Below are 69,403 nucleotides of genomic sequence, written 5' to 3'. Positions count from 1 at the left end.
GTGCTGCCTGCAGACAAGTCAGCCCGCTGCTCTCTGCCTCGGTTTCCTCCACTGCACGGTGAGAACTGAAATCCTGTCTACATCCCAGTCTCCCCAAACGGCATCACGGCGATGACAGACATGCAGGACAGTGACAGAGGCCTGCCCCGCCCCCACTGCCTCGCGCCCCTGCGCCCAGAGCCCACCGCCTGGAAGGGCAGCCAGGCCAAGATGCCACCATAGCCCAGCCCAGAATTCCTCTGGGCCCCCATGGGCAGCTGGGGCGGCACTTTGCTCCCACACAAGGTCTGGCCTACACACACGGCCACCCCAGAGGGAAGGGGCGCCTGGGTGGGAGAGGCAGGGCGGACAGCCTCCAGGGCCTCCGTGTAGGGCCAGCACGGTACTGAGCTGACCGTGAGGAGGAAAACCTGCAGGGACAGGGACCCCACGCTGGTCAGAGGGCAAGAGGGCATCCATCCAGAACTGCACCAGTGGAAGGAGGCCGCTCTTCCCCAACTCCGACGGAAAACACCGCCAGGCAACGTCCTTACGCACGTGCAGGCCTCCCGCTCCCCGCCCGCAGACCTTGAGCAGCAAGCCCAGGGTGACCCGTCGGGTGGTAGACGCCGCGCAGGACCCTCGCCGTCCCTGAGCCCGGAAGCCCCGCGACCCTCTAGGACAGCACCACGCCCTCTACAGCGGGCAGCTCCCAGATAGGGACACTGAGTCTCAGGAGTCCATGTCCCCTCTGAAGTTCACACAGGAGGACATGGCAGAGTTGGAACTGGAACCCCAGATTCCTGCTCCAGAGCTCCGTCTCCCCCTCCAACCTCAACCCCACTCGGATATCGGGGTCCACTCGCTCAGGAAGCCTCCCACGGGGCCCCGCACAGCCCCCAGACCAGGTGCTGAGTTCCTGGAAGTGGAGCAAGTCTTATCGCCTTGAATTAAGACCGTCATGGGCCTTTGGAACCTTTGCTTGCAAGGGTTCCTTCTTCCATAAAATACTACTGCTAATAATAATAATAATTTATATTTACAACTGCATTGCAATGAAAACAAATTAATATTATATATTGCTTTACTTCCTGGGGCTGTCGTAACAAATTACCACAGAGCAGAATTCTCTCCCAGTTCTGGAGACCAGAAGTCTGCAGTCAAGATGTGGGGAGGGTCACACTCTCTCCGGAGGCCTTGGGGGGGCGGGGGGACCCCTCCTGCTCTTCCAACTTCTGGGGCTCCCGACACCCTTGGGCTGAAGCTGCTCCCCTCAGTCTCGGCCTCTGTGGTCATGTGGCCCCTTGACCTTGTCTTCACATGGCCCGTCACTGGTTCGGGGCCCACCCTAGTTCACTGTGACCTCATCTTAACCAGTTACCTCTGCAAACGGCCCTATTTCCAAATAACATCACTTCTGAGGTTCCCAATGGATGAGAATTTTAGGGGGACACGACTCAACCCAGTACATATATGAAAACATCCCCTTCAACCCGAAAGTTCTTTTTTTTTTAAATTCTGACTTTAAAAGAAATTACAGTGTTTCCCTCCGCAGCTGGGGAGGGGTCAGGCGCAGCCCACGCTCCCTGTCCTCCTCTCCCTCCTCCCGAGCCTGGGTGGGTAGCGTTCCCTGCTGTCATCTGCTCCGTCCGAGGACACCCTCCCACTGGCCACGCTGCCGAAACAGCCGCACGCGGGCCGCCACCGCCTGGCTCCAGGCTCCCGGTACGAATGCGAAGGTTGGATTTTCTGGACACCGCTTTGATATTTCAAATAGCAATCCAGTTACCAAGCACATTGGCACCTGGGCCCGGTTCCACCACGACTTGGCAGGACCCGCGGGAGCTGCTGGCAGTGATGGATGCGGGGGCCCCCATCACCCCCCCGGCCGCCCCGACCGCCCGGCCACCCGAGCCAGCCCAGTGACCGCGCATGGCCAGCCCCCAGCAGCTGCGAGGCCTGAGTGCCAAGACGCAGAGCGGGCTTCTCCCAGCGTCAGGATCCGGCTGGGCAGGCTGCCTGGCCTGGCCTCCAGGAGCCGTGTGCTGGGCCTCTCCTCCCGCAGGGGTTGGGCCGCATCATGGGCTTCCGGCCCCCCCTCATGTCCCCCAATCCCACACTCCCTCGGCCCCATCACCAAAATAAGATCACTTAGAAAATAAGACGCAAGAACGGACGCAGAGCCCCAGAGCTGGGAGGAATTCAGCCATCAGAGGGTCCAGCCCACTCAGGGAACGGTTAGGGAAACCGAGGCCACAGCCAGGAGGCCGCAGAGCCGGGACTGGAACCGAGATCTGGGCTGTCAGAGCAGACAAGTACTCAGCGGTCGTCAGGAGGGTGGGAGCCCACCTAGCTGGGGTCAAAGCCCACCTCGGCCGCCTGCAAACTCTGCAGCTCTGGGCAGCTCCGGACCTCGTTTTTCCCACGCACAAAATGGGGTCACAGAGCAGCGGCTTCCCGGGGCATCATCAGGAGGACGGGCTTCAGTCTGTGTGTGGGGAGCAGCGAGCCCCGGTGACAGACCAGGGTCGCCCACACGTGGGATGCACAACCCCAGAATGTAGAGGTCCCGAGGAAGGTCAGCCAGACCCTCGCAGCAGGAAAAAGAAAAGGCAGCGCCAGGCAGCTCCACCTGGGGAGACCACCACCCGCACCGTTCATGCACCAAGCCACTATTAAGTGCCATCTGTATGTAAACCACTGTCAGGGACATGTCTGGCCCTGACTTGTAAACACTGATGCTCATACAAGATAGAGACTAAATGGGAGAGGTGTCAAGCCCCCCTGGACTGACGCCATCACTATCCAGCCGGTGGGTAAGGACTCCCATAAGCTTGGAGACCCCCATCTTATCATCCGTCCTATGTCTCCAAAACCCCATCCTCCAACAGACGAGCGTCTCAGGTGAGCCTGGGCCCACCCGAGCCAGAGGGAAGGGGACTGGACAGGGAAGAGGAGGAGGAGGACACAGAAGCTTCCAGAACAGCTCCGTCCGACACAGCAGCCCCTGGCCACGCACGGCTGTGGAACACATGACCTGTGGAGGGTCAGACCCCGAAAATGTGTTTTTTCAATATATTTCATTTTGACTAATTTAAATTGAAAAACCGAGGCAACGTAAAGAGGCTTTCTGTTTAATATAACTTTATTGCCGTAGCAGGACGTGGGACATCTAGGGTCTGATTTGAGATGTGCTTGTCAGTATAAAAATAATACCTCGGATTTCGGAGAATTAAGTCCATGCAAAGGAATGTAAAATATCTTGTTAATAATTTTGATCTGATTACAATGCTGAAATAATATTTTGGATAGCTCGTGTGAAATAAAATGTGATTAAAATCCGTTTCACCTCTTTCTTTTTACTTTTCAGATGTGGCTACGAAAAAAAAATGTATATCCCCCTCAAGTTCATATTGTATTTCCAGGACCTCCAATCCAACAGAATTTGCATAAAAAGGCCGGGAGCTGAGGGTCCTGGCTCGAGCCACTCAGCCACCTTCTGCCCTGGCATTTAGGCCACCATCTGTACCAATCTCTGTTCCCCCAACCCATAGCACATCCCAACCCAGGAGAGTCTCCTCAGGCCACTCTCCACAGAGCACGGGAGCCCAGCAGTGGGACAAAGGGGCCCCTGGAGTCCTTTGGGATGGGGAGAAAGTGACAGGAAGTGTGGGTGACTGTGAGCTGACCAGGGAAGTAGCGGGGGGAGGGCCAGTGTCTCCAGAGGGAGCCAGGAGCTCAACACTTCCACAGGAAAGACAAGAGAGAGGGCAGGAGAATGACTGAGGACCCCACATGTCCTCCCTCACTCAGCAAAGGATTCTCGAATGCCTGACAAGCACCAGGCTCTGCCCTCCCGTCCCCAACGCCACCAAGCTGGCTTCCAGCAGAGGTCACAGGTGCCAACCAACCTCAGGGCGTAGTTGGAATGCCTGTAGAATCTAGGGTCCTGATGCCCAGGTTCAAATCCCCACCGAGGCCCAACCTTGACTTTGGGCTGGAGTGGGGTGCAGAAGATTTGCATAGGGAGTGACCTTGAAGATTACGGGGACTCTGGGTATGACTTCCCACTGGTGGGGATCCAAGGGCCCCAGTGGTATGGGAGTTCAAAAGACACCTCTGCTCTCCAGCCTCCCTGAATTCAACCAGAGCCTCCCTCCTCAGCCCATCTAGGTTGGGGCCACACAGAAGAGGTCAGCAGGAGCAGGGCTCCGTGGCCACTGTTTCTGTAAACCACTGGTTTCTCTCCCAGGGAGGTGGCTTGATTTGCCCCAGGACCCGGGCCGGCAGGAGCGGGTCAGGGACAGGACCCAGGGGTTCTGGTTCCCACCACCCTACCCCACCGTGGGTCAGGATAAGAATGAAGGAGAACTTCCACAGGAGACCCAGAGGCACACCCCGCAGTAAGGTCCCAGATATGGGAGCACGCCGTCACCAGGGAGAGGCACACAGAGGATGGTGGGTGTTTCTTGGGGGACCCAAACGCATCCTCCTTGGAGCCCAGAGTGTGGCCTGCATCGGCCAGCATTGAGCGCCCTGCTGCGGGGCGAGGGTTCAGAGTGTTTGCAGGACACAGCAGAGCTGTGAGTCAGCTAAGCAGAGAGGAGGCGGGCTCAGCTGGGCCGGAGGGTGGGGGGCGGGCGTGAGGTCAAACCCTCCATGCAGAACCCGAGTAAACAGCACCCTGGAACCAGCCCCCGGGCACCATTGTCCACAGCCCAGCCAGGTCCCATCGGAGCCGCCGGAGCAGCGCCCAGAGGAAGACGTGCACACGCTGGGAGGGGAAGCCACTCACTGGCCCAAGGTCACTTGGGGACTCAGGGAGGGATTCCGGGCTCCTCGAACAGTGCTCTCCCTCAGCCACCTGCCCAGGCATGGCCATCTTTGTATGTAAACTGAACTTTGTACATTCAACTGCATTTTAACTGCCCAGGAGGGCTGGGCTGGCTGCTCAGAGGCAGTGTCATGCTGCAGAACGATGCGTGCCAGATGTGGGGGCAGATAAACCTGGTTCCAGTCCTGGCTCTACCTCAAACCGGCTGCATGACCCGGGGCCGACAGGTGCCCAGGGCCAACCAGGTCGGAGACCCTTCTGCCACTGCTGGGCTCCAAAAGGGCCCCCCAGTTGGGTGTCTATCTGTTCCCTAAACCCACCTCTAGTCTCCCTGGTGAACGCCTATGTAATTCTCAAAGCCTCAAAGTCACCTCCTCCTGGGAGCCTTCCCTGATCTCCCACTACCATCTCAAGCCCTGACAGAATTGGGGGCTGTGTCCTCTGGTGTCCTGGGCATGTTGCCCTTGACTGCAAATTCTCCCGCCACTTGGAATCATCCTCCTCCCTAACAATCCAAGGTTGGCCCAGCTGCCCTCTGAGCCCTGCCGTCTGTCCTCGCTCTCCCCAGGGTCTCCAGGGATGCAACGGAGACAGATGGGCGGGGCCTCACTTCCCACCAGCGGTCTCTTGGCTCCTGCCTTGGCCACGCCTCTCAGCCCACCTTGCCCCATGCTGGACAAAGGTCAAGGCCAGCAGAGGGCAAAGGGCAAGGGCAGAGGGCAGAAGGCAGACCACACCCAGGACCAAGAGCCAAGGACACAGAGACAAGCTGTGGGGAACAGGGGGTTTGGAAAAACCAGGGCATAGGGACCTGAGACAAGGATGTCCCTAAATGTCCCCGAGAGGGCAGAGATGTGACTGTGAGGTTTGGGCCAGTGGAGATGGGCCAAGGGCAGAAGGCCCCACCAGTGTGGGGAACAGGGCGGAAGACCTGGGAGGCCCTGCCGGTGAGAGAGGGGTTGGACAAGGGGTGTTTAGGGCAGGGAGGGCGCTGGGGACCCAGGCCACACCAGAGGGCCGTCTGCAGAGACAGGCAGGGTCCACACGACTCGCCCAAAGGCCCTTTCTGCTTCTTCCCTTCGAGGACAAGGAGGCCGCTGTCAGGGAAGGTGGCCACCACGCCTCTGGGGAGAAGCCCAGGAGGGGCCGCTCCTCAGGAGACACGCTGGGCCCAACAAACGTGGGCAGGAACAGGAGACGGAGTGGGGCTGCCACCGACTGAAGGGTGGGGTGGAGGGCACCGTGGCCCGGCCGCTTCACCTGTCCAGACCTTGGTCTCCCCCACCCCCCGCCAAGCCACCAGAAGAGCGGGGCCCTCCTGCCATCTGGAGTGTCCTTTTGAGGGTCAAGATAATAAACATAGCATAACACTTTGTGGGGTCAAAGCCCACACAGTCACGTGAGGTCTGGTGACCCCCAGGCACATCCTTGTCACTTGCCGCTGCCAGCGACCTGAGGATAAACCCCGTTCTCGGGCCCGTGTAGATCACCCCAGCCACCCCGGGAGGCTCCACGGTGACTCACCCTGCAGACAAGGAAACTGAGGCGAAGGGAGGTATGGAGCTTGTCATTCAGAGCCAGGAAGCGGCCAGTCAGGACTGGAGCCCGGAGTCCTGAGTCCCGAGGCCCCGCCAGACCACGGCGCAGCCCCAGCCTGCGGGCAGGCCCCCCTCCACCCAGCGCTCTGACCCCCGGGGGTCTCCGGCCTTGTCCAGCACACAGTGGGGACTCCCAGGGTGCCTGGTGAGGCAGTGAGCCGAGCGGAGAAGAGACAGATGGCAGAATTCGAGAGTCCCCGTCTACTAGCTTCAGCCTGTCTCTTCCCCGGGGAACACCCACTGTGCCCAGCGCTCACGGTCCTGGCCCAAGCAGGTAGGGACCTCCCAGACCATGTTCGGAGGGCAGGTGTCTCCCCGTCCCCAGCCTGGCACCTTCCGCCCCAGGGACGTGTTATGGGCTGGACTGAGTTTCCCCAAAAGTTCATATGTTGAAGCCCTAAGCCCTAGAGCCTCTGATGAGACTTAAGTTACAGTGGGGCCATGGGGTGGGGGTGCCCTAACCCTTATGACAAGAGATCAGGACACAGACGCTCACGGGGGGACGACCCCAGGGGGACCCAGGGAGAGGACGGCTGTCCGCACACGAGGAGAGAAGCCGCGGGGCACCCCGCCCTGTCCACACCTGCATCCCGGGCTTCGGCCCCCAGGACCAGGGGACCGTGCTTCCTAGGAGTTGTGCTAGCCCGCGGGTTTGGGGAGCTCGCTACAGCTGCCTGAGTTGGCTGCGGGGCCCGTGAGCCGCCACGGCAGCCAGAGGAGGACTCCGGGCTGCAGCCCCGGCGGTGCCCACAGGGCACTGGCTGAAGCACGAGTCGCGCAGGGGAGGGGCCCCAGCAGGACGTTCTGAACGTGGGACAGCCACATCCTCTCACCAGCCCCCCAGTCGGGCCACCAGGGTCCCTGCTCTACAGATGAGACCCCGCGTCCAGAGCCGGCCTAGGCAGAGAACAAGTCACAGCTGCTCGTGCCCACGCCGCCCCCGGGAGACCCCCGGGCCTTCCCCAAGAGGCTGCCCACCCTCGCCCAGCACTGCCTCTGGGCAGGGGTCACATCCCCAGGAGACAGCGCCGGCTCGTGAGGGCCAGTGACTGACTGACATGTCTCCGAGCCCACAAACCCGGAGCAGCAAGCGGAGGAGGTCGGCTCCACAGGCTCATGCTGTCCGCGGCGCTGGGGGCAGGACCTGGCCCAGGGGACGGGTTCACAAAGGGTCAAAGGAACAAGGGAGTGAGCCCAGGGGTGGGTGAATGAATGAAGGACGGAATGCCCAAGAGGTATAAATGACAGGCTGGTCCACTGGCCCCAGACTGCAACCCACGCCAGGTCCGTGCTTTTGAACTTGGCTCCACGGCCGGAAGGCCTGACTGATACAGGCCTCAGATCCTCCAGCCGTAGAGCAAGGACGCAACAGAGCCACTGCGTCATGTTAGATGGGCAGGACCCAAGACCCAGGGCTCCGCCTGCACCACTGGCTCTCAGGCCCTCAAAGCCCATCTTCCCTCAGTCCTGCCGCTAGCACCCAAGCCCAGAGGCACCCAGACTGTCGGCCCCAAGAAGCCCAGACCCCTCAGAGGCATGAAATGTGATCACAGGTGACTCTGCTGCCATGTGAGACAAGTCCAAGTCTAGGCAGTCCAAGACTCCGAGGAGTTAGCCAGATCCCAGCCTCCTTTCAACTTGCTGATTCACCAGCCCTAGGGCGTGGTGATCATCCTTGGTCCAATATGGCTGCCGGAGCTCCAGCCTTCACATGCACATTCCAAGCAGCAGGACGGAAGAAGGGAAGAAAGGGGTTTCCTTTTAAGGACACATTCTGGAAGACCCGTGCTGCTTAGACCTCCTTGGCCAAAACTGAAGCACATACTCAGGGGCTGTTCGTGGCGGTAGTGACTCCCAATTTGCCCACGCTTCCCTCTACACACGCCCTTGTATGCATAACAGTTTGACCTTGTCACGCCTCCTGGCAAGGGGTGAAGTCTATTTCTCCACCCCAGAATCTTGGCTCAGTCCTGTGACCTGCCTTGTGCTTTATCCCTGGACAGGAGGGACACAAGCAGGGGTTGGAAAAGAGCTTCCCCTTCAGATTTGTTCTCTTGGTGCTGGGACCCCCAGCTGGCATGGGAACAAGCCCAGGCTAGTGTTCTGAGAGGTGAGAGCGCAGGGAGAGAAGCATCAGCCACCTCCGGCAGCCCAGCCGTCCCCGCTGAGGCCCCGAAATAGGAGTGAGGCCATCCCGGATCACACGGCCCCAGCCAGGCCAGCTGGGTCGCCCGAAAAGTTGCCCAGCCAACGGAGAATGACAAGAAATCATAAATCCTCGCTGTGTTAAGCCCCACGGTTTGCAGTGCTTCATCACACAGCAAAAGTGAGCTGACACACTCCTCCAACTGAGGGAGGCTGGGAAACAGCCTATTAACAGGGCCACGAAGACCCCATAAGGTTTCTGTGTCTAAGGGGAAGGAGAAAGTGAACATGGAGGAGAGACCACGAGCGGATGGCGGCAAGGAGTGCAGGGGTGAGGCCACCATCAGGAGCTGGAAGAGGCAGGAAGGACCCCCCCACCCCACCACAGAGCCTTCAGGGAGAGCACGGCCCTGCCAGCCTGACCTGCGGCCCCAGGAACGGGGAGAGACAAATTTCTGTTGTTCTAAGCCTCCCCGTCTGTGGTCCTGTGTTACGGCTGCTGGACAGGACACTGACATCTCCCCCAGCACACATATGCCGGCTCATTTCTTGTACGATTCCTAAAGGAACCACGGCACACACAGGGGTGCGGCCAGGACTCCAGACCACGGCGCCTAGGAAACTGCGTGACGCTGGGGGGGGTCACGCGATCCCCACAGCCCCACGCTGCCCCTTCGCTAACATGGAGCTGGACGGTGGCGGTGACCCCGCTGTGGAAACTGCCAAGAGCCTCTCCCGGCGAAATGGTGGGAGTTACAAAAAGCCACTTGGGATCCCGTGTCCTGGCTATGCCGAAGCCCGCGCGTGCCCCCCTCACGCCGCCTCCCCCCAGCTCCCCGGACCGGCGAGTGTGGGCGCAGAGGCCGGGCCCGGAAGGTTCAGCAAACACAGGCACCCCTCGGGCTGCCCCGACCGTCACATGTCCAAGGTGCCAAGCTGGTGAAAGGCCACCCCCCCACCCCCGCCCCTGGCACAGCCGCCCACTGCAAACGCCCGGCCTGAGCTCCTGCCAGCAGCATTCAAGGCTGTCATGTGCCCGCACTGCTGGCGGCGGGCCGGTCCAGGGGCCCTGCCCTCCCTGCCTGCTTGGCACACCCCTGATTCGGAGGAATGTGTGTGTGTGTGCCTCTGATTCCTTCAAGGGGAAAAAGCTCTCTCTCGGCAGAATTCCTTCTGGGACCCCGGCTCCTAGCCGCTGGGGAAGGATCCTGAGACCAGGGTGGGGGGTGTCCTCTGCGGGGACCCCTGTCCCCCCTTCCCGGCCTTCCCCCAGCGCTCCCTGAAACCACGAGCGCCCTTGGAGGCATCCCCTGGCTGGGGAAGGTGGAGGGTCAGGGTCACAGGCAAGCTGGAGAGTCCGCCCCAGCTGGCTTCAGATCCCACCTGAGGTTCTGAATCCGAGACGTCAGCGGCTGGCCTGGGCCAAGCTCTCCCGCTCCGGGCCTCAGGCTGCTCATCCGTGAAATGGGAATGTTCCCTGGGGCCCGGCCTGGGCTCGCACACAAGGAAACTGTGTTCTTCTCATCTAAACAGGGACACTCTCTTCCCTTTTCTGGGGGACATCTCGCAGGGACGCGGGATGGGGAGTGTCGCCGGGACTTTGGGGCGGGCTCTACTTAGATAAGGACGTTCTCGGCCCAGGTGCCCCGGGGTAAAGCCTCGAGAAGCGAGCACTGCCTCCCCGGTTTGGTCGGAGCCGTGGCTGTGTGCCTGGCGGCTCCACGGCCCCGTCGGACTGAGCTGGTCACAGCCTCCGCCCGCGTCACGAGCAGGTGGGCCCTCGCAGAGTCAGGGTCCGGGGACGGAAAAGCAGCTTCGAGCATTCACTGTGGAGCAATCCTGCCTCAGGACTCTTTTGTTTCTAGCACTTTCTCTCCTACTGCGAGTCTGCTGCCCATGAAAGGAAATCATGCTTTGGGTCTGTCTCGGCTCTAGGCTGCCGGCCCTCTGTGATTGGGCCGGCCTTGCAGAGGAGCTGGAGGTCACAGAGTGGCCGAGGGACGGTCCGGCCTGAGACCCCAGAGGACCCCACCGTATCACCACGGGCAGCTCCAAGGGAGCCCCTGAGGGAAGCAGCCCCCTACTTGAGAGGTGAGGACAGAGGCCCAGAGAGGCCAGGTTCTGGCTCCGAGTCACCCAGCAGGAGGGGGGCAGAGCTGAACGGGACCCCCGTGCCCGACATACGCCCCCTCCCCCCGCAACTCCCATCCTGCATGCAGGCTGGAGAGAAACGAAACAGCATCTTCCCACAACGCCCCTCCTGGCTTTTTACTCCCAGTCTGGGTTCTGGGCCCCACCTGCCAAGGTCCGGCCACCGCATTGAAAACCTGGTCACTGAGCGCTTGCCAAGTGGGGGCAGCCCATGGCAGGCCGGTCCCTCTGCACATGCGACTGCGTCTCCTGTTTCCAGGCCTAAGAAGCCGGGTTCAGAGAGGCCAGGTAACTTGCTCAAGGTCACACAGCCAGTGGCCCAGGCCCAAACCCAGGTCTGGCTGCTCCCCTGGCCGTGCCTGTGCACCTTGGGTCCCAGCTCTGGGTGCCTTTGGATCCATCTCCCCGTGGGACGCGGCACCTGTAAGCCCGAGAGGGAGCGTCTGCACGTGGGAGCTGCAGGTGCACAGGTGGAGGACAGGGACGGCCACGCCACGCCCGGGGGTGTCCTCGGAGCCCCCATGCCACAGGGCGGGGAAAGGAGGGGAGAGAGCTTGGTGGGACCTTCGAGGAGCAAACCAGGGGTTGGAGCTTTTCTGTTAGATCTTTCTCTCGAGGAGCCGCAGAAAGTTCTAAGCCCCTGGTGAGGGACCAGATACGCCATCTGAAAGTGTCCCCTGGAGACCTCGGTGCCCAGAAAGGCTCGGAGGCAGGGGGCCGGGGGCCCAAGGCAGGGCAGGGAGGCAGGACAGCGAGCTGAGCCGAGTGAGGGGTCGTGGGCCGGGGAGAGGCGCTGGTCTTTCGGGGATGGGGGTGGAGGAGCGAGCCGGGGGCGGTCCGGGGAGCACGTTTTTTTAATGCCTCGCAATTGCCTTTGGATTCTGCAAGAAAAGGACGTTTCTGGAAGTTCGGTAGAAAAATCCAGTGAATGTGAAAAATGAGCATCTGGTTGCAAGTGTCACCTCCTGGCTCCCACCTCGGCCAAGGGGCCCGACTGGGGTGCGAGGAGCCGTTTGGGAGACTTTCGACCAGGCCAAACGCTGCACTTGGGCAGGAATCTCCTGTAGGGAGAGAACCCCCAAAACACTGGTCGCGGGGATGGCCCAGGAGGAGAGGGGACCCGGTCCAGGGAGAGGGGCGCCGGGGCCACCGAGAGTCCCTGCCGGGCCCCAGCCCCTGGCCTCGGGGAGCAGCCCGCCCGGCCGGCCATGGCCCAATGGGTAGGCGGAATCGGCACGCGGCACAGAGCTCTCTCGGGCCAGAATTTGGAATGCCACACGTAGCAAACAGTTAATGATCAACTGGTCACCCCTATCCAAAAGCCCGAGAACTACTAGCGCTATAAAATGTGTCAAATATCTGCCCCCGACCAGACCAGACATGACAACCAGGGAAGGAACATTTCTGGGTTTCCCCTTTCGATAACCTTGTTCTATGAGGCAGGCCTGTGGGAAAAGTTTCCCTCAGCAAGCCATCTATCTGGAAAAGATTCCCACGTACCGGGTCACACCTCCTGCCTCACGGCCGAGCCCATCCCCCTCCCCCGCCTCTCGGGGGCCATCGCTGAGGGGACACGTACGCTTTCCCCAGTTGCATATTCTGGGAGACAGCCTAGAGGCTTGTAAACAGAACCTATCTTTGCCCCTTGAAGGAGAACGGGTTCATCCTCACGCCCCCCACCCCGGCCCCGCCATCCCGCCCCGACACCCAGGGAAAGTGCCTTCTCCAGAGCTGCTGACTTTGGCCAATTTATATGCTAATTCCAGAAATGATTCTTCCTACATTAAATAAAAGCTGAGGAATGTTCCAAAGGTCCGAACAGACTGTACCATTAGCAGACAGGGAAAAGCCGCGTGGATCCCGCCACAGGAGTTCTGAGCGTGTGAACTCGCTTCCAGCACACACACACTCACCTCATTTTAGGCCCACGTGCTCCTTCAGCTGACTTGGTCAAAGTAAAACTGCTTCGGCATCCAAAGCCTCCAAGTGCCCATCTTGACCTTGAGGTCCCCTTTCAGAGTAACCTTCTGAGAAAGCAAACAGCATAGAAGTAAGTAGAGGGGTCCACACCGAGCCTGCCCCCCCAGAGCGGTTGACTGGCTCAGACAATGTCGGCGTCATCAGATGATCCCCTGACCAAGACCTAGGTCCCCAGACTCCTGGGCAGCCTCCACGTGGCCCCCCATTGTTCCCCCAAACTCACTGGCTTTCCGGATGGTCCTCCCACCTCACCAAGACCTTCCTGCTTCAGGGGCCTGTGCATCTTCTTTTTCCCCTGCCAGGATGGCTCTTCTCCACTCCCTTGACCAGGTGACCCCAACTCATCTCAGCAGAGAGAAGCCCACCATGACCATCCAATGAGACGAGACCCCAGCTCTCCGCTCAGGGGCCGCTGCATTTTCCTTCCTGGTGCTCCTCGCCATTCTAGTGGAATCAGCTATATAATGATTCGCTCAGTGTCTGTGGCTACCGTTCAGTGCTGAGAGCAGAGAGCAGGTCTATCCTATATCCCCAGTCTAGAAGAATGCTTGCCACAGAATGCAAGGTTGGGACGCATGGAGGGAGAGGGAGAGAGGGAGGTTTGGAAGGATGTTGGATGGATGGAAGGATGGATGGATGGGCTGAAGGATGTTGGATGGATGGAAGGATGGATGGAGGGATGGAGGGATGATGGACAGAAGAATGGATGATGGATGTGGACAGATGGAAGGGTGTATGGATGATGGGTGAATGGATAGATGAGGGGCGCCTGGGTGGCTCAGTCCGTCAAGCCTCTGCCTTCGGCTCAGGTCATGATCCCAGGGTCCTGGGATCAGGCCCCACATTGGTCTCCATTCCCAGTGCAGAGCCTGCTTCTCCCTCTCCTCCCTGCTCATGCTCTCTCTCTTGCTATCTCTGTCACCATCTCTGTTTCTCAATCTCTCTCAAATAAATAAAATCTTTTTAAAAAGAATGGATGGATGAATGGATGATGGACACGCAGATGGGTGGAAGGATGGAGGGACGGAAGGACAGAGGGATAAACGATGGATGAGTGATGGATAATAGATGAGGATGGATGGAAGAATGGATGGAGGGAGGGAGGGACGATAGGTGAGGATGGGTGAGTGGACGGATGCTTGGATGTAGAGAGAGGAAAAGGAAGGAGGGGACAGAGGAAGGATGAGCACTTGGGTGAATGGGTGGGAGGATAACATTCGTCATCTTCCAAAAAGACAATTGTCTTGGTAGAATAACTTGCATTTTCTAGGGCCAAGCAAATACCTCAGTTCAGCAGGCCCTGGTAGGCCCTATCTCCCTCACCTCGTCTTAGAAGCAAAGACTCCCAGAGATCACCCTCTTGGCCTCCTTTTTCCACCACTGGGCATTGCTCACATAGTTCCCCCGCTTATAATACCTATACCTCCATTTCCCACATCCAAACCCCACCTCCAGCTCAAAGCCCTCTTGCCCAGGGACCCTAACCTCCACTCCCCACCCCCAGAGCAGAGGCTGGGATGTCCCGGCTTCTCAATCTCCCCTTCTACATCAGGTGCAGTGAGTGTGGGGGAGGTGTGCACAGAGACAGGTCACAGCTCTACCCTTAAGCTCATGTAGGGCCAGGTTCTAGGCTCTGCCAGCACAGGAACCTGGAGGCAGAACTTTCCTCTCCGAGCCTCAGTTTCCTGGTGTCTCCCGGAAATTCCCACAAATTTCTCCATTCTGGAGTCCAAGGCCAGGATGGCTCCTGGGAGTGCTCATTTCCAGACTGTCCAGCTCAAAGACCACAGATGCCACAGTCATCAGGGCGAGCTTTAGTAATGGGCGTCTTCTCTCATCCCACCTCCGCTCAAGCCTGCAGGGGTTCGACTCATTCACACACAAGTGAAGTCCCTACACTGGTCTATGAGACCCACAGGGTCTGGCCATGTGCCCCTGCCCCTAACATCTTGCTCCCTGCTGCAGCCTCCTGCATAAGCCTCAGCACCTAGACCAGGCTTTCCTCAGGCCCTTTGCACAAGCTGCACGTTCTGCCTGGAAGGCTTTTCCTTCAGATCACTGCGTGGCTTCCCCACTCCTTCCTTCCTACAGGTCTCTGCTGAAATGGCCCTTCATTCAAGAGGACTTCCTTGACTCACCAGAAATGGAGCAGCACCCCTGGCCCAACCCAAACTCTCGCTGCACACCACCACCATCAGGCACAACAGATGCTCCCTGATTCTCACCACTTCCCCCACCTGGGCTCTGTTCTCTTATTCTTGGTGCACAGTGGGCGCTCAGTAAGTGGTGATTGAGTGGATGGATGATGGGTGGATGGATGGATGGATGGACAGACAGACGGATGGATGATGGATGGATGGATAAGAAGGATGGATGGATAGATGGATGGGTGGATGAGGAAGTATCCACTCACTTAATAATAATTACCAGTCATCAGAGTAACCAATAAGTGACTACGCATTGATCATTAAAGGATCAGTAAGTGCGTGGTTATGGGTTGTAGTGGGGCTCCTAAAGGGACAGGAGCAGGTGCTCTGATGGGCACCAGGGACTTCCTCTCAGGAAGCCAAGCTGCCACCTGAGAGATCTGAGGGTATGGGGAGCATGTCAGGGAGAAAGAATGTGTGCATGATCACAGGCTGGGCGACTCGAAATAACAAATATATTCTCTCCCAGTGTGGAGCCCAGAAGTCCAAAATCCAGGTTTGGGCAGGGCTGCGCTCCTTCTGGAGGCCCTGGGGGAGGGTCCTTCCTGCTCTTCCAGCTCCTGGGACTCCATTATGCCAGGGCATCTGGACACCCCAACTCCATGGTCACATGGCTCCTCCTCTCTGTATCTTCTCTTCTCTTCTGTCTTTTATAAGGACACTGGTCAGTGGACTTAGGGCCCACACGGATCGTCGAAGATGGTCACATCTTGTGATCCCTTAACTTGATTACATCTGCAAAGACCCTCTTTCCTAAATAAAGTCACATTCACAGGTTCTGGGGTTTGGGACTTAGACATATCTTTTTGGAGCCATGACAAACACCCCAGGCAAAGCCCTGATGAGGAAGGTGTGGGTGTGACCAGGTATGACCACCCTGCAGCACTGAGGAGTGGGGGCCATAGGTACCCCACCTCATAGATGTGAGCTGAGGCGGAAGAGGCTAGTTGATCTGGGGCAGCATTCAGGCAGGGGCAGCACCTGCCATGCTCACTAAACATCCCTGGGCCGATATGGTGCTCAGCAAACCCTGGTGTTCAGCAAACACAGTGGCATAAATGGCAGGGCCTTCCTCAGTATTCCTCAGCACAAAAACAGTACCCCGGGCCCTGAGGTATGCTCTGTGAGAGATCTGAGGACCCCTTCCAAGTGGTCCTGGGGGGCCTCTCCCTGTACGGCCCAGGCTGCTCCTTGCCTCAGTGGGTCTTAGTTTTCCCAAGACAACGGGGTCTGACATGAAGGTCTCCAGAGGCCCTTCCTGTGTAAAGTTCTCCATTTCCAAAACCACGAGGGACTCCCCAACTAGAACACGCCTGCTCGTCTGGTCATTCGCTCACTGGACAGCAGGTACCCGGCCTGCCCTCCCCTCCGTCGGCATCAGCCCGCTACCACCTCTCCACGTCACCACCCCAGCCACACGCAGATTCTGCTTCCTTCCCTCGGCCTGGACGTCCGTGCTCCAGACCCCCTTTCTTCCGCCCAGAGGCTGTGATTCCTGAAAACCCCAAAGCTGCCATGTGCTGTCCCTGTCCCGTGGCAGGTCCCCATCCTGACAGCTCGGCAGAGGGCCGGCCCAAGGGCTGTGGCCTCCAAGTGGCCCCAAGCAGGAAGATGTTGAGAAGGAAGCCGGTCCCCACCGCAGGCAGGAGGCCATGACAGGCTCAGAGGACAGCCCCAGGGCACCTTCCCACAAACGCCTCCCTGGGCGGACAGGCCCGGAGGCAGGGCCAGCAGGCCTCAGGGGGACGGGCAGTTGGTTTTGCTCCGTGGATCTGGATGAACTGGAAATGCAAAGGTCTGCACTGGCGTACGGAGCCGGGCAGACTGGAAGTGCTTCAAAGACCTGGGCGCCCGGCTGGGTTGCCGGTTCACACGGCCGTGGCCAAGCCAGCGCGGTCACCCACACCACCCACCCCCCAGGCCCGGGCATCCGTCCCGCCGCCAGCCGCAGCCCCCCAGACCCCGCAGGCAGAGCGGGACCTCCGACCGCCAGCCGAGCACCGGCCTCTCGCTCCGTCAGATATTCATCAAACGCATCCTGATAATGATCAATGGAGGCGGCTTGGCAGCGCGGGCCTGGCGGGCCTCCAGGCCCACCTCCAGCTACAGGAAAGACGAGGATGGCAAAAGTGATCCTTGGCAAGGGACAGCACATTGTCCCACAGCTGTGGGAAAGTGCTCAGTGCACAAACATTTCCTTAAAACGAGCTTACAAGGAAACGTTCGTGATGGCCTCATTAAAGACCATCGGCCTGGCTGAGCCGGACGAAAGTAACTTCAGGCCCCGGCCGCGTCCCTGACTCCAAGAGCCGTGTCAGAGGCTGGGGGAGCCTTGCTGCGCGGCGGCCGTGGGGGTCAGGGAAGGCCCCGTGGCACTTTGCACGCCCTGACGGCTTGCACTCACCTCCAAGTGTGGGAGCCCTCCCACCCCCTCCCGCCCTAAGTGCACTGGAAACTCAGGACAGCTCCAGGCTGGCAGAGACGGGGAGTGGGCTGTGGCCGTGGGGGGCCTCCGGGCCGTCACGCAGGAATGTTGGGGCCTGGCTCACATTCTGAACCTGCCATATGGCCCTGCGTCCTGGGACCCAGGCTGGTAGCCAAGGAGGAGCCCTGTGGCTGGGTCCCCGGCTCTCCAGGCCGCCGCATGAAGCCATTTGTCAAAGGTGTTTCCCAAAAGCTTCTCTGGAAGGAGCTGCCCTTTGCGAAGCTGGCTTGGGCCTGAGCCAGGCAGAGACATCTGGGGGCTCTTGGCAAAGGTGCCAGCCATCCCGAGATCAAAAGTCCCTCTCCTGGTTATCCTTGCTTCTCCGTGCCAGGTGAGCGAGCCGTGGGGGCCCCAGCGGCTGGGCGAGGCCGGGGCTGCTCACCCAGATGACGTCCTGGCCGCAGGGGGCCGACCACAGGCGTGCCCCACTGAGCTCCACATCACAGAAGATCCGTGGCGGGGCCCATTCCAACAGGAGCACCCCCAGGACACTGAGTTTTGTGCAGGGATCACTAGCTGTTGGACAGAGAGGCCCAGAGCAAGGACGCACAGAGCCAGGGGGACCGGAGGCCTGGCCAGCGGACATGGTGGCGGCCTCTAGAAGGAAGTCTGGCCAGTGCGGGGACAAGGGATTCCCGTGGAAAAGTGAAGTTACAAGTTAAAAGACCAGAAGTTAATCCCCTTCCCTGGGATCTACTTTCTGGAAGGAGGCGCGCCATCCCAAATGAACACATGCTTTTCGCCGGGCGGTGGACGCAGGGTGGCCCGCCCGTCACACTGCCCACCTTTGTCTCCTGGCTGCAGACAAACCTGCTGGGGGCTCCGTGGCCGTGGTCGCCGCATGGTCCAGCATCCTGGCAGCCCAGCCTCTACCCCTCCAGACTCACCCACGGCCCATCTAGGACCAATTTCATCTCGGGATGTGGCTGATAATTAGAATCGTCCCCCAGGTCTGTCTTGATGGCACTTGCCAGGAACAATGCCAATAAAACCTGCTTTAGGACCAAAGTCAGCAGGGGGAAGGGAGAAACAGAGTCCATAAGACTGTCCTTGACCATCTCCCATCCAGCGGGGCTGAGCTGTGTGGACGGTTAGCCCCACACTCACCTTCCCGCTCCCCTCTCACCTGTCCTCACTGCACAGGTGACGACCCCCTTCTACAGAGAAAGCAACCAAGGGCAAAGGGTTTGTGCAGCAAGTGGACGGCAGCATGGGGACCCTCGGCTGTTCCCAAAGACCCTGCTTCCGGTCCCACTCAAACGATCTCTTCTCTGTCCTTTCCATTTACATCAGAGGGTCGGCAAGTGACACCCGTCCGGAGGCGAGGAGCAACAGACCCATTTCACAGATGCAGACACCGAGGCCCGAGTGGGTTCCGCAACTCACATGCCAAACAACCACCAACTGGCAAGACCAGGACTGGAACCCGATGGGACACCGTAGTCCACCCCTGCCGCCATCCCCTGCTCCCTGCACCCTTCCCGCCCTCTGTCCTCCTGACACCTAGCGTGGGGCCGCTGGAGACGTGGCTGGGTTGGGGCGCCCAGCAGGGGAAGCCAGGGGCAGAGCTGCTGCCGGCGAATGCTTGTCCAAGAGAAAGCTCCTCTTTCGGGTTGAATTGTGTTCCCCCAAATTCACGGCACCTAAGCTCGGAGTGTGAGCTTCTGTGGGAGCAGGGTCTTCCCACTGGAGGAGGGAATGATAATCTGGTGACTGGTGTTCTCACAAGAAGAAGAAAGACACACGCAGGGGAAGGGGCTGTGTGGCCACAGGGGTGGGGGTCGTGGGGACGGGCTCCCCGAAGCTGCAAGAAGTCGGAAGAACCCTCTGCTAGGGCCTCCAGAGGGAGACGACCCTACTGACACCTGGATCCCAGACTTCTCTCTGGCCTCCAGAGGCGGGGACACCCAATTTCTGTTGCTTCAAATCAGCCCGTCTGTGGCACCTTGTCACGGTGCCCCAGGAAGTTAGTACGACACCGCAGCCCCCTGTGCCTGGGGGAGCAGCCATGCCGCTCATTCCCTCCCCCTGCCCCCAACACGTGTACATCCTGTTCCTGCCACGTTATCTATAAACCGGGGATGTGGCTGAATTTTGATCCCGGAGGGAAAAAAGAGAAAAATGGGTGCCAGAAGGTTCCACCCAGAAGCACAGATCCTGGAGCCTTGAAGGATGGCCGCTCTGGGGCGGGTTCCCTGCTTGCAGCCAGCAGAGCGTGGCCCTGGCCAGGAGGGGCCCTTCTCTCCTCCCGCACCCCTCCCCATGTCGGGCCTGGAGTTCCCCTCCCCTGGCCGCCACCCCCACCGCCACCAGGCCGAAGCAGAGAGCCCATCCTGCATACCTTCACTGCCTTGTGGTCAAGAAGTCACTGCCCTTTAGTTATGCGACAAAACTATGTGGCCGGTGGAAAGCAAGACCGTGGGTCCCGGTGCCCCCGAACACATTCTTTGCATCTCAAAACAATGCCAAAGGCATCTGATCAGAGCAAGGAGCCTGCAAGGCCCTCCCGGAGCCTGAGAGCTGACCACGTGTCGGGCCTGTCCCCTGCCTCCGGCCAGCCTGCCTGGGGCTCTGGAACGAGAATCCGCCCACTTTCCACAAGCCCACCGCCACACGCCGTCTGAGACACTCCGAGGATGACAAGAGGCCCCTGGTTCTGTGCGAACACCGGTCTCCCTGTCCTCCCTGGGGTGGCCCTTTCCCCAGGCAGACCCTGACATAATTCTAATTCCTTTTGCCCTTAACAGTGGCTGGCACTTTGGTTTCTGGAAGCAGGCAGCCTAGACATGCATGGGGAACGGGGCAGGACAGGGCTCTTCCAGAATGTTCGGAGCCTCAGTTGCCCCCATGAGACAGAAATGAGAATGCAGGGGCGTGCCTGGTGCACTGCCCCACAGAGTAAGGGGAAGCCAGGCGTCCCTCCGGGTCTGCTCTGAGGCTGGCCCAGCACCCAGAAGCTTACTTGGTCATTTTTTCCAAGGATGTGATTTTAGGTCCCTTCCACTCCCCTCCTGTCATTGTCCCCGCAGCACCTGGCCTCAGGAGGGCCTGGCTCTGGACAGAGAGATGGGATCTGTCCCCTTGTCTCCTCAGGGCCTGTCGCCCTAGCTCTGTCCTAGGTGCCCCTGAGCCCACTCCTCCAGGGCCTGTGTGCACCCCCACAGCGCCCCCTCCCGCCCACAGGAGCTGAGCCAGGCACCCCCACCTCGGGGTCTCCTGGACCACCTGCTGTCTGGCACCTGGGGGACCAGAGTGGCCCCACACTCACCCCTCAGACCCTGCCCCTCTGCTAACCAGGCATGATGGTGTTTGAGCCCAAGGCAGGGAGCGCCCTGCCCTCTCACCCCCTCCCCTGGCTGCTCAGAGGCAGAGCGGGGAGGCCTCGGGGGCTGGGCCCGGGCTCCAGCGTCCACTCACTCATTCATCTGTTCCCTTAGCCCCAGGAATTTGGGGAGCACCTACAAAGTGCCAGCTGATATTCTGAGCACTCGGGACTCAGCGGTGACTAAGGTACTGTCCTTGCCGGGGTGGAGCTGACATTCCAGGCCACGGAAACTGTAAACAGTCTTTTCTGCACCTGACAATCTGCCGATGGCAACAGCACAAGGAGAAAGTCAAGGCCAGTGGGGGAGGGGAGGGTCTGTCATCCTGTCAGGGTGGGGGTGATGTCATGTGTAAAGGCCCTGGGGCACAGGCTCAAGGAGCTGTGGGGAGGGCTCATGCTGAGGAGGCAGACTTCTGGGCAACCCAGGCCACGTGAACAGAGAACCCACAGAAGTGCAAGGTCTTCTGAGCCGCGACAGAGCACCCAGCAGGACCCACGCCACCCACCCCCCAGCACCCAGATTCCCTCTGGGGACATCAGATGTGGGCACGTCACAGAAATGTCCCCACCCGGGGAGAAGGGAGTCCAAGCTGCCTCTGTGGGTGGGCCGTGGGCCAGTGAGCGGAGAAGCGTCAGCTCTGCCGGAGAGCGCCGAGCCAGCGCCCCGCCTGCTAAGGGTCCGCTAGCTCCGTGGCACACGCTGCCCTCCGTGCTCGCACAGCCGCACCGCCTGCCCTCCAGAGGGCCAGGTTGCCCTCCATACCGGAACCCACAGCTCAGCAGATGTCTGTATGGACTCAGCAGCCCCAGGACACTGCAGGCACACAGGTCCCACGCATCCCTTAGGCCACTTAAAATAGTGAGGAGAGCACGTTGCAGAGGCAGCCAAGGCTGGGGCAGCCGGGGGACATCCCCAGCATGGGCCTGGGGGTAGAGGATGTCTGTGGGAAGACACACCTTTGCAGAGAAGGGAGGGAAAGAAGTTCCAGACAGGGTAGCTGCCCCTGTTCCCTCTGGCCTGGGGTTGGAGTTAGGGAGGGAGGCTGGGTCCTGGCCCAGCCGGAGGGGGACACCTGCTGTAGGAGCTCTGCTGCCCCCCGCTGGCCAGCCTCAGTACTGCGTGTGTGCCGCCCGACCTCCCTCCAGGTGTCCTACCTGGCCCTGCCTCTGGGCACCCCCAGGGCCTTGTCTTGGGCCCTCACCTGTATGCAAATCACACCTGGGGCCCCCAGCCCACTGCCAGCAGGGGCAGCATGAAGAACCTGCGTTTCCTGTCACCGAAGCTGGCTCGTAGGTGTCCGGGGGACTGACAAGGTGGCCCAGCCCCGACCACAGGAAGCTCTGCCCCAGCCAGGACACCCAAGCCCATCGTCTGGTCCTGGGTCTGCGCGCTGGCACTGCTTCTCTGCACACACCTCCTCCGGGGGAGCTGGGAGGGGGGGCTGCTGCTCGGCTTCCTCAGAAGGTGCCTCCCACCCTGGAAACAAGGGGAGCCTCGGGCCCGGCACCCAGTGCAGAGGGAGACTGGCCTGTCGAGAGCCAGAGAAGGGGCCGGAGAGCAGCACACGGGGCACGGCGATGCAGGGAGCATGTCCGCAGCACCCACTCCCCCCTCTGCCCCAGCGGCATCAAGAGGAATCGCCAGGCGCGGCCCAAGGCCCGTCTCCTTGCCCAACCTGAGTCCCACACCCCCTTGAGGCTACTTCCACCCCAGGCCACACTAACGACACTAAGAGCACAGGGGAGAAGGGGCCACCACAGAGCCCTGTGGCCACATGCCTCCCCACGGACCCCTGCCTTTGGGCCCAGAGCAGGCTGTTAGGATCCGGCCACAGCCCCAAGGAAAATCCCCACAGCACAACCCCCACCCAGCCGGCCTCCCCAGCCAGGCCTCGCCTTGGAGACTCCACTTCCAAACAAGACCAAGGAGACACCCTCTCTGGCAGTCCCTGGGTCGCAGCCCTAACGAGAGCCCTGGACCAACACAGTGCAGACCTAGGCGTGTTCTCGAAGGTGCTCTGGGTCACCTCCAGGAGAGGGATGGGAAGCAGGAGCAGGACATTGTCCGCACTGCTTCTTCCCTTGAGCACTGGTCCCCTTGAAGGTCTGGGGTTCGTCATCTGAAGCCTCATGGAGCTCAGCAAACACAAGAACCACCATTCATTAGCTCTTGTCCAGGGCTGTGCAAGTGTCCTGTGGCCACTGTGACCATAAACAACAAAAGGATTTCCTCCCATTTTTGGGCAGAAGTCAGAAATCAAGGTGTGGGCAGGGCACTGTCTCCAGAGGCTCTGGGGCAGGGTCCCTCCTGCCCCAGCATCTGGAGCCTCCAGGCATCCCTGGACTTGTGGCCCCTTCCCTCCCACCACTGCTTCCGTGGTCACATGGCCCCTCCCACATCTGCGATCTCTCCTTACTCAGACACTTGTCATTCTACCTAGAGCCCACTCTAAAGACAGTAGGATCTCACCTCAAGAGCCTTCACATAGTTACACCTGCCAAACCTTATTTCCACGTGAGCTCACATGCACAGTTACAGGGGGGCGGGGGTCAGGACTTGGACTTTGGGGGCTTCCACTGATCCTCATGGCACAGGGGAAGGAGCACCCCCACTGAGTGCCTGGCCCTAGCCAGCAGTGTGGGAACAGGCTCCAAATGCACGTTCCCCAGCTGGTCTCCCCAGCCTTGCTGTATCAGACCCTCCAGGGGGGGCCAGCGATCTGGGTTCCACAAGCCCCCCGGAGGTCCTGATGCAGCCCACGTTTGGGAGCCACTGAAATGAGACCACAAAATGTCCATTCTTGACTCAAACTCAGTTTGGGTTGGGTCAGGAGTCACGTCTGTCGGGATTTACTTCATTTATTGGGATGGAGGAGGCTTGAGACCCTCCAGGACCCTGGGTGCTCACAGGCCCCCAGCCACCTGCTGGAGCCGACAGAAAATGTGGTGGGAGCAGGAGGGGGTTCATTCCAATGGGGGCGCCGGGGAGGCCTCCTGGCGGCGGGGTGGGGCCACCGCCCTCAGCCTTGGCTGAAATCAGAACTAAGTCACTTGTGTCCCCATAACTCAGGGAAGGTGGGGGCAGGGGGAGTCCCAGCAGGAAATCAATGGGGACCTCCATGGTTCCGGGACCTCCATGGTTCCAGGGACTTGAGGACTTGGGTGGCGAAACCAAACCACAGGGATCAGGGAGAGCTCCTGCCTTCCCAAGCAGAAATCACAGGTACCTTCCCGTCACGTGGCCGCCCGGGCCCACATCTCAAAATGTCGTGAACTGGGGGCAGGCTGCAGCTCTCCTCTGTCCCACGTTTGGATTTGTTAATATTCCGTTAGCAGTTTCTCAATATAATTACTCTCCTTGTGTTTCCACGTGTTTTAGGGCACAGTTCTCAGACCTTTTTCTAAGAAGGGGCCACAGATCGGCAGCTGCCTGGCGAACCCCGGGCACCGCAAGGGCAACCAACATCCACTGTCTGCCCAATCAGGAACTTTCCGGTTGATTCTAAAGCTGCTCCTGCTGACTTTCTCCATAATCCACTTCCTGCCTGGGCCTGGGGGATGCCCGGTAGACGTCCTGTCCTTCCCTTAAACACCTTCCTCAGGGAAGAAGTCAGTGTAGGAGGGTCCGACTGCAACACGGTCAAAGGGACAAGCCGCCCACCTTGGTACCACCGAGAGGAAAGAGGAACAGGTTGGGGCATTTCTGGCTTTGCTTCTAGGCAAACACAGCGCAGGGGGGACGCTATCCGGGACCTTCCATCTGAACCCGGGCGGCATTTCTACCCAAGATGGAGCTCTGCCAACAGGAACGGAAGTGACCAAGGAAACGGATACAAACCAGCCCCCGTCTCGGAAGCCCTCTTGCTTGCAGGAGACCGAAAGTGCCCACAGGGGAAGGGGCATGGCTTTTGCCACCATGGTGCGCCCTCCAGCTGCCAACATGATGTGCTGGGCTCAGGGTCACCTCGAGGGCCGCTGGGGACAGTGACGGAGGCCAGTGCAGCAGGACAGCAACCCCAGCCTCTAGTCAATGGGGCCAGGACCACTGGAGGCTTCCCGGGGCCAGAGGTGGGCCACATGGGGGGCGAGAGGCCACGGCGATGGAGATGTGTGGAGGCCTGTCCGGGGTCCAGCAGCAAGTGTCATACCCATGGGCAGGCACAGGCCCTGACACAGGCTCCTCGGGGCTGAGCGAATCTGCCTTCGTGACAGCCTTGGGCACACACTCCGCCTGGCCACCTGTCGGCACAGGCTCCTAAAAGGAAAAGAAAAAAAAAAAAAAAAAAACCCTTGTGCCTCAGTTTCCCCACCTACAAGGAGCGTGGAGGTCTGAAGTTCGAAAACCCACTGGGGTCAGCACACCCGCTCCTTCAGCGTCATTATTCCAGCCCGCAGCCCCCCACCTCCTTTCCAGTAGAGGGAGCGAGTGTTCAGGAAGGCTAACTGCAAGTCAAGGTCACGGCGTGCAGCAGGTGGGGCCCAGACCAGCTGCCGGGAGCCTCTCTGGATGGTGGCTAAGTGGGAGGAAGTCACAAGGAGCCCAGCCTGTCCCCCAAAGCGCCCCGGTCATGCCTGTCATTTCCCACACCCCGTGGGGACTGTCGGGACCCTCCCGCGTGCAGGGGAGGACGGTCTGACGCCGCAGGCGTGTCTCTACAAACATCACAGACATTTGTCTCCGGCACACGCGCGGCGCTGACGTGTGGAAGGATGGAGGGGGTAGAGTGGAGGCCGGGCCAGGGGGAGGCAGTGCCGTGAACAGCCAGGGGGCCTCCGCCTCTCTGTACTCCGTGCCTCGGTTTACCCATCTGTCAGCGCCGCCCTAGCCGGTGACTCCATGGGACGAAACAAGCCCATACCTGCCTCGTGAAGGGCTCAGGAAAGCACGTGGGAAGGCGCCACCCAAATCGCGGTTCTTCATCTTAATCATCATCACTGCTTTGGTCTCTCGAGAATCCCCTTACATGTTCGCGGCTTTCACAACCTTCCCGGCGTGGGCCCCCCACGAAGACCTGGAAACAAGCCGAGGACAGCGAGGCCTCAGGCCCCAGCCCCACCCGGCATGCCTCCACCCCTGCTGGGCCTCGCACCAACCAGCCACCCACCGCCGCCTCTGGCAGAAACCTGTTCCCTTTTTCCCCAAGGCCACCAGGGAGCTCCACACAGGCCTGGGGCAGGTGTGGGTCCTCCTCAGGCATACGTGCAGCCGCTTCCTCCTGCTCCTGGCCCTCAGCCTTTCCCGCTCTCATCCCACTTTGCGTCCAGGCCTGACAGATCCCAGCCCCGCAGCGCATATGCCTAGACAATGCTAGTTTGGAGGTAAGACGCCGTCTGTTCTTCCTGGCGTTCAACGGCAGCAAGAGCTCCAGATTCTTCCCCTCACAGATACTCACTGAGCATCAGCCGCACACAGACACCACCAGGCCCTGGGGGCAGAGGAAGGAATGAAAACACCCACTGCCCCACAGGGCGAGCAAACAGCAAGGAAGGCGTACGATCATGCTGCTGGGGGAGGGTGGTGGGACCCCCCTGGAGGTAGGACCAGGGCCCTGGTCTGTGTCCCTGCCCGCCGCACCCACTCCCCCAAACCCGGGCAGGGCTCTCGTCCAGCCTGGGGTCCAGCCAGTTTCTCCATGTCCAGTTGTGCAGTTTGCGCACAGACCCGAAACCCAGGCAACAGGAAAGGGGGGTGGGGTGGCAGGGAGGACATCGTGCTGCCTGGACTCTGCCTGCCAGGACAGAAGCCAGCACCTTTCCTGATTCCTCTGCCCAGAGAGGACCACTCAGAAAGGCGTCCTTTCTGTAACTGCCCCCGCAACGTACTGTTTTATAATTCACCGACAACAGTGGGGAGACCAAGCAAACAAGGAGGGAGAAAAGCTAACTGCCTAAGCCAGCTGTTCTCCAACTCTGGTCTCTGGAGCCGCAGCAGCATCCCCTAGCAACGTATCAGCAGCGCAGGTTCCTAGCACCCCCACCCCGGTCACCCAAATCAGATCGCCGGGGCTGCGGCTCACAGCTGTCAGAGCAAGCCACCTCCAGGGGATTCTGAGAGCTGCTGGCCCCGGAGTCCAGCGTGAGGGAGCCCCGTCCACCTGCCCATTAGCTGAGAGGGAAAGGGGAAGGCCAGGGAGGCGGCTAAGGCAGGTCTGGCTCACCTGGCGACAGGTGTTACCGGGGCCCAGACACGGATTAGCCAACTGCTGTTAAACCCAGCGCAGCCGCCAGGCCGCACAGGTTCCCGCAGGTGTGGGCCCGCCGCCCTGGTGCGGCTCCAATTGTGGTACCAGAATGGCTGGGGCCCCCAGTGTGATCAGTGGGCCGGGGCTGAGCTGCCCGCACCCTGCCCGTGGCGTCTGCTGGCCACTTTGATGTGAAGGGCATTGTCGAGCCCCACGCCCCCTTCTTAAAATTTAAGAGCAGCACAGTGTGCCTGCCTTCCACTTTAAAAAAAAAAAGATTGTTCTAACCTTTGAATAATAAGAACCACCAATTATCTCTGAGGCAGAAAACCAAGACCTGGCTGTTTTGGTGAAAGACAGGATTCCTCCCTGCTGTGCCAAGCGGACAAGACCACATGAAAGGCCCCGAACCGCTTGCTGAGACCCCACTCCCAGGTCCCGGCAGCAGACCCCGCCCAGGTCTTTGGACCCCATCCAGCTGCCAGCCCAGCCACGGCCACCACGGCTCTGCACCTGCCGGCCCAGCAGACACTGACTGAGGCCACTCCAGCCCCCAGGGGTGCACGGGCCTCCCAGCTGCCCCAGCCCCTTGTTGCTGGCATCTCTGTGCTCTTCATTCTCTCCCTCCATTGGCCCCCACACCAGGGTCAGGCTGTCCTGGTCACCATAGCTTCACCGTGAGTTCGGAACCCTGGCAAAGGTCCTCAAACACATTTTTTTTTTAAAGATTTTATTTATTTGACAGAGACAGAGATCACAAGTAGGGAGAAGCAGGCTCTCCACTGAGCAGAGAGCCCGATGCGCGGCTCGATCCCAGGACCCTGAGATCATGACCTGAGCCAAAGGCAGAGGCTTTAAGCCACTGAGCCAGCCAGGTGCCCTGGGCCTCAACCATACTGTCCTATAGAAGCAACATGGCTATTTTTGCATGTTCAGTTTCATGTAAATTTTCCCATCAGCTTCTCAAACTTTGTCAAAAAAATTAGCATTGTTTAGAATTTTAACAGGTCCATGGATTAATTGGGGGAAAACGGACATGTTGACAATATCAACGCTTTCCAGCCATGAACAGGGCAGCTGCGGTAAGCAGAATTCTGAGATGACCCCTTCGTGACCCTCACCCCTGTACATGCTCCTCCCGTCGGGTGTGGGTGGACCCGTGACTCACCCCTAGGGTTGGGTGCTGATCTGCGACACCACTGACTTCAAGGAAGGGAGAGCACCCTGGTGAGCCTGACCTAATCTGGTGAGTGTGTAAGGGGTCAGGGCTCTTCCTGGAGAAGAGGCGCGAAGGGGGAGAGACTGGACTCGCAGCAGGTCCTCTGTTGTTGACTGAGGTTTGGAGGCTGTGGGGCAGGGGACGCAGGCAGCCTCCAATTCCTAAGAGCCACCCTCCATGGACAGCCAACGAGGAAATGGGGTCACGCCAACTGCTATTACTTACAGCCTCAGCCCTCTTGCCTCGGAAACAGACTCTGGCTGACGACCCTAACGAGCACAGGCAAGGGCTCTTCCCAGAGAACCCAGGTGGGGCACAGCCCGTGCCCCACCGTGAAGAGCACCAGCACAGCTGGGCCCGCAGAGCCGCGATCGGGTGGTAACGAGACCCAGCGTGCGCCCCTCGCAAGAGTCCACAGCCCTGGACTTGAACGACATTTTACAGTTTCCTGTATGCAGACCTTGAATATCCCACGTTCAGTGTATCTTTAAGGATCCCGAAGGTTTTACTCTCGGGTAGATAGTACCATAGTACCTTTTTTGGTATCTTTTAAAGGAGACTTATGAGTTTGTTGCTCGTGTTTCGAAAAGCGGCCGATTTCAGTGTATTACTCTTACAGCAAGCTGTTTTGCTGAATTCTTACTGTTCAATAATTTTAGCCTTTCTATTTGGACAATCATGTTATTTGTGAATATAGAGAAACATTGGGTGCCTGGGTGGCTCAGTGGGTTAAAGCCTCTGCCTTCAGCTCAGGTCATCATCCCAGGGTCCTAGAATCAAGTCCCGAATTGGGCTCTCTGCTCAGCAGGGAGCCTGCTTCCCTCTCTCTCTCTGCCTGCCTCTGCCTACTTGTGATCTGTCAAATAAGTAAATAAAATCTTTTAAAAAAATAGAAATATTTCTTCTAATGTTTACTTTTTTAACCTACTTGGTTTTAATGAGCTGGCCAGATTCTAATTTTACTATTCCTAGTTTTAAAAAGCCTGCCAGTACCATCTCCATCTAGAAAGCTCTTTCCTGCAGGTCTGTGGTTGGAGGGCATCTGAAGGGCACCCACATGGGGCGAGGAGGGGGTCTCTGTGGGGAGGAGGTGGCAGCGGCAATGGGAGAGGAGTATTTACAGAACAATCAAGTGAGTGCACAGATGGACGGGAACCATTCAGAAATAAAGGGCTTACAAACCTGCAGAGAGAAAACCAGACGCACCCTGTGGTGTTGGTTTGAAAATGGAGGTATTAGCGTGATCTCATAGCTATTAATAGACTGGATGGATGGATGGACGGACAGACAGATGGATGGACGGATGGACAGATGAATGGACCGATGCATGGATGGATGGACAGAAGGACGGATGGCTGGATGGATGGACAAATGGATGCAGATGGATGGATGGATGGACCAATGAATGGATGGACGGATGGCCAGATGGACACACACACCAATGGACAGATGGATAGATGGAAGGATGGATGATGGACCATAAGACGGATGGACATATGGACAGTTGGGCAGATAGACGAACCAAGAGATGGGTAGAGAGACGAACAGACAGTCACACGGACAGATGCACTCACACTTCCCCTAGCTCCACGTACCCAGAGAACCTGCATACAGCGATACCCCAATAGCAGGAGGCACAGCCCACACCCACATCTTGGTTCCTCGACGCTATTCCTGCCGAAAGGAGCAGGGCCCCTTGGAGCAACGCTGCTTCCGGAGCTGGGCCGGAGAAGACGCAACATGAGCCCGGAACATCTTTTCAGGCCACAAAGCAAAGCAACGCTCCAAAGACGGCAAACGGACACGAAAGCCAGAAGAAGTGGTTCCCACTGGCTGAGGGAGAATCTGGGCATGAAGTAAAATCCAGCAACAGCCTCCACACGACCCACCGAGCAGAAGGAAGCATGGTGCGCACAGAGGAACGCGGGAGGAGGAGGAACGAGGAGAAGCTGGGGCGGTGGACGCTCAGAGCTTCAAAGCACCCCCTTCCTCACAAAGGGGGAAGGAGCAGCTTGAGGCTGGGCAGCCCAGCAGCCGCTGCCGCCACCAAGTGACAGGGAAGGCACAGCCACGGGGCAAACGGAAATTTCACACCGCCCGCCGGGACGCGCTTATGGGCTATTCCTGCAAAAACCGCAGAATCAAGCGCATGAGGACACCTTGCGTAAACCCAGCCTGGGGACCTTCCCACACAATCACTGGGCAGCCTTCACGAGTGCCAAGGTCACCTGTCTGGGAAGATTACTGGCGACCCTGGGGGCCCGAGGACCGGACTGGAGGCTCAGAACGGCCATGAACCCAGTGAGCGCCGGCCGGCAGGAACCCACGGCGACCCGGTCCGTCTGCGGGAGGCCCTCCCTGAAGCAGGGAGGGTGAAAGGCACCGGAACCACAGCTTCCCCTCCACTGACTCCGGAAGAAAGCTCTACTTGCAACTTTTTCCTCAGTCTCAGCTCCCTCCCTGCTGTTGTTAAACAGGAGACAACTCCTGCTCTGCCCGCCACTTCCACCCCCACCCCAGAAATGGCAACTGTGTCCTTCCAGAGCTCCCCAGAGAGGGCAGGGGCCTCCACGGGGAAGCTCAGCACGAGAGCTTCGCAGCCCTCCTGGTCAGTGCAGGACCTGGAAGCAGCTCACCTTCAGGGTCCTGGGGCAGCTGATGGCCCTGAGCCGGGAAGGTGGGACGTGAGACACCCACCCGCCCCTCCCACAAAACGTGGAGGCTGCAAGTTCTTGCTGGGCAGGACCCAGGCCTCCCAGGCAGGCTGTGGCTTGGGTGCCCACCCAGGTCCAACGTCGCCCACACTCCAGGGCCATCAATGTTTAGGAGCTAAGGCCCTGCTATTTGGTGTGTGCGGCTCTGAGCCCACAGGCACCCACACCACCCTGCCCCACCCATGGCCCCTCCCCAGCGGGCACCCCAGCCCGTGCCCTTCTCCCCCTGGGCCTGCCCCCCTCCACCAGGCCAGCTGCCTCCATGGCAATTCTCGCTGACACCCAGCCCAGGGCTCCCCAGCCTGCGGACACACAGGGCCCTCCTCAGAGCCTGACCCGAGCCACAGGGCTCCTCTGGGCACAGGGGCCTCCTGCTCCTGCCTCCTCCCACCTCCCCGGGGCAGTGATACCACTCCAAGTGTCCCAGACTCCTGCGTGGCCCTGGGGGACTCCAGGGGCCAGTGGGCCCGAGCCCCCACAGCCACAAAAAACACCACGAGCCCCACCAGAGCTGCAAGGGCTCATCTGAGACACATAAGCACATGTCCTTTCTCAAATGGGTTTTACCCAGTGCAGCACCCAAGCTGGGAACAGGATGGGGGGGGCACCGGGACCACTGCAGACCAGGAGACCCCCACCAGCCCTGCTCCCCTTAACCAAAACCGAGCTCCAGCTCAGCTGTGAAGTCAGCCCTGATTCTCAGGGGGACAAAGGCCTGGCAGCCGATGCCATTTGAAACTGACAGATGGGACAGTCCGTGCCCCTGACCCAGAGCATCCCAGAGATACCAGCTTGTGGTCAGAAAACACCAGCCCGATGGCCACAGCACCGGTCACCCCATCCTGAGGGCAGCGTCAGCCTCAGAACAGCACGGTATGCCAGAGTCCAACGTGGGTCATCCAGAACTCGGTGCCACGTGACGGTAACGATCAGAGGGGACTTTCTGCACACAAGCCAGGAAACAGGAAGGCAGACCTTCAGGGACCTGCACAAGGCAGGGCAGAGAACGTGACATCCCACCTGGCAAGCACCCACTGGAACGAGCTCTTGCAGGTGGCCAAGCCTGCGGCCCAGACAGTGAGGCTGGGCTCCCCGCCTCCAGCTGGCCCGGGGAAAGCCGTGAGCTCCCCCTGAGGGTCATGGGGTCCAGCTTGCATTAAATGTGAACCAGATCCTGCCACCAGATGGCGCTCAGACCTCAGGGCAGGGGCAGAGGAATGACCCCACCACAGGTGCGCACAGCAGCTGACCAGGGGCCTCACCCTCGTCCCCAGGGCCAGCAGGGCTCTGCCAAGACAGGCTGGGGGCACACTTCTAACCCACTGCTCCACAAGGTGCCCCCGCCCAAAACCAGCTCTCCCAGAAGGCAGCCTGCAGAGGGGACAGGTCTGGGAGAGTCCTCACAGCGCCCAAAGAGCCCCCAAACCTGAGGGGCAGCAACGTCAAGGAGCCAGATCTCAGAACAACTCCAAGATCAGAAACTACGACGTTCTTGGGCCCCTGAAACATGGCCCCCAGAGCACTGAGGTTTCTGGACATCTTAGAAGCTCCTTTTTCTAGTTCCTTTCCTCTAATCCCATTTCCCAGACCAGCTGGGAAGACGGAGGCAATCGCTCCCCGCCGTGGAGTCTGCACCCATGCTCTCGTCCCCCTGCCCCCACGGGGTCAGCACCCACAGCAGACACCGCTAACCACTCCCAGTGTTACTGTCCGCAAGGACTCCAGTCCTTCTCCACAGATCTCCAGCAGCTCCCACCCATCACTCGAGTTGGTCCTTGAAATGAGAAAACCATTTGTTAGTCCGAACCCAGGGTGGCTCAAGGGACAAAGTGGCCAGCCACACATCACTCCCCTCACTTTCCCTCCTCCCCGACCTACTAGCCTCTTCTGCCACACCCCTGTGGACACGTAAAGGAGAGCCACCACTGGCTCATACGGGCCTTTACACAAATTAGAAGAAGAGAGCCCTCACCATGGGGAGATGTCCCAGTGGCTGGACACAACCCTGCAGCCAGGTTTGTAGTGCACAACCTGAACCACCTCACCTGGCCACCCCGTTCCAGAGAAGCAGGAACAGAGTTGTGTCCCAGTAAAGAATGACAACCTCATTCTTTGCAAGACTTCAGGATAAAAATTACTGGCATTCTGACCCATAAAGAAATACACCCAATCACACTCACACGAACCATTAAATAATGAAACGGTTAAGATCCTCCTCACGTAAAACCACTAGGATCCCAAACCTAATGCCCTGGGAAGCTGCTGGCTGGCCTGCACGGGCCCCAGGCGGGCCTCTGGTCCCCGAAAGCCACCAGTGAAGGCACCACGGAAATCACAGGCTCTGGAAGGCAGGCCGCGGCTTCCCGCTGCTCAGTCTTGAGAGTCCCTGAGGAGTCACCCTCTTCCAGGACTCCGAGGAGCCGGAGTCCTGCTGAAGCCAGCTTACGAAGAGAGCGGCATGGCCCAGACGCCACACAAAGTTCAAGCAGCCCACTCGGGTGCCACCAAGAAAAGCTGGTGGTGGTTCGTGGTTCGGATCAGCAGTGACCCGGGGCCTCTGCTCTCAGCCCCAGCCTAGGGTGGGTGGCGGAGTTCCGTCCGTCCATCTGTCCGTTAGTCCATCCGATGGAAAGTCTCTCCTTCCTCTCCTTCAGGGCGGCCGCCGCCTCCTCCCACAACGGCGTCGGTCCTGAGGCCAGAGGGCCCCCCGCCGCCCTCGCCAGGACGGCGCACCTGGACGTCACCTGCACAGCCGCAGGTGCGGGTGGTGGCTCAGCTTCTCCGTGAGCTCGTCCTCAGTCGGCTCCTCCAGGACCTCCCTGGGGAATCGGGGAGAAGATGTGCAGGGAGCTCTGGAGAGGGCGGACTCGGGCAGCTCCGGGAGGGTGGGCCGCCCTGCTCCTCATTTAGGAATCATCAGACACGTGCCCAAGTGAGCACGGGGACTTAGATCCATCTCCAGGACCTGTGCGGGGCGTCCCTAAAAGCCCGGGGTTGGAGGCCGGGGGGGTGGCGGTGGCCCTCCAGGCTGGCCAGTGCCGGTGCAGAGGGGCTTCGACGACACAGCGCAGGTGCAGGGAGAGAAGGCGTGGCCGCAGCTCTCTGGGCGATCCCACTGTCCTGCACCACGGGGAGGTAGGGGCCACCCACCACCCTCCTCCAACAGCATCCCCTGGAGACTGACAACCGGAGAATGCTGTCTCAAACAACTTCATCGGAGAGCAAGACAGAGGTCCCTGCCCCAGCGCCAGGAGAACAAGAAGCCCAGACCCTGGTCCCAACGCAGAACTGGCAGGAGGAATGCTGCTGTCACAGAGGACAGCCCCCCGCCCAATCCCTGCCTCACCCTCCCTTCCTCCCCTCCCCAGAGACCCTTCCTGACCCACACACCTGAACAAGAGCTCTGCACTCATCTGATAGGTGCTGTCCGGGTCCCCAGCGAGGGACTGCAGGTGACTGCGGCGGTCCCACTTGTGAAGAAAATTCTAGCAAGCAGGAGAACAGGGGGGCCAGTGGGTGTAAGCCCCATGTGACCCAGCCTTTTCCCCTCCAGTGTGGGCCAGGCATCCACTGCAGGGATCCAAGCCCCTCCCGGACGCTGGGATCCAGGGCCCGACACAGCCACCCACTCCTGCAGGAGCCAGATGCCTGACAGGTCTCCCCCAGCCCCACCCACAGGCTGAAACCCCCACAGGCCCAATGTCAAGGACATTCTAAGAGGCTCCCAGCAGCCAGCTCAAGCAGCACGAAGCTGGGATCCAGCACAGCCCCCTTCCCGCCCCGTTCTGGACGGGCCCAGCCAACAGCCTCAAGCTGTCTGTGGCAAGTCAGCAACCACCCCTGAGACAGCCCCGGCAGGGATCTCGGGTACCTCCAGGATCAGAGCCAAAAACAGGTTGACCCAGATGACAGACGACACCAGCCACCACAACACAAAGTAGATCTTCGACCACCTATGGAGACAAGAAGGCCAGACGTGGGCCGCCAGGAGCGGTGCCAATGGGACAGGGGACAGGGGCATGCTGGCTGGGGTCCCACTGCATGGAGAAAGGGCGGGGTCGTGCCGGCCGGGGTCACACTGCGCAGGGGAGAGGATGGGGCCATGCCAGCCGGGGTCACACTGCGCACGGACAGGGTAGGGCTGTGCCGGCCGGGGTCACACTTGGCAGAGACAGCGCAGGGGCATGCCGGCCGGGGTCATACTGCGCGGGAACAGGGCAGGGCCATGCCGGCCGGGGTCACACTGCACAAGGACAGGGCAGGGCCGTGCCGGCCGGGGTCACACTGCACAGGGACAGCGCAGGGGCGTGCCGGCCAGGGTCACACTGCACAGGGACAGCGCAGGGGCGTGCCGGCCGGGGTCACACTGCACAGGGACGGGGCGGGGCCTTGCCGGCCCAGATCATACTGCACAGAGACGGGGCAGGGCTATGCCGGCTGGGGTCACACTGCGCAGAGGAGAGGGTAGGGCCATGCCGGCCGGGGTCACACTGCGCGGGGATGGCAGGGCCATGCTGGCCGGGGACACACTGTGCAGGGACGGGGCGGGGTCGCTCACGGGCCCGAGTAGCGCCGATAGGCCTCCAGGAACACCTGCCAGTTGTTCACCACCATCACGTTCCACAGAGTGATGAGGGCGGCCTGCGGGGCGGCAGACATAGGGTCCGGCCGGGCCGGGACAGGGCGATGGGAGGGCGAGGGCGCCGAGGACCAGGGGGTGCAGGGCTCACCGCAAAGTCATCGAAGTTGTTGGGCCAGTACTCCAGCTGCTCAAAGCTTCCGCAGGGTGCCGAGCTATTGTCAGGGCTCAGGCTGCAGGTACACGGCAAGCTGGGTCAGGGGTGGGGACTGGGGCACGGACCCCACGGCACCCCAGCCCTGCCTGAGCCCCTGCCCAGCTGGAAGCCCTCTAGGCCCGGAGAAGCCAGAGAGCAAAGGAGGCCCCCGTCCGGAGGTGCTGTGAGAGCAGCCAGGAGCCAAGAGCTACAGACGTGTGTGGGAAACGGAGCTTCGGGACAGCGGGATCCAAGTCTGGCTCTGGGGCCCCCTCCACCAGCGTGTGGCCTGGCCTGGGGTGTGCAGGGGTGGGAGCCGCCACAAGGCTTCAGAAACACTTGGTAGAGATGCTGGGTGAGGGCATCTGGCAGGGCAGGGAAGGAGGGGAGACAAAGGAGGAGGGACTAGGAGACACCCCTGCTCCCGGGGAGCCCACCCCCACACCGCCACCCCGCCTCATGCCCCTCCACCCCCACAAGAGGCATTTCTCCCCTTGGGACGTTCAGGTCCCACCTCACCTGCCGTTTCCAGGAGCCACGATGACGCCGCGGAACAGGCTGATGCCCAGGATGGCGAAGACGTAGTACACCACCTGGGGGGCGGGCCGGGCCTGGTCAGCACCCCCCCCCGGCAGGAGGACCCAAAGGGCAGCATGTTCCCAGCCCCCGATGCTGTGCCCCGCCCCACTCCCCCCAAGGGAACGCTGGGGCTTCTCCTCCTGAGTACCCTCTCCAGCCCCAGAGGGAAGGAGGGAGGAGCCGCCACCACCAGGCGAGCCAGAGAGCAACGGGGGCCAGGGGGAAAGACCCAGGGGCCAAGGAAGCAAGGCTGTCCGCCCCTTCTCCAGGACAGGTGTGGCAGGAAGAGAGGTGAGGAGGCTCCCTACTCTGGGTGGTCTTAGGGGAAGAGGTTCCAGGGAGGGGCAGGTAGGAACTGGCCAAGCTTCCCCAGGAGGTGACGTGCAAGGAAACCACCCAGCAGTCTCACGCCGCAGAGAGAAGAGGCCACCAGTGGCCCCCGACCTGTCCCCACCCAGCCCCAACGTGCCAGGGGAAAAGGAGGGGGCACGGGCGCCGGGCTAATCCAGTCCCTTCCAGACCTCCGTCTCCTCTATGGGGCTTCGCGCCTAGAGCAGCACCAGGGGCCCCCCTGGGCGGGGTGACAGGGCAGAGCCAACAGCAGCTCAGTGGCAAAGCTCGGTCTGGAGCTGGGGGGATGCCGTGGTTTGTTCTCAGCCACCATGGCTGGGAGTTCCCGAGATCCCACTGCGCAGGGAGGGCTGACCAAAGCCCCATCTGGGGTCTACGTGGGCCTCGGGGATCCCTAATGCCTCTCACACTTTTCAAAATCAGTGTCGCAGTACGGCCTGCGATCAACATGCGTGGGAAATAAAAAGTGACCGACGCACCTCCGGCAGGGAAAGGCGGCGTGGTCAGGACCAGCCCCAGGGTCCACACTGGGGAACGGCAGGGAACGCTCTGGCCTCCCGGGCCGACACAGCCCTAAAGCCACCCCTAACACAGGGCCCGCCTCCCTCCAGAGCGGCCAGCCAGCCTCGGGCTCAGACTCACCGGAACCCACCGGCGGCTCCACTCGTGCCCGCACCCCCCGCTGGCCAGAGCCCGCCGGCCAGACTCACCACCAGGATCCCGCCAAAAGCCCGCATGTTTCTGATCAGGTCCAGGATGGTACTGGCCACCACAGCCATTAGCTGAGGACAGAAGGATAGCAGGTCCTATTCTTCCTGGCCCCACTGAGGTGACACCAACCCTGCCCACGACCCTGACCCTGACCCAGAAAAGCAGCAGTGAACTAACAACCCACACACCCGTATGCATACGCCAGTCAGCCGCCCACCTGTTTACACACGTAGGCGCACCCCACGGCCCTCCACCTGCACACACGCCCAGATGTGCACCCCACAGCCCCCCATAAACACGGCCACATACTCACACACCCACATCCCTCCATCCAGAGGCACAGACACACACCGTACACACTCACAGACACCGCCGTCCACCCAGACGCAGACGGTCTCAATCCCAGTCCCTCCGGCAAAGCCCGCACGCGCAGGAGCTCAGGTCACGCTGCCGAGCGCCCACGAAGGCTGGGTTAGCGCTTCTCGGGTCCAGAGACTCCCAAGAAGTGCAGACCTGAGGTCTGCAGCTCACCCGCGGTCAGGCCTGGGAAGGGGCTGACACCCAGCCAGGCACCCCGGCTACAGAGGGCTGCTCCCCGGACACGGGAACCTGAGCCCCAGAGAATGGCTTTCCCGTCAGCCTGTAACCCCAGATGCCGACACCCAGAACCAGCGCGTGGGCGCGTGCTCGTGGGCGCACGGGTCACTGTGTGTGCGTACAGCCACGTGCGTGCGTGTGTATGTAGTGTGTGGGCACGGCAGCGTGCGTGTACATTCTGCCTGTGTGTACACGTGAGACTGCGCACACGGTCACGTGCGTGCTCGGCGTGTGCATGTGGCTGGAGTCTGTGGTGACGCTGCAGGTGTGCTCACGTCCGCGCGGTTACCGGTGCGTGCCGTCATGAGAATGTGCGTAGGCGTGTGCATTTGTGCGTGCTTATGTGTGACCACACGTGGGTGTGGCGTGCGCGACCACTGGGCACGGCCCCCCCATCCACACCCAGGGCCGCTAGGCCACCTTGCGACGGGAGAGCCCACTAGCTAACAGGGAGCCCCCAATGGCACAGGTGGGCAGCTTCCCGGAAGGACAGACGAGCTGGGGGAAAGGACCTGGACACACAGAAAGGTCTCTGATGTCCTTGGTTTCCTCTCTCCAGAAAAGCTCTTGGGAAAACGGACAGGAGGAGCGAACCCTACCTCTGTGCTGGGCGGGCTCCGGGCCCAAAGGCCCTGCTCACCGAGCTCCCCTCCCCTCAAGGCTGGTGTCCCTCCCTGTGGATACATGAGGAGACGATGAGGCCTACAGACAGTCACGAGCCACCAGGACTGGGAGTCGAGCAGCCTGGCACCCAGCCAATCACACGCCCTCTCCTGTACTGGGGGACCTGGAGGGGAGTGCCTGGGCCAATCTCACCTTTGGCCCTCAGTACCAGAAGCCACGAAAGGCCCACACCAATGGCCTCCTGGAAACCTCAGGACACCTAGGAACACACTGGCTCCAAGGGCTCCAGCCCCCACCCTGCACAAACACCGACGGCCTCAAAGAGCACAGAGCTATCCCTATGGCTGCCCAAGGTGCCCCACACCCGTCCGCCCGTGCCGGCCCTCCGTGTCCTGGTCCGTGCAAGCAGGGCTGGGCCGCTCGTAGGCTCACACTGCCCTCCAGCACCGCCCAGCAGCAGTACATGGCTGGGGACACAGCCCAAGGGGACCAGGGTGCCCAGGGGGACCGTCCTGGTCTCAGTTCGGCCCCGCCCAGGCCCAGCCACTCTCCAGGGCAATGCAGGAGTGGGAGCTGGACGGCAGGGAAGCAAGCCAGGAGGTCAGATGCCCACACACCTTCAGGCTCGGGATAATGCGCAGGAACCGGACCACGATGAGTGTGTTCACCAGCCGGGCCATGTCCCACAGCGACAGCAGGCCCAGCCTCTCTGGCTTCCTGGAGAGACACACGGGACACGGGTTGGGAGAGCCTCGAGACGCCGGCAATAGGGAGACAGGGAGATGCGTATTCAGACAAAGACAGATGCAAAGAGCAAGTGGAGGGCGGGGGGACGGGCCTCTGTCACAGGCACAGGATGGAGCCTGGACGGCCACCCCTGCCAGCCCAGGATGGCACTGGCTATCACACCCCTCGTCTTACCCGGGAGAGCACTCAGGTTCCAAACGCTGGAACGCCCAGCTCAGGTCCTGGCACAAGCAGGAGGGACCTGGTCCCTGAGTCGGTGCACTGACCCCTGACCCCTAGCCACGGTCCTATCCTCTGACCTCATTTCCTATCCCTGTCGCCTGACCCTGGCTCCTGAGCCACATCCTCTATCCTGTGACCCCATCCTGTACCCGGCCCCTCCAGGTGTCCCTCAGGGGCTCGGCGGGCTCTCATTTCCATCCAACTGGAAACCCGCTCCCCCGCACAACGCTCTCCTGGGACTCCCGCATGCATTTCAGAAACGAGGGAGGGTAGCCCTGCAGCTGCCATGCCCCACCACACCACTGAGGACAGGTCCAGCCCGACCTGTCTGCCCCACGTAGACCCTTCCCGGGCCAGCTGACCCTAAAGCAAGTCTCTTGGCCCCACTCCCCATCTCCAGCACTTTCCAGCTGCTGCACTAGAAGGAAGGCAGCCCACAGACCTGCCAAGACACCAGGGCTGCCAGGATGCCCGGGGCCAGCAAGGCCACTGGCTGGCACCACCGTGTTCTGGGCAACGCCCCCTGACAGCCTCCACAAGCCACACTTTGAGGCGCTCTGGGACCCCGGCCCAGACATGCGCACTGCTCTGCGGCCAGAAGTGGGGGCAGTGGGACTCATGCAGCAGCCCCATCCCTGCCAACTTCCAGGGCACTAAACCCAAGCCCAGAGTGGGAGGGAACAGGCCAACATCAGTCACACAGCCTCCAGCCCTATTCCAGCGCTCAGGGGTCTCCACAGCCAGGGACACAGGGGGCCGCACGTTCCATCCTGGTTCTGGTGCTGAGCCCGCTGCCCCCTAAAGGCCTGTCCCAGCTCTGGGACCGCTGTCCGCTGACGGTGACTTAGGACCTGCTCCCCAAGAGCGAGGAGGGGGGACGGCTCCCACAGTCCTCAGCCGGCCAAGCGCCCAGCTGTCTGCCCTCCTAACACCGGGGGCTTCGTCCTGGAGCCGAGCAGCACGAGCAGGCAGGCCGGGGCGCCCGGGCCACCCTCCCCTGGGGCCTTGGTGGGGCGCTGGTTGCTGTAGCCTCCCTCGGTTCTCTCCAGTGACATACCAGCCCGGGTGTGGGAACCGGTACACAGCCAGAGTTGAGATCTCCAAAACCTTGAATTACAAAAGAAAAGAAGGCATCACTACAGCAACACCTATCTAGACAGCTTTTGATCGAACTCTACAGCTCGTGTGTAACACACTCCCCACCAGAAGGGTCTGAGGAGAAGTCAGAGCTCCGTTCTTGTCCCCATGGGTTGGTTCCAAACGTGGGGCTTCCTGTGGCTGAGAAAGACACCGAGGTCTCGGGACCCAGCGGCCCGCACACCCAGAGGGCACAACACCGGAAAGGCTGGCGGAGGCCCAGGTCAAGGGCAGACGGAAGGCCCTTCTCTCTGACTGTCTTTGCTCCTGTCCCAAGGGGCCCACAACAAACACAAATAAACACTGTACCAGGATGGCTGCCATGACACACACACCACATGTGACCCTCCACTCCAATGGGTTCTGGGAGGGTGCCCAAGACCCACCCCCACCCCGCCCTCCGTCCTCCCCAAGGTCCCACCATCCTTAGGTCTGTGGCTGGGGCTGGTTAGCAGGTAAAGACCCCGGGCTCCTTCCAGGCCCCGCTCCAGGGCGGAGAGGCTGCCCCCACTGCACTCAGATGCCAGGGAAACCCAGCCTCCTACCAGCCCCCGCTGGCGGCCCACCACGCAGCTCACGCTGGGTTTGAAAAAGCCCCTTGTCCCTGGAGGCAGGAGCCCAAATCCCTGGGGGCCTCCACTCCCGAGACACAGCCTGAGATGGACACAGCGCAGAACCAGCCGCAGAGAACACACCGCCCGCCCAAGGAGGCCGGCGGCCCGGCCCGTCTCCGACTTTACCAGCAGGACGACGGTGAGCAGGCCATCAAACACGTTGCTGGAGTGGGCCAGGTAGCCCGGCAGGCCCAGGGCAAACACCTTCAGCAGCAATTCCAGCAGGTAGTAAAGGATGAAGACGCAGTTGAGAATCTGAGAGGAAGACAGGGACCTAGCAGGCAGCCCGGCCCGCGCGCGCCCCTCACTGGCTCCTCAGGGCGCCTGGGGCTGCTCTTCCCACGCCCCCCCCCAAGGGGCGTCTCCAGCACCCCACCTCTCCCTGCTCCACAGCCTCCCCTCGGTGACCAGTACCCCACGTTGGCTTCGGTAACAACTGGCACAGCCGCTCTCCTGGCCCTCCATCTCCTCTGGGCCTGCGGGGCCTGGGTCACCCCCGCCACCCCACCCCACCAGCCCCTGTGGCCACATCTCTCCCTCCCCACGGCTGCCACCCGAGCCCATGCCCCCAGTTCTCTGTCCTGACCCCTCCTGGCCACTCTCCATGGAACATCGGGGCGACCTCTAACAGCGCACATGGGCAGTGGTCTCCCCGGTGCGTGCCTGGCTCTCAGCAGTGTCCTCCCAGCCCCTGGTGGTCGGAGGGACAGAGGAGGTCTTAGCTTCGAAGGTCACCACAGGCCACTGTGTCACTGTCCCCTTTGAAGCCAGTCAGTAAAATACAGAGGGGCTCCCTCCTTACTGTGCTCCCTAGCGAGCACAGAGCCATGGGAGGGACACGTGGGGTCAGATGGCCGCTGCAGTCACCTCGCCCTGCTGTCCAGCCTAAACTCCACATTCTTCATGCTGCCTCACTCACACCCGCGACGAGGTCACCGTTAAGGCAGTAAGAACATTCCTGACCCCGTATCATGAGCAATTATCAAGGGGCAGAAAAGGATGGAACTCCGCAGGCACCCCAAAACCCCCACGCGGCATTCACGTCCCTCACAATCAGGCTGACCCCCGTGCTTAACCCCTACTGTTAAAGAAGATAAAATACAAGTCAACTGTATCCAACTTGACTTCATCAGGAATAAAAACCAGTTGCCTCTCCAGTGCCTAAGAAGCCCCCCAGTGTCATCCAGGAAGGAAATACAATGGAAATAAGAAAGCTAAGAACTGGACTTGAAGGGTAAGACAAAGGAATTTCAAGCATCAGGTCAGGAAAGGCATTTTTCCCATTTCGAAGCCACGATAAAGTCTAGTCTATGTTTAATATGCACGACATACTGTGTCAGCTGTTTATCAGATAAAAGCTTTTTCCTATGTAATCAGAGAACGTTTACTCACTTTCTTCAGTTTAAAAATTGTTCGCAAGATCTTTCATCAAAGTAAACTTTAAAACACCTGCTTTGGGGGCGCCTGGGTGGCTCAGTGGGTTAAGCCTCTGCCTTCGGCTCAGGTCATGATCTCAGGGTCCTGGGATCGAGCCCCAAATCATACTCTCTGCTCGGCAGGGAGCCTGCTTCCCCCTCCCCCTCTGCCTGCCTCTCTGCCTACTTGTGATCTCTCTCTGTCAAATAAATAAATAAAATCTTTAAAAATAAATAAATATATATATATAAGAAACACCTGCTTTGTTAGAGTGCTGGCACTGAGTACTGTGGGGGTACTGGGGCTGTCTTGCTTAAAATTCAACATGACAACACTGTTTTTACATTCTCAAGGAGTTTGAAAAGACTGTGTAGCGTTAGGAGGGACGCTCGCCATTCCAGAAAGGGCTGAGAACTGGCTGAGCAGCAACCAGGTGGGGGAGCTCCCATCCCAGGGCCACACAAGGCCGGAAGACGCCAGCGGCCCCACCTGCCGCCTCTGCCATGCCAGCCCCTCCCAGGCCCGGCCACCTCTTCCACCGTCCTGTGGGGGTACCCCACAGTGGAAGGAGTGGCTCTGCACCACAAGGGCCCCAGGGAGGGGGAGGCTGTGCCCTCTCGCTACCGCTGACTCCCCGTCACCCTGGCGAATGCCTGCCAGCCACATGTCCCCAGAGCTCACCCCTAGGACAAAGTCGTCTCGGTCCTCGGGCAGCACGTCTGCATCTATCACCAGGAACACCTGCAGAGCCAGAGCGGGAGGCTGCTCACCAGCCCGGCCCGGCGCCCGGGTGCCAAGGCCATGGTCATGGAAGGGGCAACGAGGCGCCTCCCACGTCTACACGAGGGTGAGCCCACACTCACAGAAATGGACACGAGGTTCCCAAGGGCGATGAAGTTCCCCAGGTAGTCAAAGTAGCGGTGGCTGCAGACGATCTGGGCCCTCCTCAGGAAGGGAGACGGGTACTCGGGCCGCGGTGGGGGCTGGGGAGGAAACGCACACGGGCTCAGCAGCATGCGCCTGCAGGGGCCATGGCGGCTGGCAGCCCAGCAGGGCCCGTCCCCCTTTATTCTGGGATTCTGCTCTTTCCTACCTCCTCTCTTATCCCTGTCTGCCAGCCCAACAAAACAATCTCAAACACGGAACTCGCCACACACGCTAAGATGAACATCACGGTCATCTTTTAACGTCAAAGAGAACTAGAGAGACTAACTGGCCATGGACCGCGACGTAAACTGCGACAGAACATGCGGCCACCATCTGAATATATGCCAAGCGTTTCCCACACGACACAAAGTGTTTGTGAAAGAGTACAGGACAGTCACGCACTAGTGACTGAAAGCTTAACCTGGAACAGGGCTCTCGGTGGACACAGGGCTGAGCTGGATGCCAAGGGCCACCTGGGGACTTGACAAATCGGCATCAAGGACCAAAACAAAGGCTTGAGACAAACCTGGGACTGTCCTGGGGAAGGACACACGGAAGCAGGTAAGAGTCTGTCGTGAAGACAGGGAAAACCCTGTGGACAGTTCCTCTGGGTCAGACTTGGCCCAGGCCAGTCCCTGTGGTCTGTGAAGTGCATAAGGTTGACAAGACCACCCTGGCTTCCAAGAGCCATTTACCATCCTAGGAGCTGGAATCCCTGGGAAGGCGGGTCCTGGCACTGGTCACTTAGAGTCACCCAAGGGATCGAAGCCAACAGGTTCTGCAACCTTCCCCGCTCACCCCACGTGGCCTGGCCCCGGTTACCTCTTTAATCACCCTTTTGTCAAACTCATTAAAGAGTTTCTGAAACTCGCCGGCTGACAGCAGGTCGCCACCATAGGAACGCACCTTCTGCAGAGGAGGGAAACGCACCCTGGTCAGCCGGGCCGAGGGGAGGGCGGGCCCAGGACAGGACAGTGCCGCGTCCCCAGCCCCACCCGGCCCAGGCCAGCCCCGGCAGATCTGAAACGACACCCTGGTGGTGAAAGGGGGCTGGTGGCTGAGGGGACCTCTGGGCGGAGCACGGGTTAGGGAGGGCTGGGGAAAGGGGGGGCCCGGATACCTCCACGACGGCCTGTGTGTGGGAGCTGGACAGCTGGACTCGCTGAAGCACCTGCAGGAAGTCCCGGGGCCGCACCCCGACTCTGGGGAAAGGACACCCGCACCCCAGTGAGCCCCGCCAGCTCAGCACGCCGCGGCGCCCCCAAGTCTGGCCGGATCCGCGCGGCAGGTGGCACAGACGAGGGCCTCTGTGAGGCCAGCCACGTGCACGTCAGTCGTCCTGTCATCTGCAGTGCCCAGGCGACCCTGTCCCCTTCCAGAGGAGCGCGCTGGCGCTCAGCAGAGGCGCAGGGCACGACAGCGACAGGCCGGGGCGGCTCAGGGGCCACGCGGGCGGCCACCGTCCACGGACAGGCCCCACACCCAGCGCAGGCCCGTTGGCCCTCAGCAGCCCACGGTCTCCAGCGGTCGGGAGCACAAGTGAATCACCCGGGAGGGCGACAGAGCCCTGCAGCACCAGGGATGCGGCGTCCGTGCGAGTCCGAGGCAGCGCTCGCGTCAGGGGCAGCCCGCGGGGGGCTCGGCAGGTGCGCTGCCCGGAAACGCCGAGCGGAGCATCCGGCGGCCCCTCCCAGCAGCAGCCCCCCCTCCCCCGCCCCGGCTCAGGCAGGGCGCCCCGGAGCCCCGGCACTCACTCTCGGGGGTGGGCTTCTCCCTCCGCTGTCAGGGAGGAGAGCACCTCGTAGGCGGCCCGCACTCCCAGCCGCCTCCGGAACAGCGAGGTCTGGAAGGACTTCTGCGAGGACAAGGGCTCTGAGCGGCGGGGCCGGGCCTGTCCTGGCCGCACACCCCCCGCCCCGCCTCGTGCCCGCGCCTCTGGGGGAGCAGCCCTCGCCCCCACAGGCCCCAGGGGAGCAGCCCGACTCTTCACGGCCCACGGGACTCGCTAGGATGTGTTTCTGCTCTGCATGTCTGGGGACCCCTGCTCTCCCACACGGGGGGCTCAGGGCCACCTGCCCTGGAGCGGCTGCAGCAGAGAAGTGGCCCCTGGGGGGCTGTGATGACAGCACGGCCCCGGGGAGGGAGGATGGGACGCGGCTCCTGCTCCCCCCACAGAAGGGAGCCGGACACCACCAGACACCATAGCGCACCCCGGCACCCCAGGGGCCCGGCCCCCACCCGGCCACCCCTCACTGCGGGGCCGCCCCGCTGGTAGTGGCCCGCCTGGCCTCCGGGGGCCGCTCCTCCCGGAGCCGCAGGGACAGCAGCCCAGCTCACCATGAGGTAGCCCCGGAACTGATTGTAGATGATGGCCGTCAGCAGGTTCATCAGAAACAAGCTCCCTTCGAGTGGAAAAAGCCAGTCAGTGGGGACCACCACAGACAGGGGGGCCGAGTCTGGAAGGAGCAGCAGCTGCGGGGGCCCAAGGCGAGATGGGGGGAGGCGAAACCCAGGGGCCCAGGGTAGGGAGAGGCCGCGATTCCTGCCAGGGGCCTGGGGCGCACCAGTCAACACACAGGCCTCCCCGTCCCCGTCTAATGAACATGCGGCCATCGGGCCTGCCCAGCCACGGGCACCGGGACAGAGGCCGTCCGTGGTCACGACTGAAAACCACGAGGTGGACCACGCTGAGGAGAAGTCACAGGTCAGAGAGCACAGGGTCACAGGGTCAGGAGGGCGCTGAAGGGCGGTCAGCAGGGAGGGCTGAGGTAAAGTCACAGGGTCAGGGAGGACACACGGAAGCTAAGTCACACGGTCGGGAAGGCAAACTAAAGCAAGGTCAGCAATGAAGGCAGCTGAAGAGAAGTCACAGGAGGACACACTCAGGTGAAGTCACGTGGTGAGAGACAACACACTGAGGCGAAGACACAGGGTCAGGAGGGCACACTCACACCTGAGCATTCGGGATCTTGCCACGAGGGACAGGATCTTGTCCCGAGTGACCCCCGCAAATCTGTCCGAACTCACCTATCAGGGTGAAGACTATGAAAAAGATGGCGTAGGCCCGGTTCTTGGAATATGCAGGAATCATAACTGGGAAGAAAATGGAGAAACAGAAACATGCTCACAAGCTCGGCCTCCGCTCTGACCCCATCACGGCCCCACCACGTGCCCTCAACAGACGGGGGGCTCTGGCTCCCATCCAAATGCCAACCCTCACACCTCTGCGCACACACCCCTGCAGCAGGGACCTCGCTCCTTTCCGAGGCTGCCCCTCCCCTCCACGAAGCTGAAACCTGCTTCCCTGGGAACTCCCCACACGCAGAAGCTCAGCTCTCCCTTGGGTGACTTGCTACGACTCACAGGACATGGGGGGACAATGCTCAGGGTCCCGCCACACAGCTCTCCCTGGGCGTGGAAGCTGGGGGCTGCCCTCCCGGGAAGGTCTCCGTGAAGGGGGCATCATCCCTCAGCCCAAGACAAAAGTCACCAGCCAGGGCGGCCACAGCCAGGCCCCAGAGGCCCGCAGCACCCCATCCTGGCCACCGCCCTTGCCCCAGCAGCAGCCCCAAATGTGAGCACCACAGCCACCAAATACCCAGGGCCTGTCACCTCAGGGACGAGCTGTAACCCACGGCCACGCCTGAGTGGCAACAGGGACAGTGGCTGGGCCTCAAAGAGGAAGCCACCAGGGAACCCGCCAAGCACACCATTTGTCACCGTGCTCATTCTCAGCTTCTCCGTGGAGACAGGAGTCGGGAAAGACAAGGTGAAGGGAACAGAGCAGAAGGGAGAGAGCGAGCGAGCAAGGCGCTGAAGTGGGAGGAAAAGGGAAGAGAGGAAATAGGCAGGAAGGAGAAGGGAAAAGACAAACAGGGAAAGAAAAACAAGGAATGAGCGAGGGACAGAACCCGATGTCCTCCTTTCCACGCTCCCCCCAGTGACAGAGAAGCCTGACGCGCTCCGGCCTCCAGAGTCCCGCGCCGAGGCTCCGGGTTAACCGCACCCCCCATCCCTGGGCCCCGCGCCCCTCCTCACACACCGTCAGGGTTGTTGGCGGTGGTCAGCAGCACCAGGAGGGAGGTCAGAGCCTCCGGCAGGTTGCGAAAATAGATCCGCCTCTCCCGGTCCTGCCCATCGCCCTGCTGAGAGCAAACGGGGCAGCTGTGACGGGCCGTCGGGCCTCTGTCTCCCAACAGCCACGGCTTGTGGCCGCCAGAGCTCCAGCCACCGGGGGGTCAACACCCCTGACCTGCACCTCCCATCATCTCCCCACAGACTCTGCACTCGTGGCCAGACGGAGCCTAACTCAGAAGACCAGGGCGGCTGCATACCCACAGGCCACGGGCCCACGAAGCAGGTCTGCTCAGGACCACGGGGAAAAGCCTCAGCCACCCTGGCTGGAGCACACACTGAGACATGGCACACCGGTTAATGGCACGACCACACACAGGCACACACACATACACACACACACAAAAACACAAAGACACAGAGCACATGCCCAGGTAGAGAGACACACGGCACACACAATCCACAAACACAGACACACTCAAAAGATAATTATAGACACAGGCACATGCAAGCACGCACACACGCATGTGCACACACACAGGAGCTCCAGCTCTCCCAGATTCAGGACAGTCTGCAGTCCTCCCTCACGGACAGGACAGTCTGAGCCCCCGAGTACTGCCACAAACTCCACAGAAACTGGCCTTGGCTGACCCTCGGCCACACTCCCAGGACAGAGATGCGGGACAGCTCCAGCCCCGAGGACGACAGTGACACTAGCCAGGCCATGAGGAAAGACACACTGGACCACAGACGCATGGTGTGGGGGGACCGGGATGAGAGGCGGGGGGGCCGGGGTGAGAGGTGGGGGGACCGGGGTGAGAGGCGGCAGACACCTCCACAAGGCAACAAGCCGCTGGGGGGCCGAGAAGAAGCGGAAGTGGGAAGGGAAGGGGATCTGGGGGAGGGCAAAAGCCCGCAGCCGGAGAAGCGGAGATGGGCGCCGTGGGGCAGATGGTGGCGCAGTCCACCCAGTGGCCCCCAGCGCCAGTCCGAGCGGGCCTCCACCTAACAGGGGTGTAGAGAAATCTGGGTCAGCAACAGGGCAGGGAGGAGAGGAAAGAGGAGGAAGGGAAGGAGGGAGGAGAGGGAGCAGCAGCCAGGCTGCCCAGCCCTGAGCCTGTGAGGCCATGGGGACAGGCACATGAAGACTGGCCATTTGAAGAGACACCTGGGGTCTAGGTGGACCACCGCTGACCCCCGTTACAAGGCTAGGGCAGGCGGCCTAACCGGTCCGCCAGCTCTGCAGGCCCAACAGCTACCTGGAGGACAGGGCCGACCCATCCATCCAAGCCCCGGGCTCCCGGCACGGACAGAGCGGAACACGGTACCTTCTCGCCTGTGAAGAGCAGCATCCCAGACATGGTGAAGACGTACAGGTGCAGCGCCAGCAGCAGCAGGACACTGGGGGGGCGCGGGCGCTCAGACGGAACCCACGCCCCGCGCACCCAGCAGGACGGGGTCTAGGGACAGCCGCCCGAGCACTCAGGGAGCTCCCTGCCCCCGACCCTGACCTGAGCTCACTACCGGTCCTGTCCTTAGGGAGCGCTTTCCCCAGCAGGGACCATCGGTACCCTCGGGGCATCGTCTGGGGGTCCAAAGACCCCTGGACTCTCAGAGGGGACGGCCACATCCATCCATCTGGGCTGGACAGCGAGGGCCAGCCACGTGAGCCACCGGGGGAAGCGGAGCAGAGGCAGAGGGAGGCCAGGGGACAGAGAACGGAGGCAGGTTGCGGGGAGAATGGGAGGAGAGTGGGGGCAGGTGGTCATGGCCCCAGCGGGGATGGCCGGGGAGCACCCAAAGGGCTCTGCAGCCATCAGGCAGAGGCTCCCAGACCACTGAGGGGCTGCCAGGAGGCCCCCGGACACCCACCCCCTTGGCCTCCCAGGCTGGGGCCAGTCGTGCCCCAGGCCGCAGTCCCGGCGCGCCCGACAGCGGCACAGGGAGCGCCCACCTGGCCATCTCCGGCAGCGACGACCGGATACACTTGAGCGTCTTCTTCATCATGGACGAGTTCTGCATCAGGAAGAACGGCCGCAGGAGCCTGCGGATCCGCAGCCGCTGGAAGACAGCGGGAAGTGGCTCCGCACCCAGGCCTGAGACCGGACCTGCCGAGGGGCCCCCCAGACCCACTCGGACCCCTCCCGGCCAGCTGCTCCAGGCCCCAGCCCCCCACCTCTGTGCTCCCCAACTACCACTCCGCAGCCTCCCCCCACCCCTGCCAACGGGCCACCCAGCTCCCATCAGCCCTGCAGCGCCATGGGGGGCTCCACACCGCCCTACAACGCTGTCTGTCCCACGGGGTGGGGGTGGGGGACTGCTCCACGCTCCTGGCTCCTCCCCCACCCCACCCCCGCATCTGCGGCCCGGCTCCCACCCGCACACCTGGCCACCAGGCCGCACTCTGCACCCTGCAGCCCCCGCCCACAAACACACACACTTGCACGTACACCCACACACACACACCCTCCATAAGCACACACACATTCCGTGGGCATACCCTGCACGAGCACACCCTCCACGCACACACACACAGGAGCACCCACAGGGCCCGGTGTCCTCCTTCCCCTCTTCCTTCCTCTCAGAACCAAGGAGAGGCCCTCCCACCCCCACTGTCTGCAGGATACCCCAGCCCTCTCAAGGGCTTCCCTCGGGCGTCCCTTCCTCCTCCTCCACTAGCTAACACACCACCCATTCTAAGACCCTGCCCCTGACGCCCCCACCCCTGCCCCAGCCGGTCCTCCTGTCCGGGGCGTTGGCCCCAGCCTCAGAGACCTCTGGGCCTGGGTCTGCCCAACACCTCAGGCCAGCTCCCCCATACCTGACCCCCGAGTGCTGACACCCAGAGCCCCTTCCTCCCATCTGTGGCCTCTCGCCTTGGGGAACTTGTCAAGCCATGTAGTTATTTGCTTTTTGTGATTTTTTGGCGATTTATACCTTTCATACGAAAGCGTTAACACCTCTCTCACAATCACCCCATCCCCTTGGCCACATGGTTTTAAGTGTCACGTTAAATCTCCGCGCATCTTGTCGTAGAAGCCCAGCTGACCACGTCCCCTCCCTGCCCAAGGCCGAAGGACTGGCCTGGAGGCCCACTCTGGCCCGTCCAGGGGCCACCACCCGCCGTCCCGCTGCCTGCAGCCCTCAGGCCACCCCTCTGCTCAGCGAGCGGACTGTCCTCGTCCCTCCCAGGCCAGCGTAAATGCCACGCCCTCCAGCATGGCACCCATGGCACTCCAAATACCATGACGTACCTGGGGTTTCCTCATTCTAGAGGGCTCTCTCTCAAGAGAACGAGGTCCCACCAGCATGGGCACACAGCAGACCCTCCAGGTCGTCCACAGGATACGGGAGCCCAAGGCCTGACTCAACCTCCCTGGGCTATACACATTGTCAGAAGGGGGCCCCGCTCTCGGCACAGGACCAGAAAGCCCCAGGAAACATCAGTAAACAGACACTCACGGCTCTGCCCACTGCCCCCCTGCGCCCGTGCACTTGTGGGCTGAGGGACCAGCGTCCCCAGCTCACCCATGACCCGCTCACGGCCCCTGGATGGAACCTCGTCTCAGCACCCACATCCTGAGTCTCGGCCACCTCCCGAGGCCAAGCGGCAGCTGAAGGTCCTACTGGCACCCGCACCAGGGTCCTGGACCCTCGCCTGTAATCACAGACCAGGGTGCAGCTCGCACCTCCCGCCAAGAGCCCTCCCCATGCTGGGGCCACATCAGGGTCATGGACACAGGGACGTGTGACCTTTATGAAGGACGGGGAGGGACAGCCACAGGACTCAACGCTGATGAGCAGCTGGCCCGGGGCCCGGAAGCCCCTGACGAGGCCCCCAGAGTCACAGCCCGCCAACGAACCAGCCTCGCCTCCCACGAGAAAAGAGTCGTGACCACGGCCTACCCAGTGACCGATAGACCCCACGTGATCTGACCTCCGGGCCACAAGGTAGAAACAGAGAGACTAGGCTGGAGCACGGGGGAGGCCCCCAGTCCCTCTGTGCCCTCCCGCCCCTGGTGCCCGTGATGAGTTCCTTAGGACCAGCCAGCTGGCCACAGGAAAGGACCACAGACCTGGTCTATGGACGGTTCTGGGTGACGTGCTGAACCCACCCAGAAGTGGACCGTGTGTGGCGCTACGGCCTCCATCAGGAAAAACTGCCACGGGGGTGCTGAAGGGAAAGCATTTCAGCGCGTTAGGGTCTAGCCTGTCTGTACCGAGAAAGAGAACAACTCCCGCGGGGTGGTCAGGGCACAGAAAGAACAGACCCGATCAGTGGGGAAAGCTCTGAGAAGTGTGTGCGTGGACGGACAGAGGGAACGCCCACAAGACAGAACGACATGTCCTGTAATGTCCGAGCCTTTGCCCCGAAGGCCACCACGGACGGCCTGCCCTCCAGAAGCAGAGCCCAGCTCCACTCACCCACCCCAATGCGGCCGCGGCAGCGGGGCAGGCGACTGCAACGGGCCCCTTCCCTGGGCAGGGCGCTGATCTGTCCTCACTGGACAGCCAGGCATGCGGGTTAGGGCCCTGCCTGGGAGAGCCCCAGGACCACTGTCTGAGTCTCAGGGGCCATGCGGCTTCAGACCAGCCCACGGCACTCCCCGGCTTACACCGCCCCACCCCGAAGGGTTCGATGGCACGAGGCGGGCTCAGGGACACCAGCCCTGGGAAGAGCGCCCGGTGGTCCCAGGATGTGCAGCAGAGGCTCCAAGCACCAGGACAAAGCAGAACGGCCTCCTCCACTCCCCAGTCGCAGTCCAATGCCTGCTGCTCTGGAAATGGCCACCCCGTGGGCACGTGTGCCGGAAGAGTCAGGAAAAGCAGGGTGGGATGCCGGTGGCGGGGGGAACACCATGCCCACTGCCGAGGACAGTGCTGCAGCACAGAGGCGCGGGGAGGTCTGGGTCGGGGCTCCTGAGGCACAGCCAGGAGAAAGACTATCAGAAAACTCCGGGACTCCAAAAACAGGGCCCCTGAAGACACAGACTGGCCAGGAATGAAGGTCTGGGTCCCTTTTCGAGAGGAAGAAGCCACAGGAGCAGGGAGCTGGCTGCAGCCAAGGGCACGGGGAGCCTGAGCAGGAGGAACCCAGAAGGGCCACAACCAGCAACAACACAAGCCCGAGGGGCTGCGCGCGGCCTCCCCTGCCTGTTGCACAGACATGGGTTTGCACGTGTTCACGGAGCTCTTTCCTGCGAGGAAGTGGGAGGCGGGCACTGAGCTGGCCATCCTGCTAGCAGCTCTGTTCCCCTTTGGCAGCCCGCTCCCTCCTGCCAGTGAGGGCACTAGGGAGAGGCTGGGAGGCCGGAGGGGAATACGCGACTGCTCTCCGTCTCCTTGTTGGCCCCAGGGCAGTGCCCATGTGGGGGGCTGCCAGCCTCCCTTTCCTGCAGTCTCCGGAAGGGTCTGGGTGCTCTGCCCGCCTCCAGGGCCTGGAGGGCGGGGCCCCACTTCTGGGGGCCCCTCCCCTGAGCTTCCTGCAGCTTCCGCCCCACCCACGTTCTGCTCTATCGGTTACTCAACGCCTGTTTAAGCTTCTCAACAAATTCTCTTGGCTAAAGCACCTGACGGGCTCCTGTGCCCAACCGTTCCTGATGGACACGGGTGTCCCCACACCAAGTCTCCCCGCTTCTGTCCTATCCGGTAACCGGGCAGTGCATCTGGGTGGGGGCAGGACAGGACACTCGGCTAACATGGACTCTCCCACTGCAGCACCCCCAGAGGTCTGGGCACGTGGCCAGGGCAAGGCCCCGGGGCAGCAGGGGATCCAGCCGTTGGAGGAACTGAGCTGGAAAATGGCGAGGCAGGAATCAGGGGTCCTTGTGCCCTCCCCAGGCCTCAGTGCCTCCTTCTGCAAGATGGGACAAGGCCCCATGGCCTGATGGCTGACTGGAGGGCTAGGAGGGCGGGCAGAGCTGGGCAGGGGGCAGGCCGCCCAGAGCTCCCCCCTCCCCGCTCCGAGCCACCGCACCACCTACCTCCTGGCAAAGCAGACTCAGCGACACAATCCAGTCCGTGAGAGACACGACCAGCACCGCGAGGTAGGCCAGCAGCCAGGGGTTCGTCCGGAACTGGGCCCACCCAACCAGGTAGCTCTGCAAGAGGGGCAGGGGGTGAGCGGGCGAGCAGGTGACCCCGCAGACACCAGCCCCGCAGCCAGCCCCAGCCTGTTGGCGCACACAGGTGAGGCCAGGGCAGCCAGAGTAGGGGCGCTTGGGCAGCCACTGTGGCCTCCATGTGACCTGGGGAGCAAGAAGCTGAGCTCCCCGCCCAGCCTGCCAGTGACCTCAGACAGCCAGTGATCCTGGGCTCAGCACTTAACCACGCCCGCCTGCTTCCACGTCGGTAACGGGGGCCGAGCCGTCCTGCCCATCCAAACCGTCAGTTTAGCTTATGCCCAAGAGCCACTCTGGAAAAGAACCATTCTGGTGGGGCGCCTGGGTGGCTCAGTGGGTTAAGCCTCTGCCTTCAGCTCAGGTCATGATCTCAGGGTCCTGGAATCGAGCCCCGCATTGGGCTCTCTGCTCAGCAGGGAGCCTGCTTCTGCTTCTCTCTCTGCCTGCCTCTCTACCTACTTGAGATCTCTGTCAAATAAATAAACAAAATCTTTAAAAAAAAAAAAAAAAAAGAACCATTCTGGAGAAGGGGCTATAACAACACCCATAGTCCACTTCTGGTTAGGGCCGGCCCACACCCAGAACCATCTGTAAACCAGGCCTGAGGGGCACCTGGGCGGCTCAGTCTTCGGTCAAGCCTCTGTCTTCGTTCGACTCAGGTCATGATCTTGGGTCCTGGGATCGAGCCCCACATCAGGCTCCCCGTTCGGCAGGGAGCCTGCATCTCCCTCTGCCCCTCCCTGTTTGTGCACTCACTCCCTCTCGCAAATAAATAAAACATTTTTTTTTTAAATTTTTAAATAAACCAGTAAAAATCAACCAGGCCGGAGGTCTCTCTCTGTGGCCAACTGGCCAGCCGTCACGAGCCCCACGGACGGCAGCCCACCCAGACGTCACTGCGCGCAGATAAAAATGTACACTTGCTCTGACTTTTGAGACTTCCCAAACGCACCAGCCATTCAAAAACACTAATGAGAATGTCTCACCACTTTCAGTTCCAGTTTTAAAAACCCCCAAGCCCCCTCAACACATCACAAGCTGAAGAAACAATGCAAAGCTGCCCACGGCCTCAGCATCAGCTGCAGGACAGCCCAGCAGGGGCCGGGCAAAGGCACCCCGGACTCTGGGAACAGCCCGATGCACTGTGTGGCCAGCGGTGTCCCGAGGGCCCAGCCCCAGAGTTGTCTGATAAAAGCCGCATAAGACCCGCAGCCAGACCTGGCCTCTCGGCCCCTCTCCTCTCACAGGGAAACCATTAGGGCTCTCAACTTTTGACACGGCTCAGAACCTCAAATGAGCGAGGCCGGGCCCACCCCCAGCTTCTGAAAGGACTAGGGTCAGACAGAATCTAGGGTCAGACACACACCACATGGCAACAGGCCCCTTTCCGCCCCACGTCCACCTCCTCCCGTGTTCCTCTTCTCTTGGGGGTGGGAGGCTGGGCAAGAGAGAGACCACTGGCCCTGCCTTGTTCTACTGGAGCCTCTCCTCATGAGGGCACCGCCTGACCCTCGGCCACCCCCGGAGGTCCCACAAGGTCGTGCACCCGATAGGCAGAGCCCAGACTCAGTCTGGTCTGGAGAAGGCAGAAGCAGACAGAGCCTCTGTTTCAATGACCAGAACTCTCCACCCACCCAGGCCTCTGCTCAGAGGGTCAAAGTGCAGTCGGAGAAAAAGGCAGCTGGCTCCGGGAGGGTAAATGAATCAGGAAAGCAGCGGACAAGCCCGGAGGGCGCTGGCCCCTGGGCTTTGGCCCCTGACGTCCCCCACCTCACCTTCACAGAGACGTCGGCCACAAAGACCAGCAGGCAGAGCACCTCGACGCCCTCGGTCAGGCCGCAGGGTGGATCCCAGGGGGCCGAGCGGTAGCGGATGTCCGCGGTGCTAGTGAGCGAGGAAGGGCTCTCGATAAAGGCCAAAAACAGGATCAAGAAAATGGTGAGGCTCAATATCCTGAAAAAAAGAAAAAAAAAGAAAAGAAAAACCAACCAAAATTAATTAAAATGCGCGCACCAGCAGGGCTCTGGGCCAAAAACTAGATCCGCAGGCGGGATGCCTGGGAAGCAAGGACAGACTCCACGGCTTCAATAGGCAGAGCCCACGCCTCCTGGTCTGTGCCCGCTCTCGCGCGGTCACATGCCAGTGCTCGGGTCACAGCTCGATGGCCAGGCCTGGAGCTCACCCCCCGGAGAGCCCCTCTTTCCCCAGGCAGGGCTCCGTTCCCAGAAGCTGGGGAAAGCAGCTCCTTCTCTGCCATAGGGAGGGGAAACCCGCGTGGACCCTGAGGCCGGCCTCCCCGCACCCAGCCAGGCCATGGGAACGCCCCGCTGCACGCGTGGGCCTTCTCACCATTGGCACGTGTTCGAGTAATACAACCGGTAAAGCCACATCGACCTGACATCCATGCGGTGGTTAATGGAGCGATACTGAAAGTGAACATCACACGGGGGGGGCGTGAGCGGGGGTCCCCTCGGAGCCACACACATGGCCAGCCGCAGACTGGGCACCCACTGGCCCCATGACAGGCCCCCAGGCAGCGAGACGTGCCGCAGGCCAGAATCTACTTCGGTGGCACACGTGGACAAAGGGCTGTCTCGTGACCCCACAGGGCACCCGAAGCCCCACGGCCCCGCCCGGACACCCACTTCCTAACATACAACTGCGCCCACTGCCTGCCTGTGAGGGTCCCCACTCTGCTCTGCAAGCCCCCCCGCTGTGTCACTCTCCAGGCTGCCCCCCGGCCTAGCCCCCCACATGGCCCCTTCCATATCCCATCTCCCGAATCGAGCCTGGATGTTGTTTTCCAGCAGGGGACATGGTCTGACCATCCCTGGGCATCTTCCGTAGGCCCCAGGAGAGGCAGGCACAGGCCAGGCTCTCAGCAGGAGGGAACTCAACAAAACAAGTGAGCGATTCTAGGACCTAGCGCCCACCTGCTTTAGGGAGGATTCCAAGCGACCCGTCCCCAAAGGCCCCATTGTCACGGCTATGATGACCACATGGTTCAGCCACCAAGGCCCCTGCCCCAGGACAGCAAGGAGGGGATCAGCAGGGCGGCCATCACCCAGTGCCCACAAACGCCTGGAGACCAGCCCAGACCCAGCCACTGGGAGCAGGTGGAGCCCACCTGGATCGCATCTTCGATGAAGACAGCAGCCTGGTCAAAGCAGAGGTCCCGCCAAGACGCGGCACCTGCGGGCAGAGAAGCCACACTGGGTGAGAACGTGGACCTCGGGATGCTCGCCTGCTATGGGACCACTGAGACCGAGGAAAGAACCTGCAGGCATTCTTTTCCCAGGGTCTGCAGTGAGATGCCTTTTGCCCTGCAGCAAGTCTGCACAGGCACGGCCCCAGGCCTGGCCCAGCACACAGAGCGTGCTCTGTGAGCGGGCCACTGTGGCCCCCTCCTGCCGTCTTCACCCCCCAGCGGCCGGGGGGTATCAGGGCACAGGAGGATGGATGTGCCCCACAGGGGCCCCCACAGGCTCCCAACTACGAGAGGCCTTTGGGACAAGTTGGGCGGCTTGAAGCCTCATCCCAGCATCCCCACCCCCAGCCCATCAAGGAGCCAAAGGCTGCTAGGTCAGTCCTTGCAGCCTTGAGATCCAGCCACCGCTCACGGCCAAGTGCCACGTCTGCAACAGAGGAACCCCATGGCCTGCGGTCCAGGAGAGAGGGTGCAGCCCAGGCAGCCCCGGCCCTGGGTGAGGTCAGGGGGAGCCGGCACGCAGCCCCCAGCAGCCCCCAGGGCGGGGCTTGGAAGCGGGGCTGCTTCTGTTGAACACCCTCCTGTCACCTCTGGTCCTTCTGCGCCAGCAGCTCGGGATGGGGAGCAGCAGCTTCAGACATGCCTCTAGAGCAGAGCTACCAAAGCCAGATGCAGGGCAGGCGGCAGGCCACCGTCTACTCCGCCCCCACCCCCGGGGAAGCAGCTGCCCCCATCCTCAGGGCTCCTGGTGGGGGTGGGGGGGGTGGGGGGGTTGGCAATCAAGGAGACAGGGGACCCTGGACAGAAGTAGGAGGCACGACCCCAGCCTGGCTCTGCCATCACAGCGAACACCCACCTCTATATGCCTCAGTTTCCCCCCATGTACAACCTCCATGCTCACCCTGAGGAGCCCTGTAAGTTTTCCCAGGGAGGCTGTGAGGATGCGGACTGCCTGCTTCCCCTGACAGCATCCCGGGAACTGGGATCAGACGGCCCGCTGGTCGGCTCCCTGCTGTACCCACAGAGCCCAGGACCATGCAGGGGTCAGCACAGAGTGTCCTCAAAGTTTCTTTATGGTGTGAGTGAATGGCCCTGAGGGGAGGCTACAGGGCAGGGTGGTCTGAGGGCCCAAAAGGGGCCTGGAGTTGCCCAAACCCCAGATGAGAAGATGAGATCGCCACCTGGAGAGATCTAAGCATACAAGCGTCTTAGACAAGAAAAGCCTGTGGGCTCACTCTAGGCGCAGACGCGGGGTGCCGCTCAAGGGGCTCACGTCCAGGCAAGCCGTAACCGGCCAGGGGTGTCAAGCGCCCTGGGAACTGCCCGCACACACCAGACCTCTGGCCTGGGCCTCAGGGCCCCAAACCTCAGAAAGGCCTCCCTACCTGTTTCACACACTCTGACAGCAGCAGGCCAGAGGAACCTTGTCACAAACCCTCGGTCGTGAGCATGTCACAGCTTCCCACAAGTCCCCAGTGCTCCTGGACAAAGTCCGCACTGCCCCCAGCTGGCACTACAGCGCCCACCTCACCCACCCACCGCTCGTCCTGCTGAAGCCTTACCCTAAGCCCTCCAAGCCCCTGCCAAGGCCAAGTTCTCCCAAGACTCCAAGCCCTGGCTCCTGGCTGTTGGCCCTACCAGGAGGACTACTTCCCCTAAGCGGCGATCAGCGGGCACACCAGGTCAGAGCGTCAGGGCAGAACGTCTGCCGAAGACAGCAGAGGACAACAGGGGTTCAAACACTCTGTCTCCCAGCAGCCCAGGGCCAGTCTCTCTGCCCCGAGCCCCCCCTCCTTCCTGTTCCAGGCTCCACCCTGCACGACCTGCCTGGAGCCCCGACGAGCTCCCTGATGACTCTGGGCAGGCCGCCTCCCCTCTGTGCCTCAGTTCCCCCTCACAGGTCAGACACAACCGGATGGCTGTGCAGACTGCATGGGCCGCTGTAGCTCCCGATGCTTTTACTCCAGAAGCCCCTTCCAGTGTGGCGCTCCCTCGTCCTCTGACTTCTCCACGACCAGAAAGAGGGTGACTCCCCGACCAGGAATGAGAAGAGGAAACAGCTACTGTCCCCTGGGGCGGATGAGGAGAGGCTGGGTCAGAAGGACCTGCCTGCAGGGCCTGCGGGGCACCGAGCAGCACAGTGCCCCGACCCGTCAGGAGGAGAATCCGACTGCAGGGCTCGAACACCCGGTGCACAGAGCCCCACCTAAGAGCCCCCGTGGGAGGTGAGGGCAGGCCAGCCATTCCCGGCCCCCACGCTACGGGCCCCTCCAGGACAGAGAAAGCACAAAAGCCAGAAAAGGAAAGTGCTTCTGGAAGGAACACCCAGCATGACACCAGCAGCAGCCCCAGGGCAGCCCAGCGCTGACCTTGGACAGGTCCCAGAGACGCTCTGAGCCTTGGTTTTCTCCTCAGCAAAATAGGCTGAGGCCCTTCCATCCCTAACCCAGCACCCAACGCCGGACTTCTGCGGGAGACAGATGGACTCCTCCCTCCCGCCTGCAGCCCGCCTCGCCTCGGGATTGAGCAGCTCCGCTGGTAAACAGGAAGGGCAAGAGGGAGCTGCAGAGGGCAAAGGGAGGAAGCTGCCCTGGGCTGGGCTGGGCTGGGGAGGCCTGCCCCCACCCACGAACCCCAAGCTGAAGGGGGACCAGCCTCTGGGAACAGTCCAGCACCGAGACTGAGAGAGGAGACCGAAACATCTCCCCAGTCTACCTCCAGGAGGGCTCGAACCCCAGCCCAGCCACTTCCCGGCTGTGTGACCTTGCTGGGGCAGGGGAACGCCCCGCTCTGTGCCTCAGTTTCCATCATAACCGGGAAGAAAACGGAAGTGCTGCCTCCTAGGGCCCCCAAGGCGATCAGCGAGGCCTGGGTCCACCCGAGGTTCATCGAGGGGGCTGCATGGGGCTGCGGGGGGCGGCCGGCCGGCTAGGCGACGCCTCTCGGGCCGGCTGGTTGGAGGCAGGGCGCGACCCTGCGGCGCGTGGCCGGCCCGGGCGCCCGCTACTCCGCAGGGCGCAGCCCCCGTCCCCCGGAGCACGGCTGCCCTCGCTCCCCGCGCCCGCTCGGACCCTGGCCCGTGGGGCGCGACCGCAGTGGCGACGGCGAACGGCGCGGAGCCGACAGGACCCCGTGCGCCGCCCCCGCGCCCCGCTCCCCTTCCCAGGCAGCCGCTCACCAGGGCGGCAAGAGGCTGAGCCCGCAGGGCAGTCGCGGCCGCCGTCGCCCCGGGCCCGGCTCAGAAGGGGCTCCGACTCCGCTCGGGGGTCCGCCATGGAACCGGCTCGCGCCGCTCGAACCCTGCGGGGAGTGCCGGGTGCCGAGCGCGAGCCCCACCGCGCAGGCGTGGAGGCCCCGCCCCTGGAGGTCGGGAGGAGGAGCTGACGGCGCTGTGACGTTAGGGACTGCCCCTTCTCTACCAGCCAATAAGAACAGAGGGTCCGTGCGGAGGCGGGGCTCCCCCGGGCCCTGCCTCCCAAGGGGTGGGGCTCAGCTTCGTACCCGCAGGGAGGGGTTCCAAACACTGGGTGGGGCTGGGAGGAACGCCTGCTCAGACACCCGCGTCAGCAGCTCCTGGGCACCGGTTAGAAAGGCAGATTCCTGGGCCCTCCCCGCCCGGCTCAATCAGAAACTCCGGACAGAGCCCAGGAATCTGTGTTTTGCTTGTAAGCACTAGGTACAGGGGGTTCACGACCAAAGGACATCCCCCAAAAATGGAACTTGAGTTTACCCTCTGGTAATGGGTAATAAAAAATATAATTAAGGGTAAGGTTTAAAAAGACAACTGACACACTTGAAAAAAAGATATTTGCAACATATACGTGAAGTGTTTCCAACATTAGCACATAAACAGCTGTTTTCCATTGCTGCAGTAACACATTACCGCAAATTTATCAAAAACACCCTCCACGTATCATCTCTCAGTGTCGGGGGTCAGAAGTCCAGCGGCTAGACTGGGTCCTCACATCGGGGCCTCACAAGGCCAAAGTCAAGTTGTCAGGGCCAGGCTCACTCGTGGGCTGGCTAGGGCTGCGGTCCCTGTTTCTTGCTGGATGTCGACCAGGGGTCATTCTCAGCTCCTGGAGACCACCACATTCCTTCCCTCGTGGCCCTTTCCGTCATCAAAGCCAGCAAGGGCGCACTGAACCTCTCTCATGCCTCCAGTGAGACTCTTCAAAAGGCAGCCAGATGCTTCCAACCTCTCCAGCTCCTCCCTCCGCCACATCTCTTTCCCTGTGAGGGCTCCTGTGAGTATACTGGATGCACTGGATTACCCAGGACACTCTTATTTTAAGATCAGCTGATTAGTAACTTTGGTTACATCTGCAAATCCCTTTTGCCAGCTACCCTACCTTAACCACCCGTGCGATGCTGGGAGGATGCTGGGAGGTTGAAGGTACCAGGAACCAAAATTCCACCTCCCACAGAGCTCTTAAAAATCAGTAAGAAAGCTGATCGATGGCTCAGTCGGTTAAGCGTCTGCCTTCAGCTCAGGTCATGATCTCGGGGTCCTGGGATCTAGTCCCACATCGGGCTCCTTGCTTAGCGGGGAGCCTGCTACTCCTTCTGCCTGCCTCTCCCTTTGCTTGAGCTTGTGCGCTCACTTGCTCTCTCTGGCAAATAAATAAAATCTTTATTTAAAATAAAAATTTTTTTAAGAAAAAGATTACATCCTCCTTAGGTGGGAAAGGAACAAAGGACTTGAAATTATTGTCCCATCAATAACTTAATTCTTATCAAAATTTGGTCATTGTCCATCCCCCTCCATTCACTCTTTTATCTATTATTTTTTATTTTTTTATTTTATTTAAGTTTTCTTCCAGTTGATTAAAATTTACTCATTTCCTGAATTTCATTGCAATCAATCAATAAATGTCTGCAAACCCAAACGATGTGCCACTTATGCTTTTTTTCTAAGGCCCTTTGAAATAAATACTTGTGTTGGTTATCTACTGCTGCGTAACAAATAATCCCCAAACTTCTTGGTTTAAAAGAACATGAGTGACCTCTCACTTTTTCTTAGACTGGAACCTGAATGCAGCTTGGCCAGGGACCTCCAAGACTGGGTCTCCTCCCGCAGGCTGCAGTTGAGGGGTCCGTCAGGGCTGCACCCATCTTGAGGCTCGAAGCTCAGTCAGTGGCTGTCGGCTGGATTCAGTTCCTCGGGAGCTGTTGGACTGAGAGCCTTGGTTCCCTGCCACATGGTCCTCTCCCTAGGGCAGCTCACGCCAGGGCAGCCAGCTTCATCAGAGCAGGCAAGAGAGAAAAGCCAGAGAGAGAGAGAGAGGACAAACAAGGTAGAAGTCCTATCCCGTCCAGCCCAGTCCCTTCACCCTTGCTGTGTTCACTGGTGAGATGCGAGTCGCCAGGGTCAGCCCACCTTCAAGGGGAGGGGCTCTGTGGGGGTCATCTTAGACGGATGCCTGCGGGGGTGCCTGGCTGTCTCACTCAGTTAAGTGACTGACTCTTGACTTCAGTTGGGGTTGTGGTCTTGAGGACCTGGGAGCAAGCCCCAAGTTGGGCTCTGGCTCAGCGCAGTCTGCTTGGAGATTCTCTCCCACTCCCTCTGCCCCTCCCCTCACTCTCATGCTCCCTCTCTCTCTCTCTAAAATTAAGGATGCCTGCTGCGATAGGTGACAAGGCTTTAACATTAATTCCTGTGCCCATAAGGTCATCTCCCACACCACAATTATCTGTCCTCACGTCCATCTTGTGAGCCAAGACAGCTGTCACTGCCCCTCGCTGGTGGATGAAGGCGGGGGGCTGGGGGGCGGTGGCCTTCCTCCTGAGGTGGCTTCACCCAGTGGGCTAGAAGCTCCATGTCTGAACACAGCCCTGGCCAGCCATTCACTCCGTCCCTGAGCACAGGAACCCCAGGTGGGAGAGGAAGGAGTACCAGGTGGGCAGGCCACAGCACACCAGGTCTGGGGCAAGGCCGGGCTGGGCCCTGGCACAGCTGGGACTGTAAAACGAGACCCACCCCGAGGAGGCACCAGGGCAAAGTCAGAGCCGGTAGTGTGCAGAGTAGATGAGAAAGGGAGTGCTCGGCCCAACTCCAGGCAAGAAAACAAACCTGAGATTCACCAGGGGACAGCGGCCTCCTCTCTCCCTCCTCCCTCTCCATGCACAGAATTGAAAAGCCCACCCACCACCACACAGCTGTGTTTCCAATGTCTCTTTGTTGCCAGTGCTCCCCGGAAGCTGCAGTGGAGAAAGCGTCCTCTTGGTGGGGACACTGACTCGGGCTCAGCCCAAGGATCGCTTCATGCCTCTCGCACCAGGGCCACTGTTGGAGGCTTACACCAACAACAGAGCATTTTCTCCCAAGACCCCCAACCGGGGGTGGCTTGAAACTTGGTTTGAATGTCAGAAATGTCCCCTCGGTTCCCAAACACGTGCCGGGGAGTAGAGGGGGCGCTCTGTGACTTTGGGCAAGGTGTCAGCCAACTGATTTCACAGGGAGATTAATGGGAACTTCATCGTGAGGCTGCAGGGGTGTAGGGGAGATCCCAAGAGGGGCCCAAATGTCCTTGCAGCCTGGAGACACCCTCCATCACAGGTCAGGCTCCCTGGGCCTGCTCTAGATGCTTCTGGGTCATGTTCCTTGCTTTCCTGGCTACCTCCGGCCCACCTCCCACCACGGGGCGGGGCTCCCCGTTAGCCACACAGGCAGTGAGCATGCGCCCACATCAGTCTTTCTAAAGGTGGCTTTGATGCATCCGTTCACTCATCCCTCCTACGGAGCACGGACAGCATGCAGGACTGGCCTGGGCAGCACCCAGGAACACCGAAGGTGCTCAGCGGCTCGTTCAAGTCTGACCTCGTATCCCTCCACAGCACCGACCTCGTGAGCTCAGTGGCGCCTTGCTGGGCCTCAGTTTCCGCACCCATAACGTGGGGTTAACGAGCCAGTGCAGACTCCCAGGTGTGCAGGGAGAAGGGACACACAGCAGGGCCTCAGTCCCCGTTGCCACTCTTCCCCCAACTTCCTTGTATTCCACGTCTGTGAGAAACAGCAGCGTCTGAAGGTCACGAAGGATCCCCAAGTCCCGTGTCACTCTTCAGTCCCAAGACTACTGCTGCGGACAAGGCGGCAATTACCTCCCTGGTATGCTTGGGGAAACGGAGGCTCAGAGGGGCCACGGGTCCGTCCGCAGCCACACGGTGGGTGGGACACAGGGCTGCCAAGCCTGGCCAGAGCCCGGGAGAGCTGAGCCCGGGGCCATCTGCAGGGTCGCTGGTGAGCTAACCCCTCCGCAGTGCCCTGGGGACAACCCCCTCTGGAAAAACCAGATCCTTCCCAGGCCAGGCTGCCCCTGCTATTTTCAGGTCTCTCACACGTGACCCAAGCGACAAGAATCCGGGGAGACCCAGATCATCTGTCCTGTTGGGAAATGAATTGCCTGGGGTGGCAGCCATGGGAGGGATGGTGTGGAGGGCTTAGGGTCCGTGGGGCAGGGGCAAGGGCAGGCGAACGTGGAGCTGAAGGCCAAGCCTGGAGCGCAGGGTTGTGGTGAAGGCCTGAGGGGAGGCCGGGGTGCAGTCCCTGGCATGGAGTTGGAGTGGTTTGTCCAGATGCGAGTGGAGAAGCAGGTCAGGGACAGGAAAGAAGCTATAGAAGGCACATTCCCAGCTGATAGCAAAGGGCTCGGTTCCAGTGGGAACCTCGAACCAGAAGCCCCTCTAGGGGTGAGGAACCGGGTGTTCCCACAACTGCCCCGCAACACTGGCCGTTGGCTGGGGCCGCTCGAGGGCGCGGTCCTCGAGGCACGGCAGGGGGCACCACCAGCCTGCTTAGATCCGGGAGCCCGGATGCTACCACCCCACTGGCGGCCGCTGTGACGGGCACGCACACCCCTGCTCGCTGGGCACCCCCTTGTGCCGGCACCGGGTGCAGCCAGGAGCCCCCAGGCAAGGCCTTCTCTCTCCCGGAGGTGGTGTCCCATCAAGGAAATGGGAAACAAGGAGAGCACGCGGGGAGATCAGGAGCTCACAGGGCCTTCTGCACAAAGGGGCGGAGGACGGATAAACAAAAAGGAGCGTGTGTGAGCAAGGGGATGGTATTCAGCCGTAGAAAGGGATGAAATGCCGAGCCTGCTCAGTGGAAGAAGCCAGATCCACTTGTGGAAATGTCCAGAACAGGAAAGTGCACAGAGACAGGTTAGGGGAGTCAAAGCCTGGAAGAGGGAGGGTGGACACAGACTGCTAATGAGCTCAAGGTTTTTTGTGAGATGATGAAAGCGTTCTGGAACCAGTCAGCTGTGGTAGCTGCACAACCGTGTGAACATACTAAAAACCGCCAACCTCTATGCCTTAAAAAGGGTGCTTGGTGGTGGCTCAATCAGTTAAGCATCTGACTCTCGGTCTGGGCTCTGGTCATGGTCTTGGGATCATGAGATCAAGCCCCACACCTGAGATTCTCTCCCTCCCTCTGCAACCCTCCCCCTGCTCTTGCTCTCTCTCTCTCTCCAAAGAAATAAATTAAAGGGCCAATTTTATAGTAGGTGAATTATATCTCCATTCTAGAAAGCACACACATAGTGGGGCCATCTTCAGATGAGATGGTCAGGGAGGGCTTCTGGGAGGAGGTGACATTTTAGTTGAGTTCTGAAGGATGAGGAGGAGCTGGCCACAGAGTGGGGCAGGAGGCGGCGCAGCACGTAGGTGACAGCAGGCTGAGGACAGGGACCTTGAGAGGAGCGGTCTGAGGCAAAGTGAGGGGGAAGCAGCAGACCCACCTGGCCGGGCATCCATACTGAGGGTGCAGATCTCACTCTAAAAGCAAGGCAGGCTGCTGGAGGGTCTAGGCAGGGGAGAGAGACCCGATGGGGGTTGTGCTTTTGAAGGGTGGTGGGCTGGGGTTGGGGTGGTAGATTAGAGGGAGCAGGAGGCAGCCCCCCACCCCACCAACATCAGAAGACCAGATGCCTCCTGGGAATCACTTGGGACTAGTGCTAGGGGATTCCTGGCACGACTGTGTTCTCACTCCTGGGCCTTAAGAGGGCTGTGGGTGGGAAACCCTGTTCTGGGTGGCCATTTGCCTCCCTGCCCTTAGATGATGAATCCTAGGCAGAGAGAGAAAAGCCTGGGGATGCCACAGCACAGAAAGGGAGCGCTGCAGAAACCCATCTCAGGGCTGCAGGGAAGGCGAGAGTGGATGAGCAAGAGACCATGGGGCAGGGGTGGAGGCAGACCCCACAACCACCTGGAAAACAGCTTGGACTCTGAGCTTGCAGCCAGGCCAGCCTCCGCTGGTCCCAGGACCAAGGGGCAGAGACCAGAACCAGGAAACCCAATGCTTGGGGTCTCGAAGGGCAGGTGCCTGGACTCAAGGCCAAGGAGGCACTTGCGGTCATCCAGGCTGGAGAAGGCTGGTCCTGCCTTGACCTGCAAGAGTCCAAGCCAGGCTAGGGGACCTGGAGGTTCATGGTCAAGATTTGCTTTGTGAGGTAGAGGAGAAGCCCTCATCCATCTCCAGTGACCAATCAATGGACCGTACAAGCCCCTCGGAAAGTCAGCAGCATCCTGGCAGCTGGACCCAGGCAGTGGCTCAGAGCTGGCTGGGCATGCCACCCTGGAGACACTCACCCTGCATCAAACAGTGAAGTAGCGTACAACCCAGCAACAGTACATGGTGGCCCTCCTTGCTGCTCTCTTCTGGCCTCTGCAGTCTGGCAATGGGGGCCTAGAAAGACCAAGACCCCCAAGCATTTCGTGCTCTGATCTTTGGCTCTGCTTGTTCGCATTAAAGAATGATCGGCTTCGAGCTATTGTCAACCCTTTGACTCCCGAGCAGGTGTTTCTGCTGCTGCTTAGTCAGTGGGGCCTGAAGGCATTTTGGGGAAGAAGGAATGCTGATGCTATAGTATTCTGATCTCCCAAAATGCCCCATTAAAAATGCACAGAATGCCTAAGATAGCAAAACTCAAAACTCACAGACACCAGCCGCAGTGCAACTAGGCAGCTAGGCACCCAGAACGTGTGAGCGGGTAGGGACGGAGCGCCAAGGGCCGCAACCCTACGTGCCATCAGCCATGGCAGGAGAGGCCAGGGAGGGGGGTCAGCCAGGCCTGCTGGGCCTGAGAAGTGGAGGACCTCCGGGTCCCTGACAGATACTCACCGGCGAGCTTGGTGGCCCCATCGGCTGCAGGAGAGGAGTCAATAACTAGAGGGGGACACACAGGTTTCCATCTGCAGTGAGCGCCAAGGAGGCAGGAGCAGGGGCCCGGTGCTGGAGCAGTCTGGGCCCCGTGAATTCTGGGGCTAATGAAGTGAAACCTCCTTCTAGGACAAAGCCCTGCACTGAGAAGAAACTGCTAGGGAAAGCTTCCAATGGACAGGGACGGGGGAGAGTGAAGCAGAGGCCCAGATAAGAGGCACAGTTTACAGCCCACCTTTTCTGGATATTCATAAAAACTCATCTCCCTGGGAGAAACCCGAGCAGCAGAAAAGAACTATAGCCAAAACCCACACGGGGGATGCCTGGGGGGCTCAGTCGGTTAAGCGTCTGCCTTCGGCTCCGGTCATGATCCCGGGGTCCTGAGATCGAGCCCCACCTCGGGCTCCCTGCTCAGCAGGGAGTCTGCTTCTCCCTCTCCCATTGTTCTCTCTCTCTCTCTTGCCCTCTCTCTCAAATAAATAAAATCTTTAAAACACACACAGAAAAACACTGTATTAAAGAGAGGGTGAGGAAAAGCGATAACCCCCGGAAGACACGCTGCAAAGACATACCCTCCGAACAGATAAAAACTATACATTTGCTATTTCCAAAGTTTTACATGCCCAGAGCTTAGCTGATCTTCTCACTGGAAGTCTGTACTTTAACCCCTTCTGCCATGTCCCCTGCCCTCCTTCCCCCACCTCTGGCGACCAGCAGTCTGTTCGGCTTCTGCGACTTTGTTTTTCTTACAATTCTGCAGGTAGGCAAGATCACATCGTATTTGTCTCTCTGCCTGATTGAGGTCACTCAGCCTAACGTCCTCCAGGTCCAGCCACACTGTCGTAACTGGCAGGATTCCGTTCTGTTGGGGGTTTTTTTGTGGGTTTTTTTGTTTTTTTTTATGGCTGTTATTTTAGAGAGTAAGAAATATTGTGACCGACAGCCTGAGCAAGAATGAGAACAAACGCAAAAGTGAAGCAATTGGAGAAATAGGAAAATTTGGAAGGAGGTGGCAGAACCAAAAAGAATTAAAACCAGAGAGGAATCTAAGAAGTGAGAGCTGAATCAGAAAGGAACCGAGATGAGCCAACAAGTAGCACAAACGAGGTTTACGAGGTTTAAGGAAAACAAGAAACTTTATGAATCAAAACAAAACCTTGAGACAAAATTATAGATGCAGAAGACGGGCAAAGAAGATCCAAGAGATGTGTAAGAGGAATCCCACAAAGAAAACCAGCAATGGAACGAGCAAGTATCAAAAACTATAATTCGTGAAATTAAATAAAATTTTAATGACATAATAGAAGAGCACACCACCCAGAGTAGGAAACCAATTGACAAAGACCAGAAACATGAGTGACTGTGGATGTTATATAAGGTCATGAAGGCAACCACAGAAACTAATATCGTAAATACAAAAACTACACACTAAAATAGAAAAAAGAGACAGAGGGTGTGCCAGTGTGGTGGGCTGAATGTTTGTGTCCCCCCCCCCCGCAAATTCCTGTGTTGAAGCCCTTGGTATTCGGAGACAGGCCCTTGGGGGTGGTGAGGGTTACATGGGGTCATGTGGGTGGGGCCCCCGTGCAGGAATCAGTGCCATCTGTGCCCACATGAGGGCACAGGGAGATGGCAGTGATCCAAAGGCCAGGATAAAAGCTCTCACCAGAGACCAAGGTGCTGTCAACCTTGCTCTAGGAGTCCCCAGCCTCTGGAACTGTGTGTTCTAGGCCCCCGGCCTATGGTGCTTGGTCATGGTAGCCCCGGCTGACATGTGGGTTGTCTGATACTCACCACATGCCACTGCCACTCCTTCTAAGGCTGAGAACGGCATGTCCCAGAATCACCTTCTCTGAACAGTTCCTAGTAAGACTTTACCAGTAAGAGGCATTTTCAAAAGATGTGTAAGTTATCTGTAAAGCAGAATTCTCTAGCCATTGTGCCAACCAGATACAACAGCTTCACAGATGTCTCCGGGAGCTTCCATTTGGCTCTGGGTAGGAGTGAGCAGTGGGTCTCCACACGTCTCCCAGGCTCCTCCCTCCCGCCCATAGTGACCAAAGGTGGTTCCCTCTGGACCACTCCCTGACCTGTGTGTCCCCTCTGCTCCAGTGCCCCAGGTCAAAGTGAACAGTGACTGTTTCCCTGATCTTCTGGGATTTCCAGACCTTTACCCAAAGCTCCTATTCAGAGAAGCCCCTGTTTCTATAGTAAAGCCTTAATTTCTGGAATACCTGGAGAGACTCTGTTTTCTTGATCAAACTCAGATGGATACCATTTTCTATAACAGGAGTCAGAGCTGGAGATGAGAATCTGAAATG

General features: G+C 60.4%; 1 protein-coding gene across 10 annotated transcripts; it reads right to left on the bottom strand.

Annotated features, from left to right (window-relative positions):
- Positions 1-25,913: 25,913 nt before the first annotated feature.
- TPCN2 (two pore segment channel 2) lies at positions 25,914-60,218 on the bottom strand. Of its 10 annotated transcripts, none has more exons than XR_004385212.1 (26): positions 60,102-60,218; positions 56,843-56,907; positions 56,065-56,141; positions 55,491-55,668; positions 53,578-53,694; positions 49,548-49,654; positions 48,922-48,994; positions 47,562-47,664; positions 46,547-46,612; positions 45,857-45,921; positions 45,274-45,374; positions 44,640-44,721; positions 44,342-44,428; positions 43,456-43,575; positions 43,274-43,333; positions 41,303-41,431; positions 40,483-40,532; positions 39,074-39,173; positions 37,235-37,306; positions 36,114-36,187; positions 35,550-35,631; positions 35,378-35,460; positions 34,691-34,772; positions 34,210-34,304; positions 33,553-33,720; positions 26,072-26,130 (listed from the first exon to the last, which is right to left on the bottom strand). XR_004385212.1 is itself a non-coding variant. In XM_032879707.1 (26 exons), the coding sequence occupies exons 1-25, from the start codon at positions 60,196-60,198 to the stop codon at positions 33,560-33,562; spliced, it is 2,244 nt and encodes a 747-aa protein (XP_032735598.1). In that variant the 5' UTR covers positions 60,199-60,218; the 3' UTR covers positions 26,075-26,130; positions 33,553-33,559. The 10 variants fall into 10 exon arrangements, 7 of the variants coding, with proteins under 7 accessions (XP_032735599.1, XP_032735598.1, XP_032735594.1 ...); XM_032879707.1 differs by having other exon boundaries at positions 26,075-26,130; positions 33,553-33,638; XM_032879703.1 differs by lacking the exon at positions 26,072-26,130 and adding an exon at positions 32,928-33,393 and having other exon boundaries at positions 33,564-33,638.
- Positions 60,219-69,403: the final 9,185 nt, after the last annotated feature.

Source organism: Lontra canadensis, unplaced genomic scaffold (assembly GCF_010015895.1).
Source record: "Lontra canadensis isolate GAN:19392208 unplaced genomic scaffold, GSC_riverotter_1.0 scaffold66, whole genome shotgun sequence".
Taxonomy (NCBI): domain Eukaryota; kingdom Metazoa; phylum Chordata; class Mammalia; order Carnivora; family Mustelidae; genus Lontra; species Lontra canadensis.
This window is presented reverse-complemented; position numbering and strand designations above follow the sequence as displayed.

Coding starts and splice junctions, on each gene's coding strand:
- TPCN2 (XM_032879703.1), bottom strand. CDS start 60,198: ATGGCGGACCCCCGAGCGGAGTCGGAGCCCCTTCTGAGCCGGGCCCGG. Junction 39,174..40,482: donor CGGTTCCCACACCCGGGCTG/GTATGTCACTGG, acceptor GTGTCTCTCCAG/GAAGCCAGAGAGGCTGGGCC. Junction 36,188..37,234: donor CTTTTGGCGGGATCCTGGTG/GTGAGTCTGGCC, acceptor CCCGCCCCCCAG/GTGGTGTACTACGTCTTCGC.